The sequence below is a fragment of the Dendrobates tinctorius genome, unplaced genomic scaffold (genome assembly GCF_039654945.1).
Source record: "Dendrobates tinctorius isolate UK_male_01 unplaced genomic scaffold, ASM3965494v1 ptg000003l, whole genome shotgun sequence".
NCBI classification, from domain to species: domain Eukaryota; kingdom Metazoa; phylum Chordata; class Amphibia; order Anura; family Dendrobatidae; genus Dendrobates; species Dendrobates tinctorius.
Window position 1 is genome coordinate 48,604,667 of NW_027361671.1, and position 72,089 is coordinate 48,676,755.

At 45.7% G+C, this 72,089-nt stretch overlaps 1 protein-coding gene across 2 annotated transcripts; it reads right to left on the minus strand.

Moving 5' to 3' along the window:
* Positions 1-820: 820 nt before the first annotated feature.
* On the minus strand, positions 821-42,166 carry NREP (neuronal regeneration related protein). Of its 2 annotated transcripts, none has more exons than XR_012220945.1 (4): positions 41,501-41,866; positions 37,864-37,926; positions 12,713-12,790; positions 821-3,123 (listed from the first exon to the last, which is right to left on the minus strand). XR_012220945.1 is itself a non-coding variant. In XM_073550299.1 (4 exons), the coding sequence occupies exons 1-4, from the start codon at positions 42,149-42,151 to the stop codon at positions 3,001-3,003; spliced, it is 465 nt and encodes a 154-aa protein (XP_073406400.1). In that variant the 5' UTR covers positions 42,152-42,166; the 3' UTR covers positions 821-3,000. The 2 variants fall into 2 exon arrangements, 1 of the variants encoding a protein (XP_073406400.1); XM_073550299.1 differs by lacking the exon at positions 41,501-41,866 and adding an exon at positions 41,951-42,166.
* Between the last annotated feature and the right edge of the window lie 29,923 nt (positions 42,167-72,089).

Sequence of the window (72,089 nt, forward strand, 5' to 3'; positions counted from 1 at the left end):
CCATAAACTCATGGTAGCAAAAAGGAGTAAAAAACTGTATTTCTGATTATGGCATATACAAACTGAAGCATGCAAAGAAAAGCAATCTTAGAAAACATTTCTAAACCTTAATATCAAAAGCTGCAATATATCTATTCTATCACTGCAAGAATGAAAATGCTGCAAAACTGGTGACATTCTCTGTTACCGACTGCGCAAACTTTGAATGGAATGCGCCCTACAATCTCAGTTATTTAGGGTTCTTTTGGCCAAGCCCCCACCCATCATAAAGTGATGGTATTTCGCCATCACACTGTGGGAACTGTAAAACCCTTTAATGCAAAGGACAATAAGAACAATAGAGCAGAGTAGAGAAAAAATATGTAGTCTTGAATCACCACTCCAGTGTTTTTTGGGATTTTACCGCTGGAGTGGTTCTTTGGATCGAAGGCCCCTCATACTTATCTGCCATTGTCTTCCCCTTCTATCGCAGCTGCCCCATTGGTATTTGGCAGTTTGTGACCTGACAGATTGCTCTAGTGGTTCATGGAGTGAGCTGGAAAATTGCCTCTCTCCTCCCGCACTTCCTCCGAAGCTCCAAACATTGCAATGGACTTCCGGAATAAGTCTGCTTTTGGCGTTTAGCCCCAGACTCTTACTGTCCGCTACGAAAACTGAACTTTTAAGTTCGGGTTTGCTCATCTCTACTTATTGCTGATTGAAAAGAGAATAGTGAAGACAGTGCTTATCTTCAGAAGACAAATCCTTTAATGTTTTACATCTTCACTTGTACCCAAGTCTATTCTAGGACCATTCCAGGACAAATGAGAAGACATCTTGAAACTGTTAGAGCTAGCATGTTTATTGAACAAATTCTACTAAAATAGTTAAAATACACTGGGTACTTGAAGTGCATTATTAGAGATCACATTATTACAAAAGCTTGCCTTTTATCAATACACAACTGCAACCATACATATATGCCACAACTGCTTAATATCGATTAAATTGCTCTATTATATACAGCATAGCTGATATCTTCTACTCGTACAATAGTATACCCAAAACAGAGGCGAAAAAAAAATTACAAGAATATAAAAATCATAGACTAAGCATGCATTATCTAGTAACAGTCAAAAGCTAAAACAGTTCAGAGCGTAGTCTGTACTGCGGAGGAAGCGCTAAAGACTGTGTTATACCTAAGAAACAAAAAAAACTAACACAAATGTTAAGGTGGGCTTCCAGATTGTGTCTAACACAACAGCATTTCAAGAGTAGGTTACTTTATTTGTCATTGAGAGCAAGAACAAAAGTGTAAAATAAAAAAAAATAAAAATCAGTAATTTTTTTTCAATTTTGCAACATTAAAAGGAAAAGTATGCAAAATCATTAGCTGCCACTTTCCTAAAATTAATACCTGCCACAGACCCCTAGGACATTTCCAAAAACATGCCCTTTTCTCATACATACTCCTTCTTAAACAGAAAAAAAGAATATATTTCTACAACGTTAGTGAATTATTATTGCTGTATTTTTCAAATGTAGGGTCAGGGGGGCTGGGAATCTCAAGATTAGATAAATTACAGTTTTGTGATTGCTCCCACTAGATCAGCTGTATGTTGGTGCATCTACCCTGAATTGTAAAGAAGAAAAAAAATAGTGAACAAAAATAAACTTGTCTGACTTGCCCTGTTAGCAATTATTTGCCCTAGAAAAAGCCACACTGGAGACAAGAAAGAGCCAGTCCTGCCTATAGAACAACAATCAGGAAAAAATACCAACACCTTCTTAGAACAAGAAAGAAAAAAACTCCCATCAGTGTTACCTTGCCAAGGAGCATGTTTAAAAGTCCAAAATAGCACCATTCATCAGTGTCTTATGTCCTGTGGCAGCTTCTCTGTCACTTACCACAAGGAAACAATGTGTTTCAAACAACTATTTCTATACATTAAAAAGTGTACATGGATAAAATATAGAGATATACAGACAATGGACGAAAAGAAAGGAAGCGAGTATGCTACATCTAGGTGAACGTAATAAATGATATAAGGGGGACTCTCAGCCTCAGAGAGGGTAGTTAAGTGGCAATCTGCATCCTTCATTTACGCACAGAGGAGCGGGACATTAACCTACATTTCATGAAAATATGGCCCATCAATTCACTAGGGACTAACATCATCTAAGTACTTGACAACATGTGCATGACATTAAAGGGGTACTCCCATCTCCGAGATCAGATCCCAATACGTAGTAGGTGTAATAATAATAATATTAGCAAATACCTTCAATTAGAAATGTAGTATAGTTCTTCTGATAACCTGTCACTTACCTCGTGTAGGGTGCTGCAGTAGCTTAGGTATCTATGGTTACATCCACTAAGAGCTGTCTAACCGTCACTATATGAGTGGTCGTAACCATGGATATCTAAGCTACTGCAATGCCTGCACATGGGGTAAGCAGCATAGTGAATCTGAAGAACTATACTGTACTACATTTCTAACTGGAGGTATTTGCTAATATTATTACACTTACTACATATTGGGATAGGATCTTGGAGATGGGAATAGCCTTTTAAGTCTTGTCATAAGTTCTTAGGAAATTCATAGTTTACTTTCCCATCAATGTTATCTTGGCTCACAAAATGGTCGCCTCCATTGTGTGTAAATAACAGGTACAAAACTGTGACAAACCGGTACTGAAGGTATTGAAGGCTTTTAGTTACTGGCTTATTGTGAACGGAGGTTCTTGAGAAGAGGAAGACGTTGTTGTGGTAGAAACAGGCCGCAAGGCCCACCTGTACTGTGTGTAAACATGGATTCACAGTGTGAAGGGATTCACCTGATCAAGACCGTAAAAAACGAGTTATGGTACAACTCTATCTGTGGTAATTCTCGAAAGCAAGGCTCAGAGTCCCATATATTCTTACACTTGATGATATACACAGGAACAATTCCCAATATATGACATCATGAGTGTGTCGACAACCATAAACCAAATGCACTACACATGGAAGAGATACAGTTAAAAAAGGAAGAGGTAATTAATTTCAGTGAAATGATGTCCGCAACCATTTTCTGGAGTCAGGAGACTGTCTGCCCCATTGTTCTCTTTGCGGTCGACCCCTTTGGATAGATGGAGAGTCTCCTGATAATGAGAAAAAAAGAACCATTATTACTTTTACGCTCATTGTAACAGAAAATAAAATCTATTGGTGACATAGGAAGGAAGATGTCTTATAAGGATTCATGAATGATATATTAGAACATGACACAGATGACAAAGATAATTCAACATTTGGAAAGAAAGGCATGGAGGCTTCCCAGTGTATGACATATGACACTCACTACTGTCTCCTAGTCTATTTCCAGACATACAGAATAGAAAACTAATTTCTTAACCAAATAATGTGCACCATATTTTTACATTATTCAACTTTGCCTGAAAGGGATTCCTTAACCTGACTCATGATATCCGAAACACGGCGACATGAATCAGAGACTAACTCCTATTCTAACTACATCTTACTCTGAAAGGCTGCGCCATTTCTGAGAACAACACAGTTGGAAGCGCCATTGGAGACAAGATTACTAATCCAAGAGTCAGGTCCCGGCCCGCTTCTCCTCGCCGCTCAGTTAGACTGACAGGTCTCAGCATATGTATGTGTAATGTGTATAGAGAGACAGACCGGTCAGTCTAGCTGAGCGGCGGGGAGAAGTCAGCGGGAACCTGGCTATTGGATTAGTCATCTCATCCCCTGCCACACTGACAAGTCTCAGCATATGTATGTGTAAAAGAGAGACTGGTCAGTCTAGCTGAGCGGCGGGGAGAAGTCAACGGGGACCTGGCTATTGGATTAGTCATCTCATCCCCTGCCACACTGACAAGTCTCAGCATATGTATGTGTAAAAGAGAGACTGGTCAGTCTAGCTGAGCGGCGGGGAGAAGTCAACGGGGACCTGGCTATTGGATTAGTCATCTCATCCCCTGCCACACTGACAAGTCTCAGCATATGTATGTGTATAGGGAGAGACCGGTCAGTCTAGCTGAGCAGCGGGGAGAAGTCAGCGGGGCCGTGGCTCTTGGACTAGCCATCTCATCCCCTGCCGCACTGACAAATGTCAGCATATGTACCGTATGTGTAAAACAGAGACCGGTCAGTCTAGCTGAGCGGCGGGGAGAAGTCAGCGGGGACCTGGCTATTGGATTAGTCATCTCATCCCCTGCCACACTGACAAGTCTCAGCATATGTATGTGTATAGGGAGAGACCGGTCAGTCTAGCTGAGCAGCGGGGAGAAGTCAGCGGGGCCGTGGCTCTTGGACTAGTCATCTCATCCCCTGCCGCACTGACAGATGTCAGCATATGTATGTGTAAAAGAGAGACTGGTCAGTCTAGCTGAGCGGCGGGGAGAAGTCAACGGGGACCTAGCTATTGGATTAGTCATCTCATCCCCTGCCACACTGACAAGTCTCAGCATATGTATGTGTATAGGGAGAGACCGGTCAGTCTAGCTGAGCAGCGGGGAGAAGTCAGCGGGGCCATGGCTCTTGGACTGGTCATCTCATCCCCTGCCGCACTGACAGATGTCAGCATATGTACCGTAAGTGTAAAACCGAGACCGGTCAGTCTAGCTGAGTGGTGGGGAGAAGTCAACGGGGACCTGGCTATTGGATTAGTCATCTCATCCCCTGCCACACTGACAAGTCTCAGCATATGTATGTGTATAGGGAGAGACGGGTCAGTGTAGCTGAGCAGCGGGGAGAAGTCAACGAGGCCTTGGCTCTTGGACTAGTCATCTCATCCCCTGCCGCACTGACAGATGTCAGCATTTGTATGTGTATAAGAGAGACCGGTCAGTCTAGTTGAGTGGCGGGGAGAAGCCGGCAGGGACCTGGCTCCTTGACTAGGTAGAGACCTGTCAGTCTAGATGAGTGGGTGGAGAGAAGTCAGTGGGGACCTGGTTCTTGGACTAGTCATCTCATCCCCGGCCGCACTTCCAACCATGAGTAAGGACAGTCCTATGTCCAAAACCGGTCGGTTTTTGCCCTGATGTAATATTTTTGATGTGTTTGGAACCTTTCAAGCTGTACTAATAAATTGGTGACGTTAGATATCCAAATGGCTGGATACCTTCGTTTCATCACAAGCTTTTTACTTTCCATGTCGAGTATCTTCACGGCCAATCTATGGAAGCAGTGAACTTCCAGCCATGTTTTTGTCTGAAACATTGCGGCGCTGTGCAGTGAATCATAAGCGTTTAGTATACAGGAGCCAGTCTCTGATTAATGCTGGCCGTGGTTCGGGCAGAATGATAAGCTGATAAATTCCCTTTAAAAACTTGATTTCCTGATTGATTGATTTCATGTTTTAAGAATCCATGAAAATATAGTTCTAACCTTCTAGCACTCAAACCATTTGTCATTCACCACCTATCATAAATAAAAGAATTTTTAGCCATATCACACTTTGTTTCTTTGTCATTTCTTCTAGTATACATCACAATTTTTTATTTTATTAATACTTGTTTTTGGACCTCACTGATAACTTCCATAGACTTTATTAAATACTTTTCATTAAATTCTCCATAGAAGTGAGTAGTGTCTGAGCACCACTGTTCCATTCACAGAAAGGACTTTGGGACCAAAGGGGGTTCCAAACGTCAGCAATCCTACAATGATCACCTATCCTGTGGATACATGACAAATGTATTTGGTGGCAAAAGCCTCGTTACGAAAACCAATGTGTCAAATATTGTGTTGTGCAGGCCATCAGAAGGAATTGCCCAGTTCTGACAATTATCAGCCTTCAATTAGCTCCTAACGACCAGTGCTAATGGTATAAGGGCTGTCGGAGCTAACAATTGGATAGCACACTGACCGGTGGAATTGAACAGATATAAAAAATGGTACAAGGATAACAAAGCGATAGCACGTGGATGGAATACAGATGGAGAGTGTTCGTCTGTTCTGGATGAATTTCCAAACGCTCATCTGAACCCTGCCTAAATTACAGGAATAGGACGGTATCAGAGAACTAGGGATGGAGCATGCTGAAACTCAATATGACCAATCATATCGGTTTTCAATCACAGTAGATTGTGAGCCAATTCTAATCTATAAAACAGGACTAGATCAACTCCAAAAACAGCATCCAGAGCCCAGATCCATGTGGTGGCAAGTAAATAATCTTTTAACAGTTCATGTTTATAGTGATTAGAATTTGTCATCCAAATTAGACATAAGGAGTACATTAATATGTATTTCTCATTAAAAAATGATTAAATCAACAGAGCTGTCTTTCTTGTCAAAAAATAGACTTTTAGAGCACAGGGTGTTTGTCATCCAGCTCGGTTGTGCTGTAGGATGTGGGTGGCAGCAACAAAACCTCAACTGCATACAGACTGCAGTCTGGGAAAAGTTCCCAAACTATTGTGCGGGGCAGTTCCTCTCAGCTGTAAAAATATTTAGGGAGATGAAAGGTAATCGTTTTCTCAAATGTGATGGGCCATTTCCAAACTGACAGTTGTAATGTTTTCCCTATAATAAAGTAATATGCTCCTAAACACTAGAACAATAAAAATCAATTACTAATCGACATGACAATAATACAAATGTGTCCCCTTCTGATTAACGATGAGACAACTCATGTTTACACATGAAACTTTTTCCTCTTTTGAAACTCAAGAGGAAACGTGATGTTTCAGCGATTTCCACCAGCTCACTTAAAAACAGGATGTAAACACTAAGTACAAGAACACTGTCCAGCTATTAAGATGGTCAGCCTATTAAGGAAGCTGCCCACACACAGACTGATTCTTAGGCTCAGCGTAGTATAGTTCTTCTGATTCGCTGTGTCTCTTACCCCATGTGCAGGGCATTGCAGCAGCTTAGGCATCCATGGTTACAACCACCACCAGTTAACTTACTGTCACTATTCGAGTGGTCGTAACCATGGATACCGAAGCTATTACAATGCCCTGCACATGTGGTAGGTGACAAAGCGAATGTGTAAGTGGTCCTATACTGAAAAGAACATTTCAATTTATCTTCTACAGTCTTTGGGAAATTACTGAACTCATTTCAATGATGCCTTAAATATGAAAAATCCATTAGTGCACAGTTTTCAAGGACCATTGAAGTAACTGTACTTACGAGAAGAACAAAGGTAATGCTTTACTTAAAAGAGAGAAACTGCAAAATGTATGTCATCTAGAAAACATTTAGTGGATTTATATCCGTCTGACATGATGGAAAATCAAGTACCAGAATTTTTAGGCTAAGTGCACACGTACCGGAACTCTCGCGGAAATTACCGCGAGAATTCCGGAATTCCAGTCCGCGGGAAAATCGCATTTTAAATTCCCGCGATTTTCCCGCGGAAAAACTAGCATTTTGCAAGCGTATTTAGCTTGCAGAATGCTAGCGTTTTCCAAGCGATCTGTAGCATCGCTTGGAGAACTGATTGACAGGTTGGTCACACTCGTCAAACATAGTGTTTGACGAGTGTGACCAACTTTTTACTACTGAGGCCGCCTATGCGGCATCAGTAGTAAAAGATAGAATGTAAAAAAAAACAACAAAAAATAACCGGTGTTATTCTCACCCTCCGACGTCCCGCGCATCCGTTCCCAGTAATCCTTTGCGAAAATGCCCGCGATGACGTCAGTTCTCGCGGGATCGCGACGTCTCGCGGTAATTCGCGATGACGTCGCGCGAATGACCGCGAGACTTCGCGATCCCGCGAGAAGGGACGCCATCGCGAGCATTTTCGCAAAGGACTACTGGGAACGAGAGCGTGGAGAGAAGCGGGAAGGCTGCGCGGGACGTCGGAGGGTGAGAATAACAATATTTTTTATTTTAAATTCTATTTTTTACAGGGATATGGTACCCAAAGCCCGGAGGACAGTCTTCTCTCCTCCGGACCATGGGTACCATCCGCAATTGTTCTGCTTACTTTTCGAAGGGTGGGCACAGCCACATGCGGGAAGTAAGCGGAACAATGCATTCCTATGGGTGCGGGATCGCCGCGATTCCGCAAATTAATGAGCATGCTGCGGTTTTTACCGCGAAGCGATTCCGCTGCGGTAAAAACCGCAGCATTAGCACAGCATTGCGGAATCCCATAGGAATGCATGGGATGCTTATTTTTCGCGTTTTCGCGGCAAAATCGCGCGGTTAAAACCGCCGCGGAAACGCGAAAAAAACGCCACGTGTGAACGCTGCCTTACAAATCTATGGGCCAAGAAAATAATGAAGATCTAGGAGAAAATTTCCAAAGTAGTTCCTATGTGATTCAGTCAATTTCTAGCAGCCTCTTGATCCAATCCTCTGACTTTTATCATTTAGGACTATATTTTCAAGATTTGTCAAATATTAGCACAATTAAATTGTACTTTTGTGTGCTTTCACAAATTTTACATTTAAAATAAAACATTTTTTATTGATTATAATAATCTTTATTTTTTTCTTTTATATATAGCGCTAACATATTCCGCAGCGCTTTACAATTTGCACACATTATCAGCACTGTCCCCAATGGGGCTCAAAATCTAGATTCCCTATCAGTATGTTTTTGGAGTGTGGGAGGAAACCGGAGTGCCCGGAGGAAACCCACGCAAACACGGGGAGAACATTCAAACTCTCCTTGCAGATGTTGTCCTTGGTGGGATTTGAACCCAGGACTCCAGTGCTGCAGTGCTAACCACTGAGCCACCGTTATTAATATTATATAGTAGCAAACCATTCAATTTCTCTTATAAAGACTGAGTATAAAAACATACTGCATATAGTGTCTTATCTAAAGTGATGGTGGCCTCAAGTTATGACGGTATAGTTGGCACCTAAACTAACCTTGACTAGCTGCAGTTTTCAGATGAAAAGTGAGGAAGAAGATATTTTTGCAAACATTTTTGTAAAAATATAAATTTGTTCTAAAGAAAAATTATTTCAGATTAACTTCTGTTTAGTTATGTGGGTAAGCTTATATTAAGCAATCTCCTGTTAAAAGGGCTATTGGCCCAGGTTCTCCGTGTCAGCTCAGGGTCCCACCACCATATATCTGAACTTTATGGTATATCCTAGCAATATGCCAGAACACAGAATTGGAAAATCACTTAAGGACTAATAAAAAAAAAAAAGTTGACATGCAACTGTTTGGATCTTTTTTTTCCTGACACATGTCTCTGACCATCTAAATATTTAAGGGGAGACAGATAAAAGAGTGGCAGATTGTTGACAGTTAGAACATATCTATTGAAAGCAAAGATGGCGATAATCCGCTTGGTTTTCATGTTCAGGCTTTTTTTAGGACGTTTTTGAAGACCAACCAAAAGAGGACTGAAAAAAAAAAAAGAGAATTCTTAGTCTTCTCTTTACAGGTGTCTTCCGCTCATGATCCATTCCTGACTTTGCCTTCAAAACTGTATAAAACAAACCTGGATCTGAACATCCAGCCTTAATAGGAAGACATCAAGTCCAGATTAATTCAATTTACAAACAGTCTTAAGTGAGTAGAAAACAGGGCTTTACATTTAGTAATTTGCTTTCAATATCATAAACTGACAGCCTGGTTAGTAATTCGCCCAGACCACTAAATGGAAAGAAAAAAAAAGAAAAACATTCTATTTGGTTTAGTCACATTTTGAAATATCTGCCAGATAATCTTCCAGAATAACTGAGAGCCAAGATGAGTCATCCCACAACCAGACTCTTGAGAACAAAAGTTACTCAGATCTGTCACTAAAACCCTCAACAAATTCCTTTACTTCTAATCCACTATATGTATTGCTGTTCTTGTTGGGAAAACTTCTACTTCTAATGTTGCTTCAGTTATTCTAGATTCTATTCACACCTTTGCCTCCCATGATAACCCATTGTAATGAAAAGAATTTGATCCCTCCGTACTATCACCTCCCACAAAATACAAAAGACTAAGTACATCATTGCATTTATGAAGCAGGACACCAAATTTAAAAATATTTGGAATACATTTTTGAAATATAAAAATTATGTTTGAAAAAGTATGTACAGTACAGACCAAAAGTTTGGACACACCTCATTCAAAGAGTTTTCTTTATTTTCATGACTATGAAAATTGTAGATTCACTCTGAATTAACACATGTGGAAATATATAATTAACAAAAAAGTGTGAAACAACTGAAAATATGTCTTATATTCTAGGTTCTTCAAAGTAGCCACCTTTTGCTTTGATTATTGCTTTGCACACTCTTGGCATTCTCTTGATGAGCTTCAAGAGGTAGTCACCGGAAATGGTTTTCCAACAGTCTTGAAGGAGTTCCCAGAGATGCTTAGCACTTGTTGGCCGCTTTGCCTTCACTCTGCGGTCCAGCTCACCCCAAACCATCTCAATTGGGTTCAGGCCTGGTGACTGTGGAGGCCAGGTCATCTGGCGTAGCACCCCATCACTCTCCTTCTTGGTCAAATAGCCCTTACACAGCCTGGAGGTGTGTTTGGGGTCATTGTCCTGTTGAAAAATAAATGATGGTCCAACTAAACGCAAACCGGATGGAATAGCATGCCACTGCAAGAGTCCATCCGTTCACCTTTTCTGCGTCGCACAAAGACACGGTGGTTGGAACCAAAGATCTCAAATTTGGACTAATCAGACCAAAGCACAGATTTCCACTGGTCTAATGTCCATTCCTTGTGTTCTTTAGCCCAAACAAGTCTCTTCTGCTTGTTGCCTGTCCTTAGCAGTGGTTTCCTAGCAGCTATTTTACCATGAAAGCCTGCTGCACAAAGTCTCCTCTTAACAGTTGTTGTAGAGATGTGTCTGCTGCTAGAACTCTGTGTGGCATTGACCTGGTCTCTAATCTGAGCTGCTGTTAACCTGCGATTTCTGAGGCTGGTGACTCGGATGAACTTATCCTCCGCAACAGAGGTGACTCTTGGTCTTCCTTTCCTGGGGCGGTCCTCATGTGAGACAGTTTCTTTGTAGCGCTTGATGGTTTTTGCCACTGTACTTGGGGACACTTTCAAAGTTTTCCCAATTTTTCGGACTGACTAACCTTCATTTCTTAAAGTAATGATGGCCACTCGTTTTTATTTACTTAGCTGCTTTTTTCTTGCCATAATACAAATTCTAACAGTCTATTCAGTAGGACTATCAGCTGTGTATCCACCTGACTTCTGCACAACACAACTGATGATCCCAACTCCATTTATAAGGCAAGAAATCCCACTTATTAAACCTGACAGGGCACACCTGTGAAGTGAAAACCATTTCCGATGACTACCTCTTGAAGGTCATCAAGAGAATGCCAAGAGTGTGCAAAGCAGTAATCAAAGCAAAAGGTGGCTACTTTGAAGAACCTAGAATATAAGACATATTTTCAGTTGTTTCACACTTTTCACATGTTAATTCATAGTTCTGATGCCTTCAGAGTGAATCTACAATTTTCATAGTCATGAAAATAAAGAAAACTCTTTGAATGAGGTGTGTCCAAACTTTTGGTCTGTACTGTATATGTCTATGTACTGCTCATGTTCTATTCAGAAGGTGTGATCTTTTTTTTTTCCATACCGCAGCATATTCATGCAGAACCATCGGTGATGAAGAAAAAGCTAGAACCCGGCACCGGAACCGAGATGCCAGTCTCAATATACCTTGCTTAACAGCTCCTCAGGAGTCCGGTGTAACGAAGGTAATCTGGGTACATGCCTGCTATAAAGTGCAACATGAATGTCCAATGTAAAAGGAAAGACAGCACTCACCGTACCAATCGTGATTCTTTACTCAAAGTGAATTAAAACATAGAGGAGGGGAGAAGAGGTGGAGAAACTACGGCCGTTTTGCGCTGCTTGGACCCATGGAAGCTTTTGCAGTGCGAAACAACCATAGTCCTGTCATCGAATCCAACTCTTCTCCCCACCACTATGTTTTAATCCGCTTTGAATAAAGAATAACGATTGGTACGGTGAGTTCGGCCTTTCCTTTTACATTGCATATTCATGCACAGGTACAGCTAATGTATCTTCCACATTACAGTGGGTGAAATAAGTATTGAACATGTCTCCAACAGAAAATTCAATAGAAAATTTACGGAAGGAACTAGAGCCTACAGAATCTTTAGGATTTGAAGGGTGTTTGTGTGGAAGAATGGGTCAAAATCACACCTGAGCAATGCATGTGACTAGTTTCACCATACAGGAGGCGTTTTTAAGCTGTCATCATCAATAAAGTACAAAGTATTAAATAAATTTCAGTAAGCGTGTGCAATACTTTTTCCCTGTGTCATTTCTCATTATTACACATAACTAAATTAATGGACAAGAAACGGGACTCAGGTATTCTAAGGGTACGTTCCCACAGTCAGTAATCTGCAGCACTTTGGACGCAGCACATGTCCGCTCCATCCAAAGTGCTTCCGACTTTTGAACGCAGGTGATTCCGCATGTGTTCACTGAATCATGCGGAATCACTGCATCCAATACATTGTACAGGTGATATTTATCTTGCGAAGACTCGCGTCTCCTCAAGATAAATTGACATGCTGCGGATTGGAAAGAAGTGCCGCATGTCCATCTCTGCGACTGTTTCTGGATGCATAGAGGATATGGGATTTCTTGAGATCCCATCCACTATGCTGTAACATCTGAAAGCTGCAGGTTGGATGCTACGTATGTACATAGCGTCCTATCCGCAGCGTTTATTGACCGTGGAAACGCACCCTAACTCTCCGCTGCAATAAACTGCAGATATACAATCAAGCTACCTCGAGAAATCTTCCATCCATCAGTTTGGTTTCACTTGGGTCTTCGGTGCCAAAGATTGCTATATGTGGATGGTACACCTGCAATGACAATTACCTTACATAAGTACCAGTGTCAATTGATGGAATGACAAAACATTTCTACTGAAGGAATTGGTGACCACACATATGTACATTAAAATATAAATAATGTAAAAATGAAAAGAGGACCTGTTACACCAGGTTAAAAGTTTCTGTTTTTCTCTAATTTTGTTTCTAATCCTCCCCTGATTATACATTTTCTGGTTTTGTTTTTTTTTCAATGGACCACATAGTTCTTGATATGCGAGTCCTTTTCTTTAGTGCACTAATCTGCATAATTACCCTGTGAGTGAAAATTAGCATACCAGGCTAAAACCGCCCCATCCCACCCTAGACAATCCTGTGAGCACTGCCTCGTTGATAAAGAAACAGCAAAAGAGCAAAAAGGTTAACCCGTCCAGGCCTCCAGACAAATGCAGTGGACCCATATAATTAAGATGGCAACACAGGTGCAAGAATACAGATAAAACAACCGCTCACAGCCTACCAATACATGGAGGGGGCGGTTGCCTGGTATGTTAATGCACAATAAAAAACTTGCATGCGGCGCTGTTCATACTATGGCCATGCACAGCATCCAGGCCAGCCTAGTAGTGGCACCCTTCTATTAGCTCAGGCGGACTGGCCCAGCGCTATCAAAATGCATGCCATGTGAACAGACACCACAGTTTACAAGACCAAATGGGCCCAACTGCACCATGAATAAAAAGTGCAAAAAACACATTAAAAAATGTGGAGTATTAGCTGATATTTTGGCCAAAATACGTGAGCCCGTAACCTGCACCAAAGGTCTCCACGTTTACGGGTACCTAACACTAAAGCCTAACACTGAAACAGCACAGAAAGAGGACTTAAAAATCCTCCAATAACAGAAACAGCAAAAGAGCAAAAAGTTTTACCCGTCCAGGCCTCCAGACAAATGCACTTTGTCTGGAGGCCTGGACGGGTTAACCATTTTGCTCTTTTGCTGTTTCTATTATTGGAGGATTTTTAAGTCCTCTTTCTGTGCTGTTTCAGCACTCATTGATAAAGACCAAAAATTCCCACAATTAACTTAAAGGGAATCTCTAAACAGGTTTTTGCTACCTCATCTGATAGCAGCATAATGTAGGAAACGAGACCCCGAGTCCAACGATGTATCACTTAGTATACTGGGTGCAGCCGTTCTGACACAATCAGAGCTTTTAGGCTCAGTATGTACAATGTCTATAGATCGTGAGCTGCGTATCACAGAAGGCAAGTCAGATGAGCAGGCTCACACTTCCGTGTCTGAGCAATGATAAGCTACTGGTGCTATAACAATCACTGCAAGTAAACAAATCCATGGAGCTTGATAAGAGAGGCACCGCTGAAATCTGTGTTTTAACCAGGGCTGAGGAGTCAGTAAGCCAAACCTCCAACTCTCACTCCTCAATTTCCCTTACTCCACAACACCGACTCCACAGCCTTGCCTCACTACTGAGCCTGTACAGTCATGGCCAAAAGTTTTGAGAATGACACAAATATTATATTTTCACATGATCTGCTGCCCTCTGGTTTTTATGTGTGTTTGTCAGATGTTTTTATCACATACAGAAATATAATTGCAATCATATTATGAGTAGCAAAAGGTTATATTGACAGTTAGAATGAGTTAATGCAGCAAGTCAATATTTGCAATGTTGACCCTTCTTCTTCAGGACCTCAGCAGTTCTCCCTTATTTTGTCTGAATTTGAAGGTTTTTGTTTGTCCACCCGTCTCTTGATGATTGACCACAAGTTCTCAATGGGATTAAGATCTGGGGAGTTTCCAGGCCATGGTCCCAAAATCTCTATGTTTTGTTCCCTGAGCCATTTAATTATCACCTTTGCTTTATGGCAAGGTGCTCCATCATGTTGAAAAAGGCATTGTTGATCGCCAAACTGCTCTTGGACGGTTGGGAGAAGTTGCTCTTGGAGGACATTCTGGTACCATTCTTTATTCATGGCTTTGTTTTTAGGCAAGACTGAGAGAGAGCCCATTCCCTTGGCTGAGAAGCAACCCCACACATGAATGGTTTCAGGATGCTTGACAGTTGGCATGAAACACGACTGGTGGTAGCGCTCACCTGGTCTTCTCCGAATAAGCCGTTTTCCAGATGTCCCAAACAATCGAAAAGGGGATTCATCAGAGAAAATGACTTTACCCCAGTCCTCAGCAGTCCACTCCCTGTACCTCTTGCAGAATATCAGTCTGTCCATGATGTTTTTCCTGGAGAGAAGTGGCTTCTTTGCTGCCCTCCTTGAGACCAGGCCTTGCTCCAAGAGTCTCCGCCTCACAGCGCGTGCAGATGCACTCACACCTGCCTGCTGCCATTCCTGAGCAAGCTCTGTACTGCTGGTAGCCCGATCCCGCAGCTGAAAAACTTTTAAGAGACGGTCCTGGCGCTTGCTGGTCTTTCTTGGGCGCCCTGGAGCCTTTTTGGCAACAAGGGAACCTCTCTCCTTGAAGTTCTTGATGATGCGATAGATTGTTGACTGAGGTGCAATCTTTCTAGCTGCGATACTCTTCCCTGTTAGGCCATTTTTGTGCAGTGCAATGATGACTGCACGTGTTTCTTTAGAGATAACCATGGTTAACAATAGAGAAACAATGATGAGTGGTGTCATTCTTACTTAATCATGACAGATTGATCTCCAGCCCTGTCCTCATCAACACTCACACCTGTGTTAATGGAGCAATCACTGAAACGATGTTAGCTGGTCCTTTTAAGGCAGGGGTGCAATGATGTTGAAATGTGTTTTGGGGGATAAAGTTCATTTTCTAGGCAAATATTGACTTTGCAAGTAATTGCTGTTAAGCTGATCACTCTTTATAACATTCAGGAGTATATGCAAATTGCCATTAGAAAAAATGAAGCAGTAGACTTTGTAAAAATTAATATTTGTGTCATTCTCAAAACTTTTGGCCATGACTGTACATAAAGTGCAGCACAGATTCATCTCATCTGCTAGTCCACAGCACTGCTCACTACTGAGCCTGTACATAAAGTGCAGCACAGATTCATCTCATCTACTACTCCACAGTACTGCTCACTACTGAGCCTATAAAGTGCAGTGCTTCTGACACAATCAGAATGTCATCCGCTCAATGCCGACTTTTATATCCCATTGACTTGCAAACTCCGACTTTTTTTGCCCTAGTCGGACCAGTTTCATCTGAAACAAATTTTGTTTCATGAAGCCCGATCCGACCAAAGTCGCTTAACTCTAGTCACAAGTTCTCTTTCCGGGCTCCCTCTGGTGGTTACAGGAGGTAATGGAGCTGATCTAATTAACAGAGGCATGCCACCTGATAATGAGGAGGACGATTGGACATCTGGAGTTTTTGACTGGATTTAAGACAGCCGACTACCTCTATCCCTGCTGGTGATTTTTTCCTGCCTCCTGAGGTCTTAGCTTACAGTTGAGTCCCTGCATGCTCAAGCTAAGTGTTCTTTTGCAATTGTTCACATTTGATTTTGTCTATTCAGTTTTGTGTGGTCAGCCAGCCCCGGCTGGGGCTATGCCGAATTTCCATCCTTATGTTACTGCTTGTGCCAGTTTGTTTTTGTCCCTTATTAGATTGGCCTCTTTTTGCTCTGCTTTCAGAATATGCCAGAGTGCTGATATAGTGGCGAGTGACTTCAGTGTTTTTCTATCAGACGTGTTGGACATTTTTTGCAGGGTTTTTTGCGTGCTTGCAGACAGTGTCTTTCCTTTCCTGTCTAGTTAGTGTGGGCCCCATCGTTTGCTCAGCCTATTTTCCTACCTGCGTTTGTGTTTTCATCTTGTCTCACCGACAATATATGTTTGGGGGCTATCTATTCCTTTGGGGTCTGCTCTGGGGCAGTTTAGATTTCCCCTTTCTTGCTTTAGGCTTGTTTAGTTCTCCGGCTGTGTCAAGGCATCTAGAATCATCGTAGATACGCTGCACGGCTACTGCTAGTTGTGTGGATAGGATCAGGGGTCTGCAATCCGCTTAGTTACCAACCTCTCTGGTTTTCTGTGGCTTAGCTTGGTCTTGCTTTCCTCCTCGGTGACCCAATCATAACAGAATCACCAGCCTAAACCGCAGATTCTAGGGTACTCAAAAGCAGGAGAGAATTGTAAAAAAAAAAAAAAAAAAGGAAAAGTGTCAGAATTTTTTTTTATATATATTTTTTCCTCTTTTTCTCTGGGGCCGTAGGAGGATTTTTTTTCTTTAATGGAGATTAAGCAATTGTCTGATCGTGTTGAGCAGCTTGCTGCTGAAGTGCGGGGAGCTGATGTGGTGAATTGGTCTCCAGAGGCAGTCTCGGCATTTCAAGAGCTTAAGCGGAGATTCACTTCTGCTCCGGTTCTACGGCAACCTGATGTCTCACTTCCATTTCAGGTGGAGGTAGATGCTTCTGAGATTGGTGCAGGAGCTGTTTTGTCCCCAAAAGATACGGTGACTTCTAAAATGAATCCCTGTGCCTTCTTTTCTCGAAAATTCTCCCCATCTGAACGTAACTATGATGTGGGGAATCGGGAATTGTTGGCCATGAAATGGGCATTTACTTGAAGAGTGGAGACATTGGTTGGAGGGAGCTAGACATCAAGTTGTGGTCCTCACCAACCATAAGAATTTATCTTGAATCAGCCAAATGCTTGAATCCTAGACAGGCTAGGTGGGCCTTGTTTTTCACGCGTTTTAATTTTGTGGTCTCTTTTCTTCCGGGCACTAAGAATGTTAAGGCGGACGCCCTTTCTAGGAGTTTCTTTGCGGATTCTCTTAATGTGACCAAGCCTACTGCCATTCTAGGTGAGGGGGTAGTTCTTTCCGCCATCTCGCCAGATTTGAGATGTGCCCTGGAGGAATTTCAGGAAGACAAACCTGAGCCTTGCCCTATGGGAAAATTGTATGTTCCTGACCAGTGGAGGAAGAGAGTGATGTCTAAAATTCATTGCTCCGCGTTGGCTGGTCATCCAGGTATTTTTGGTACCAGAGATTTGGTGAGTCTGTCTTTTTGGTGGCCTGCCTTATCTCGTGATGTCAGGAATTTTGTGCAGTCCTGTGGGACTTGTTCTCGGTCTAAACCCTGTTCTCGTTCTAGTGGGTTGTTGATGCCCCTGCCGGTGCCCAAGAGGCCACGGACCCATATCTCAATGGATTTTATTTCTGATCTTCCTGTCTCTCAGAGAATGACTGTTATCTGGGTGATTTGTGATAGGTTTTCTAAGATGATCCATCTTGTACCACTCCCAAAGTTGCCATCTTCTTCAGAGTTGGCGCCCTTGTTTTTACAACAGGTGGATCGGTTGCATGGGATTCCTGAGAACATTGTGTCAGACAGAGGAGTCCAGTTTGTTTCCAGATTTTGGAGAACTTTTTGTTCCAATCTGAGAATTCAGTTATCTTTCTCCTCTGCGTTTCAACCTCAGACCAATGGGGAGACTGAGAGAACAAACCAGAGTTTAGAGTCCTATTTGAGATGTTTTATATCTGCTGATCAGGATGACTGGGTCTCCTTTTTGCCCTTGGCCGAATTTGCGCTAAACAATAGAGCTAGTTCTGCCACTTTGATGTCGCCCTTTTTCTGTAACTTTGGGTTTCATCCTCGATTTTCTTCAGGGCAAGTGGAACCTTCGACCTGCCCAAGTGTGGACACTGTGGTAGAGAGAATGCAGCAGATTTTGGACCAAGTGGTGGATAAGTTGTCCCTCTCTCAGGAAAAAGCCCAACGGTTTTCCAACCGGCATAGGACCATTGGTCCCCGGTTTAAAGTGGGTGATATGGTTTGGTTGTCGTCAAAGAATATTCCTATGAAGGTTGTGTCTCCAAAGTTCAAGCCAAGATTCATTGGACCTTATAAGATTTTGGAGATTCTTAATCCTGTTTCTTTTCGATTGGCTCTTCCAGTTACGTTTAAGATCCATAACGTGTTTCATAAATCTCTGTTGAAGAGGTTTGTGGAGCCAGTAGTTCTTATGGTGGCACCTCCGGACCCTGTATTGGTTAAAGACAATGTGGAATATGAGGTAGAGAAAATATTGGATTCTCGTTTGGCTAGACGGAGACTCCAGTACTTGGTCAAATGGAAGGGTTATGGCCAGGAGGATAATTCTTGGGTCTCTGCTTCTGATGTTCATGCCGATAGATTGGTTCGCGCTTTTCACCGGGCCCATCCTGATCGGCCTGGTGGCGTGGATGAGGGTTCAGTGACCCCTCCTCAAGGGGGGGTACTGTTGTGAATTCACTTTCTGGCCTACCTCTGGTTACTAGTGGAGGTAGTGGAGCTGGTCATATTGACAGACGGGTCGCGAGTTCTCTTTCCGAGCTCCCTCTGGTGGTTACAGGAGGTAATGGAGCTGATCTAATTAACAGAGGCCTGCAACCTGATAATGACGAGGATGATTGGACATCTAGAGTTTCTGACTGGATTTAAGACAGCCGACTCCCTCTATCCCTGCTGGTGATTTTTTCCTGCCTCCTGAGGTCTTAGTTTCCAGTTCAGTCCCTGCATGCTCAAGCTAAGTGTTCTTTTGCTATTGTTCACATTTGATTTGGTTTTGTCTATTCAGCTTTGTGTGGTCAGCCAGCCCCGGCTGGGGCTGTGCTGAATTTCCATCCTTATGTTACTGCTTGTGCCAGTTTGTCTTTGTCCCTTATTAGATTGGCCTCTTTTTGCTCTGCTTTCAGAATATGCCAGAGTGCCGATATAGTGGGCGAAGTCGAGTGACTTCAGTATTTTTTATCAGACGTGCTGGACATTTTTTGCAGGGGTTTTTGCGTGATTGCAGACAGTGTCTTTCCTTTCCTGTCCTGTCTAGTTAGTGTGGGCCCCATCGTTTGCTCAGCCTATTTTCCTACCTGCGTTTGTGTTTTCATCTTGTCTCACCGACAATATATGTTTGGGGGCTATCTATTCCTTTGGGGTCTGCTCTGGGGCAGTTTAGATTTCCCCTTTCTTGCTTTAGGCTTATTTAGTTCTTCCGGCTGTGTCGAGACGTCTAGAATCATCGTAGGTACGCTCCACGGCTACTGCTAGTTGTGTGGATAGGATCGGGGTCTGCAATCCGCTTAGTTACCAACCCCTCTGGTTTTCTGTGGCTTAGCTTGGTCTTGATTTCCTACTCGGCGACCCAATCATTACAGTGCAGCACAGATTCATCTCATCTACTACTCCACAGCACTGCTCACTACGGTGCATGTACATAAAGTGCAGCACAGATTTATCGCATGTACTACTCCACAGCACTGCTCACTACTGTTCATGTACATAAAGTGCAGCACAGATTCATCTCATCTACTACTCCATAGCCCTGCTCACTACTGAGCTTGCACATAAAGTGCGGCACAGATTCATCTCATCTACTACTCCACAGTACTGCCTCACTACTGAGCATGTACATAAAGGGCAACACAGATTCATCTCATCTACTACTCTACAGCACTGCTCACCACTGAGCATGTACATAAAGTGCAGCACAGATTCATCTCATCTACTACTCCACAGCACTGCTCACTACTGAGCATGTACATAAAGTGCAGCACAGATTCATCTCATCTACTAGTCCACAGCACTGATCACTACTGAGCATGTACATAAAGTGCAGCACAGATTTATCTCATATACTACTCCACAGCACTGCTCACTACTGAGCATGTACATAAAGTGCAGCACAGATTCATCTCATCTACTACTCCACAGCACTACATCACTACTGAGCATGTACATAAAGTGCAGCACAGATTCATCTCATCTACTACTCCACACCACTGCTCACTACTGAGCATGTACATAAAGTGCAGCAAAGATTCATCTCATCTACTACTCCACAGCCCTCTTCACTACTGAGCATGTACATAAAGTGCAGCACAGATTCATCTCATCTACTACTCCACAGCACTGATCACTACTGAGCATGTACATAAAGTGCAACACAGATTCATCTCAAATAAAAGCCGAGATCCTTAGATCAGGAACAGAAAAAACATTTATAGGACATTTCATAACGTTCTCAAATTATTATGAAAACATTTACAGCACATCCTGTACTGAGCTGCTGTACCCAATGTATTATATATTTTAGTAGTCGGAGTTGGTCCATTTTATATCGACTTCGACTCCACAGCCCTGGTTTTAACCCCGACCTCCTGCTGTCTTCAGATTACAAAGCAACAACATGCTGACAGATTGCCATTAAAACACAGCTTCTTACAGTTTAAGCAAAGTGGGTGGTATTTATAAAAAAAACTCATGCCCCCTGTGCTTTTTTATGCTGCGGGAACTAACCAGGAGTGCGAGTTTCAAATCCACAACGTCCATTTCTGCTGTTAGTAGTAGGCTAAGTTTAATGTGCGGATTTTCCCCAAAGTGCATTAGAAGCAGAAAATGATGTGTTTTTAATGCGATTCTGCATCAGAAACACACTAAAAATGAATTAGATCCACACATGACTGAGTCAATAAAGTACCAGAAAGTATAAAAAATAAAGCAGTTTATTTATAACATGATATTCAAAAAGAGACAAACAATGCAGGGTCAAAGACGATAAAAAAGCATGCAAAAAAAAAAAAATGCACTCAAAATTGCAAGTAACATAAAGGGTGCAGAAATGGAAAACCTGCAACATCTAAAAACTCATTGTGGGAACGCAGAGGGATATTAATTGCCGGGGTTGTTCCACTTAATTAAAAGATTTTGATCTGGATCAATGAAAGAATTCAGTAAGAAAGCATAACACATCCACAGTTTATAAGTACTACAGATGGTTGAACAAAAAAGTAAGCAACTGATAAAAATGATGAGACAATGCTTCATCCCTAGACCCCGCTCTTTTCTCATACACTGTGGTAAGACTGTATCGTAGCCCTAAAAATTCAATATTAATATTTCATTGTGTGGATTGTGATGCGTATTTATTTAGTACATTAATTCTGTTGTGTAAATGACTTGTGAAACATATGGCATGCTGATGAGAAAGACAGTATTTGTTACAAAGTGAACCATAATGATGATGAAACAAGGTTGAAAGGGAAACATGTAACCTATATCAACATTTTTATTAACTAAACAGGAAACATTCATCAAATAACATAAATCTTACATTTCCCTAGTAGCAAAAATAAATAAGAACTCAGCACAACCCCTGTCTCACATACAAAGAATGCCCCATTACTACTAATTATAATTGCCCAACGGAGGCTGGACAGACATCTGTCTGGGATGATTTATCGAATCCTGCTTTGAGCAGGGGGTTGGACAAGATGGCCCAGGAGGTCCCTTCCAACTCTACGATTCTATGATTCTATGACCTCATTACCGTCTCACAGTTCAGTGGAGTTGCTATGTCTGGTCCCCACATCTTCCTAGAATACTAAAAAGACACAACAAAGCTGCTAGCTGCATTGGAGAGTGCACATTGTAGACAAGTTATGTGGTTATGCTACTGATCTGAACTTTCAATTTTCAGGAGTCCCCCACCCCCCGGGCAAGCAGGAAGCTGGGAGATACAGAAGAAACCCTATTACGACAACCCTATTAACTATAAATATATACATTGGCATGTAAAAGTTTGGGCACCCCTAGTCAAAATCACAGTTATTGTGAACAGTTACGAATTTTTTTCATTTTAAAAATTACAAAAAGGAAAATGGTCAGATGAAAAAAATTGGGCACCCTTGGAGATTTGTGTGCTTAGATGACTGACCAAGATTACATACCTTATTTAGCCTATTAGGGTTATGGCAAGTCCAGGTGATGCAAATTTCCCAGCTTTATAAAAACCCAGTCTCCTCTATCCTTGTGCCGTAAAACAGCAGCAATGGATTCTTTTACAGCTGCTTAGCACTCTGAAAATGAAAATGGTGGAGGCAAACAAAGCAGGAGAAGGCTACATATAGCAGAGTGTTTTCAAGTTGCCCTTTCCTCAGTTCGAAATTAAGAAATGGCAGTTATCAGTGGAGGTTAAGATAAGGAAGACCAAGTTAAGCCCCCGTTACACACTGCGATATCGCTAGCAATATCGCTGTAAAGTCACCGATTTTGTGACGTTGCAGCAATATTGCTAGCGATATCGCTGCATGTGATACTTACCTCCGACCGGCTCCCTCGCTGGTTATCGCTGATCGCGCGAGAAGCTCCTGGATCATTCCTCGTCGGCCACTTCCTGCGGCGCTTCCTGCTGTGATGACGAGCGACGCGTAGAGCCGGGCGGGAAGACGCAGGATCGCCTAGTGTGACAGGCAAGCAGCGACCCCCGTCCCCAGCGATGTCGCTGGTGAGATCTGCCTGTGTGGCAGCTCACTAGCGACCACCTAGCGATGCACCAGCGTCCTGACCGCGTCATATCGCTGGTCGGGATCGCTGGTGAGTCGCTAGGTGTAACGGTACCCTAAAGTTTCAGTGAGAGCTGCTCGTAGGATTGCTATAGATATTAATCAGATTCCCTGTTGATTGCAAAAGACCTTCAGGAAGATTTAGCAGACTCTGGAGTTGTGGTAGATTTTACTACTGTTCAAAGACTCCTGTACAAATATGACTTTCATGGAAGAGTCATCAGAAGAAAACCTCTCCTGCGTCCCCACCATAAAATTCAGCATCAGAAGTATGCAACATCTATAACATCTATACAAACCTGATGCATTTTGGAAATAAGTCCTGTTGACCAATGAGGTTAAAATAGAACTCTTTGGTCACAATGATTAAGATTATGCATGGAGAAAAAGGGTACCCAAACCGAACTTTGGACTAAAGTTTGGACGAACCCGAACATCTAAGGGTTCGCTTATCCCTAGATATAACACCACAGAAGGGAAACTATTCCATGTATGGGTACATGGCACTGGCTGGGGGGTGGGCATGTACATGCTCAGTGCCAATATAATATCTGTGGAAGCAGTCAGGAGGGCAAAGATAGGATTTGTTTGTTTTTACTATACAGTATGTAATTCAGAATGATAGCAAATGAAATATCGACTATATAAAATAATACAAAATATATTATCGTGGACGTCATTTTTTACACAGTAGTCTAAAGTATAAAAATCCAGGTTTGACTAAATTGAACCACATTCCCATCAAAGCTCCAAATCACAATCAAGTTTCTTTGGAGCCTCACACTAGAGGGCTACAATTACTGCATCTTGTGACAAAAGTATAAAATAAATGTATGTGTGAATTCTTGTCTATGGTGAGAATCCTGACCTATCAATGTAGCTGGCCATACATAAGATACCTGCTGGCCGGATGTTTATCCTGCAGAAAGCTCCTAACTCCTCCATACACATGAACGCCGAGGGGAGAAAGCTGAGGTCAGAAAGATGTGAAAACAAAAGGTATTTAAAGTTCAAAGTGACTTCATCTGTTAGGGGAGAGTGGGAAGCCTACCATACACATCTGATATCTATATGGGTGTTCTGCCTCCAACATCTGATTTATAATCCTTGATTATCTGCTTGTTAATGTTTTCAGTGTTTCTAGCTTCCTCTTGTGACTAGAGTCATAACCACAGTGTGATTGTGTAGTTTTACTTTCACTTTGCTTGTATTTCCCTCTGTTGCAGTGCATTCTGGTAAGTCTTGCAGCGCATGCTGGTAGTCTTTTGCAAAGGATTATGGTACTTTCCCTCCAGTTCTCCATTTTCTTTCAGCCTGCATTTCTCTTCTCCCCTTGTGATAGCATTGCTGGTATGTATTTATGCTTCCTGTATCTAATTCCTGTCTCATATTAGCCTGGTTAATTAGTCCTTCCCCTGGTTAGCTATTAGTGCAGATGTTGATTTATAATGTATTATGTATATATGAATTCCTGATGTACCCTGTATTGACTCAGTGTATATAGAATCATTGAATCATAGCATTGGAAGGGACCTCCTGGGCCATCTGGTCCAACCCCCTGCTCAAAGCAGGATTCGCTAAATCATCCCAGACAGATGTCTGTCCAGCCTGTTTGAAGACTTCCATTGAAGTAGAACTCACCACTTCTCGTGGCAGCCTGTTCCACTCATTGATCACTAACTGTCAAAAAGTTTTTTCTAATATCTAATCTGTGTCTCCTCCCATTCAGTTTCATCCAATTGCTTCTAGTCTTTCCTTGTGCAAATGAGAATAAAGATGATCCTTCTACAATGTGACAGCCATTGACATATTTGTAGACAGCTATTAAGTCTCCTCTCAGTCTTCTCTTTTGCAAGCTAAACATTCCCAAATCATGCAACCTTTCCTCATAAGACAGGGTTTGCAGACCGGTCACCATTCTGGTCGCTCTTTTCTGAACTTGCTCCAGTTTGTTGATGTCTTTTTTAAAATGTGGCGCCCAAAACTGGACACAGTATTGCAGATGAGGTCTGACCAAAGAGGAGTAGAGGGCAATAATGACTTCACGTGATCTAGACTGTATGCTTCTGTTAATACATCCCAGAATTGCATTTGTCTTTTTTGCTGCTGCATCACACTGTTGACTCATACTATAAAGTTAATGGAATAAGGATAGTATAATAACCTCTAAAGATACATAATTAATAATCAGTCTAGACATATGTTTAAATAATAACCCAAACAGAGTCCATAAACATCCCTTCGAATAAAGGGGGAAAATTATACCTGAAGTCATGGTGCCAACAGCAATAGGTAGGTGCCCCTGTAGGAGTCCCACTCAGCAGCCTCAACGCGCATTTCGCCCTAAGCAGCTTCCTTAACTTTATATGGACTAGATATATGTACATTTACCTGTGATCAACACTGGTGTCTGAGGTTCTTATTTACATCAAATAATGTTGGTTCATATTGTGTGTGAACTGCTTTAACACCTGCTATTATATATAGCCAGCTTGACTTTTCGAACCTCCAGCCATTTTGGGTGTTCTATGTTAGTGAGTCCCAATGTTATTGTGACGATGTTTCATTCTGTGTATCAAATTCTCATATAAATTATTGTTATGACCTATTATCATGGATAATAGGTCTTCTTTTCAGCTGCAACGGCCAAAATCCAGTGATCGTTGAGCTCGCGGAGACTCTTCACTTATCCCAGAAGGCACTGTGAAAATGCAAATGATCTCCTCAGGACTCTTCCCCTGTTGGACGAAGGTCTGCCTGAACCCAAATGCAATCATAAAGGGCCCTTAAGATTGTAGTACGCATTTAACTGCATAAGATTATCATAGTGTGAAAAAGAAACGGTTGAATAAGAAATTCAGCTCTGCTACTGTCTCTGAATTAATCAAGCTTTAGCCACGTTTTGAACTTTGTAAAGGGATTTTTCAGTCTTGGAAAAGAATAACTTTTAATCCTCTTGTTTTAATCTTGAAAACATAAAATCCCTTGAGTTTTTTTTATCAAAGTATTTACATGTATATAATGTAGTTCTTGTTCTAGTGACTGTTCTAAACACCAGTTCAGATAAATCCGCAACGTTCATCCATATATTCTAGAACGCACTGTAATCATTCTCTTTATCTCAGCTTCCATTCAAAATATCTACAGTGGCATGTAAAAGTTTGGGCACCCTGGTTAAAACTACTGTGTGTCTGTCAGCGTAGTGTCCAGAGGATGGAGGCGCTACCAAGAGACAGGCCAGTACACCAGGAGACGTGGAGGGGGCAGTAGGAGGATAACAACCCAGCAGCAGGACCGCTACCTCAGCCTTTGTGCAAGGAGGAACAGGAGGAGCACTGCCAGAGTCATGCAAAATGACCTCCAGCAGGCTACAAATGTGCATGTTTCTGCACAAATGGTTAGAAACCGACTCCATGAGGATGGTCTGAGTGTCCGACGTCCAAAGATGGGGGTTGTGCTCACAGCCCAACACCGTTCAGGATGCTTCGCATGTGCCACAGAACACCAGGATTGGCAAATTCACCACTGGTGCCCTGAGCTCTTCACAGATGAAAGCAGGTTCACACTGAGCACATGTGACAGACGTGACAGAGTTTGGAGAGCCCGTGGAGAGCGATCTGCTGCCTGCAACATCCTTCAGCATGACCGGTTTGGCAGTGGGTCAGTAATGGTGTGGGATGGCATTTCTTTGGAGGGCCGCACAGCCCTCCATGTGCTCGCCAGAGGTAGCCTGACTGCCAGTAGGTACCGATATGAGATCCTCAGACCCCTTGTTAGACCATATGCTGGTGCGGTTGGCCCTGGATTCCTCCTAATGCAGGACAATGCCAGACCTTATGTGGCTGGAGTGTGTCAGCAGTTCCTGCAAGGTGAAGGCATTGAAGCTATGGAATGACCCGCCCGTTCCCCAGTCCTAAATCCGATTGAGCACATCTGGGACATCATGTCTCGCACCATACACCAATGTCACGTTGCACCACAGACTGTCCAGAAGTTGGCAGATGCTTTAGTCCAGGTCTGGGAGATCCCTCAGGAGACCATCTGCCGCCTCATCAGGAGCATGTCCAGGCATTGTAGGGAGGTCATACAGGCACGTGGAGGCCACACACAATACTGAGCATCATTTTGACTTGTTTTAAGGATATTACATTCCACTTTCCACATTACATTCCACTTTAATTTTGTGTGTGACTCCAAATCCAGGCCTCCAGTGGTTAATAAATTTGATTTCCATTGATGATTTTCATGTGATTTTGTTGTCAGCACATTCAACTTTGTACATAACAAAGTATTCAATGAGAATATTTCATTCATTCAGATCTAGGATGTGTTATTTGATTCGAGCAGTGTATGTATATTTATATACATATTTATATAAATATTTTTTTTTCTCTCTTACATTTTATAAATTACAGAAAAAAGGCTAATGTAAAAGTTGCATGGTTAATACCTAGTTGCATTCCCTTTTGAAAATATCACAGCTTGTAAACGCTTTTTGTAGCCAGCCATGAGTCTTCCAGTCCTTGTTTAAGGGATTTTCATCTATTCTTCCATGGAAATTTCTTCAAGTTCTGTGAGATTCCTGGACTGTCTTGCATGCACTGCTATTTTGAGGTCTAGTACCCACATTGAATCTAATCCCTACAGAAGTTAATGGGGAGCCACACTTTAGATCTCTCTTTCGCCTCCGAACTCTAACTTCCAGAAGTCCATGCTTCAAATTCAGCACCAGACACTAGGTATCATACTACGTACGAACCCCAAACTTTACAGTTCTGATTTGCTCATCTATATCTATGTTATAAACTGACTAACAGAGAAACCTTTCAAGTGCTGTGTATAAGTGGAGCGTAAAAGGACCCAACATTGTGGTAATCCCACAATTTTACTGCATGTCACATACAACCAAATATTGCCGTGTAGCCTAACCCGAAATACGAGTCAGCCATTGATCATTACCAGCCTGTAGCTTCTTCATTTACAAGCATAGGACTGACTGGCTACAGTACTTGTCTCAGGCCATGCGATTTGAAAAAAACTTGATGTAGTTAAAAATGAATACACTTTCTTATGCCTAGTGCAGGAACTGAGGGATTCAAAGGGCACTAAGGATAACACAACTCCCTGTGCCCTCCAGTAGACAGATCTCATTTCAGGATCAGTTTTGCCTTGAGTATTTTACCTCAAGGCTGTGCAAGGAACTGTAAGGCTATGTTCACACGTGGCGGTTTTAACCGCGCAATTTTGCCGCGAAAACGCAAAAAATAAGCATCCCATGCATTCCTATGGGATTCCGCAATGCTGTGCTAATGCTGCGGTTTTTACTGCGGCGGAATCGCTTCGCAGCAAAAAACGCAGCATGCTCATTAATTTAGCGGAATCGCGGCAATCCCGCACCCATAGGAATGCATTGTTCTGCTTACTTTCCGCATGTGGCTGTGCACACCATGCGAAAGGTAAGCAGAACATTTGCGGATGGTACCCACAGTCCGGAGGAGAGGAGACTTTCCTCCGGGCTTTGGGTACCATATCCTTGTAAAAGATAGAATTTAAAATAAAAAATATTGTTATTCTCACCTTCCGGCGTCCCGCGCAGTCTTCCCGCCTCTCTCCACGCTCCCGGTCCCAGTAATCCTTTGCGAGCGATGACGTCCGTTCTCGCGGGATCGCGAAGTCTCGCGGTCATTCGCGCGACATCATCGCGAATGACCGCGAGACGTCGCAATCCCGTGAGAACGGACATCATCGCGGTAATTCTCGCGCAGGATTACTGGGACCAGGAGCGTGAAGAGAGGCGGGAAGGCTGCGCGGGACGCCGGAAGGTAAGAATAACATATTTTTTTTAAAATTATTTTTTACATCCTATCTTTTACTATTGATGCCGCATAGGCAGCCTCAATAGTAAAAAGTTGGTCACACTCGTCAAACACTATGCTTGGAAAACACTAGCAATTCTGCAAACTAATTACGCTTGCAAAATGCTAGTTTTTCCGCGGGAAAATCGCGGGAATTTAAAATGTGATTTTCCCGCGGAATGGAATTCTGAATTCTCGCGGTAATTTCCGTGAGAGTTCAGCTACGTGTGAACGTAGCCTAAATCGAAGCAAGTACGAAGATACATGAGAAGTAGCTTTAACATGGCATTGGAGCACTATTAAGTATTGCAGACTGCAAATAAATAAAATACCATACACTGGGGTTTATACATAAAATTCCATTATGTATGTAGTTATGGTTTTGGTTTATGCATGCAAAAGTCAACATTTTTTTTACTGAACACACAGGTGTACTTTAAAGCGCACTTACCAGCTACTGTCTTCTGTTCTTGCTGCCATCCGGTCCCATTTCGCCATCTTGTGACCCCCAAATCTCAAATGACCTGATGTCAGAGGTAAGGATCACAAGATCTCAATGTAAGTCTATGACAGTCTTGTTCAGGTTCTCATAGACTTACTCTGAGACGTGACTTTTGGTACGCTCAGCAAACACTGGAGCGATCCAGCAGGTCACAACTATCAGAAAGGGACCTGAGCAGCACCAAGAGCAGAAGATAGAGACCGGTATGTGTTTTAGTACAGGCAGGAAACACGATGCCACTCTGAGGATGAAATAAAAAGAAAAACATCATAGTGGTGGTTTAAAGACCTTTCACCAAATTTTTCTTGTTGAACTGAACTCATGATGGAACAGTGGCTACAGATAAAAAAAACAAAACTTTTTTTTTTTTAAATATCACATTTCCATTGTGGAGATAGAAGTAATCCAAATATTTGGTACCTAATTGCTGTTATCAGATAGTTTTGACTGGGGGCGAGTACTTCTTCTCCCTGTAATGCAAACCAATCAAAAGCAGGCAGCAACAACCAAAGTAAAGCTATGAGCAGGTTTCTCAGGTGTGTGAGCTGTAATGATACAGCTTTGATCTCCTGGTCTAACTTCCTATATGAGTCAGTGTGAGATGAGGACCAGTGCAGCAGAGTTTAGCTGTGTCACATTACAAAGTCTATCAGCTCTCCTGATTATTGAATGTATTAGTAATCACACTTATTTCTGCTGTGCTCAAGCAACTTGAAATTCTGTGCAGAGAGACCAGGGATGCCATTGCATCTTTCACAGGAATAATCTGCTTATTCTGAACTACTCCTGAGTAGGGTATAATGCCACCCCGCTCTGATCTCGCTGCAGAGTGATTACAAGTTGAGCACAACAGCCAAAAGTGTGATACTGACACTCTGAGTTCTGATCAGGACAGGCAATGTGGGAGAAGGGGCAGTACAGCAGAGCTGACAGTGCTAGGAGAGAGGGAGAGCTGACAAAAGGGTTTGTAATGTGAAATTCCTAAATTAAGCTGTGCTATCCCCCATAATAAACTTATCTGAAAGGTGTTAGTTATCTATGCTTTCTAATCATGCAGGAGGTTAAACCAGGAGATCAGGACTGTATCATTACATCTCACACACTGACAAATTTGCTCTAATTTATGAGGGGCTCATGCTCTTCTTTCAAGTGTGGCTGCCTGCTTATGACTGGTCAGCATCTTACAGGTGGAAAAAGTACTCACCCCCACTGAAAGGTCTGATAATATCCGCTTGGACTTAAAAAGGTTAACTCATTAGGTGCCAAATACTTTGATTTCTTACATCTTTGCAAAGAAGTAAAAAAAAAATAATAATAATTTTATTGTGTTCTGCAGCCACTATTACATCGTGTGTCTCGTTCAACATGAAAAACATGGTGAAAAGTCCTCTTTATATAACAACAATATCGACAGTTAAACTAGCGGGCATCAAAAAAGGGCCCAATGTATAATTGAAATGTGAAAGCCTTGAGGGTGGGTATGCCTAAATGCCATCCATCTGCCTTATTTCCAATTTTGCTGACAATTCCTGTGGGCTCTTGGCGCTCCTTCTACTTTGCATACCCTGATAACCAAATGACAGTACATTTATTTTCTTAGGGCACCTAAAATTACAAAACAAGTAACTACTTGGTCTTGCTTACCGCACATTTTTTTCTCAATATTTAGTTTTTACAGCTCCTTTGCAGACCTTGATGCATACAAACAACCCGTGTATATTCTGATCCTGCAGTCAAGCTTTCTCCTGTATAAGGCTAGTTTTGCGCCAGCAAAATCAGACCAGCGCACGGTCAGCGTATCCAACGCCAAATATAGGATACGCTGATCGCATGCAGCCTCATGCGATCAGAGGAGGAACTGACCGGAGTGGTGTGGCCGGGGGCGGGGCTTAGCGGCGGCCCTGCGCTACGCCCAAGAACGCTAGTGTGAAACTAGCCTAACCCAAACTTTTTGCTAACATATATTTGGTAGATCAGTATGATGAACGGGACAAACACTATGGAGACTCGGATATACTGTATCTAGGGGTTGTAAACACATATTGATAATCATTTTTGATTTAGGATGAACCTTGATAAGATAATTAACAAAATGTAAAATGGACAAGTCACACAGAGACATTAAAATATATCAGATTCTATCAGTGTAAGACAGTTGGCTTGGTTTTATAATGTATAGCCAGTTATACTGTAAATTGGCCAACTTCCAAGTTCAGTACACAGGATGCCATAAAAAGCAGATGAACTCCAGGTGGCAAATGAAATATTATGTTCTGGAATTCTGTTATCAGAAGTAACCTTATATTATGTTTAAGCTGAAGGAATCCAATAATAACCCTGAGATGTTTCAGGGAATTTCATTTTTTCTACCTCTGCCCTGCTGATACTTGCAGCAGTATAAAGGTAACATTTATTATTATTATGCATTTATATAGCGCCATTTATTCCATGGCGCTTTACATGTGAAAAGGGGAAATATTTACAGTAATGTCTGGTCTACCAGTGAATTGCTCAGATCGGGGGTGCACCTTGAGTTCACCGTCATGACAGCCCTTTAGACTATAGTTCAAAGACGATAGTTCCAAATCTGTAATGTTTAACTTTTCACACATTTGCATCCCCCCACTCTACATTAGCAAGGAGATACTTTAGCTGCATGCAGACAAATGAACTCTAGGAGTCCGCTCCATCATATGCTCCCACTTAGGAGTCCTCGCTCTGATTCAGCATGCAGCACATGGCCCACTTACAGGCACAGAGGGGAATGCAGGTGAGTAAGATGATCAAAATGACAGATTCAGAATATTTTAAGCTATTTACTCATTACTGTAGCATAGGTGGGTTTTCTTAAAGGTTTATTCTCATAGTTGCATTTATTTTCACAAAGCATAGTAAATCCATGCTTAGTGTTAATATGCAGACTAAACCCAACATAACTTTAATTTCTTGTACTTTTTTGTATTTTTTCATCTCTGTCTGCCCCTTTGTGCATCCAGCTTCACATAGCTGACTGGTTAGTGATTCTTACACTGCTCAAACTACATTTCTCAGCAGAAATTGCTTCTCCTCAATGCTGCAGATCACTCCCTCCCAATCCTATGTGTGCTCCTGACAATCACATATCATACAGCTAGACTAAGTGTAGAATTCACCTTATGCTTCTGTGTACTAACTGCTCGGGTGCAGTACCCTATCTAGCCAATTCTATCCCATGTCATTTACAACAGCATAGCTGTCTATGTGTTTTACATCATTGCTAGCTCAGTTCTCTGAAAGCTCAACTCTTCTGCACTGTTCCACAATGAAACTTGTAATAATTTGGCTGAGCTGTGTTTGCTGGCTGCTGCTAAGAGATTAGTGATCTGAAACTGCAAATGATTCTCTGTTGATGCATATGACAAAGGATTATCTTCTGTCATATGCATCAACAAAGCAGCATTTGGTGTTTCACGTCACAAATTTCTCATTTCCAGACAGATCCCAGAGCAGAGCCATGCTTTGGGACCTGTCTGAGACTGCACTGTGCATGATCAACCAGGAACACTGGAACTACTATAGGACGGTTCCAGTGTCAACTAAAAGGTACATAGAGCCTGAGCAGCATCCTTTGGGATGCAGAGTTAAAACTGAGCTATATTGGCACAAATTAATAAATATATGGTATGTATACATTATGACCATATTGTGTTTCTGGAAGGAACCCTTTAACTCGCAGTGTCTTTCAATTGAATGTCCTACCTTTTCTACTATTTAAAAAAGTACTTCAATGAAAATTTCTATTGCTAAACCTGTGTAAATGTATATGTAATTTAGCGTAGGTGCATTAATGTACTCATTGATCATAATCTTCCCTGGTTTCCAGTGCTACTACCGTCATCTTCTGGGTCACACTAATTTGACATGTCACACTGTGTGCTGGAACTCGCTCTTACAATGTAAGCCTTTGTAGTCTGGTTCTGCTACTCGTTAAGACTTTAAAGAAATCTGTCACCAGGTTTATACTGTATTAAGTAAGGCCAGTACCTTTAAGCTCTCATATATAACATTCTAACATGCTGTATCTATGCCCCCAGTCCAGCCCGCAAGACAAGAAAAAGACCTTATATTAAACTCACCTACAAGGCAGTCCGGTCCAATGGGCGTCGTCGGTCTTGATCCGGCGCCTCCTCTTTTCTCGTGATCGCCGTCATCCTCTCTTCTTGATTCGTGTGGATGACGCATCCTATGTCATCTACACAGTGTCTAGCATCACGTTCCTGTGCAGGCGTACTTCTTTCTGCCAGCAAAGTACTGCACTGTACATGAGGAAAAGGCAAACGAGCACCGGCGCATGCGCACTGCAGTACATTACTCTCTGCTCGATAGGGCAGAGAGAGGTACGCATACACAGGAGCGCAATGCTGGACACTGCGTGGTTGACATAGGACACGTCACTCACGCCAATCAAGGCAGGAGGAAGGAGATTGCAAGAAGAGAGGAGGTGTCGGATCAAGACCAGCACCTCCCACTGGACCGTCACGCCCCGAAGCCGAGTATAATAATAGGTCTTTTTCTTGTCTTGCAGGCCGGATTGGGGGCTTATATACAGCATATTAGAATGCTGTATATCAAGGAATACAGGTACTGGCCTTACCTTGCATGTGACAAACCTGGTGACAGGTTCCCTTTAAGGGTGTTCTGTGGTGAGTATATTAATGCACCTACATTATTTATACTGGTTTAGCCAATAAAAACTTTCATGGGAGGGCTTTTTTTTAAAAAACACATTGGTCCAATTTGTTTCTGTTATCTCACAGAGGAGAATGGTGCCATTTTTGCCTATACTTCTGCACTAACATTATTCAGATGTATGTCTTACAACAGCCATGCAGTTATGGAAACTGATGCCTTCAGCCGGCTCCTTGACTTCTATGGGAAAGTGTTGTGGGCATGCTCTATGCAGAGGTCGTTGTGCAAGTATTGTTGACAGTGATATGGTAATTAAGGAATCCTCTAATTAAAACTAAAAGAAAGCTATGTTTCAAATATAAACTAATTATTAATAAATTATTCTCTAAAAGGGGTATTCCGATACACACGACCATGAATGTCTGGTGGATGCAAATTCCCTGACCTCCATTCCGCATGTTGAGGCAGCAGTCGGCACATTTGTTTCCGTGGTTAATGTGCACTCAGGTTTATCTATTTCTCAGACAACCCCTTCTAAATCCCTATACCCCCCCCCCAGTAAAATAATAACACCTATACTCACCTCGGGTGCCGGAGCCATTGAAACGGTGTTGGCAGTGGCTCGTGTGATGTTGACTCTGCGGCTGCTCTCTCACTTCCTTCGGATGTCTGATTTGTCCAAAGTAGGGGAGGAGAGTGAAGGCAACGATGATTGGCCGCAGGCTTCACTCTCACACAAGCTGCGGGAGAGCCAGTGCTGAAACCGCTGGAATGGCGCCGAAACCAGAGGTGAGGATAGGTGTTCTTATTTTACTGGAAGGAAACATGGGGATTGAGAAGGGGTTTTCTGAGCTGTGGACAACCCCTTTAATGATTCACTTCATGAAACAGGTATCGGGACCACCATTCTTGACATCAATGTGAGTCTCAGATCTGTCAGACATGTAAATGTATCTCTTTATGAATGATGCTGTAATTTTCTTATCCTTAGGCTGCAATTACTCATCTGTGTGTCATGGACAGTGATGCACTGACGGGCCACAAGTCTACCATCCCGAACCCAACAGCCTCATGGGTTATATATGAGGCTGTCCAGTTGGGTCAGGAGACCAGTGCGTGGATGATGATCTTCACTCGGACAGCGACACATGGATGAGTGGATCCGTCCTTAGGAGGGGAACACATATAGCAGAAAAATCAGTGGTGAATTTCCATTGAAAGTGAAGAAACCTACATGAAAATCCACAACAGAACTAGACATGTTACGGATGAGATCTTATCTACATGGCAGCTACTGTAATCTGTCAAAGATTTTCACCCAGGATATCTGTAGCATTTCCATCCTAAATGTAGTGCTAATGATGTTCCAAATACATGACAGTCATTTTACTATACAAGTGCTTCTCGCAAAATGAGAAGATCATCAAAAAGTTAATTTATTTCAGTTCTTCAATACAAAAAGCGAAACGCATATATTATATAGAGTCATTACACACAGAGTGATCTATTTCAAGTGTTTATTTCTGTTAATGTTGATGATTATGGCTTACAGCAAATGAAAACCCAAAAGTCATTATCTCAGCAAATTAGAATACTTTATAACACCAGCCTGAAAAAATGATTTTAAAATCTGAAATGTTGGCATACTGAAATGTATGTTCAGTAAATGCACTAAGTACTTGGTCGCGGCTCCTTTGGCATCAATTACTGCATCAATGCGGCGCGACATGGAGGCGATCAGCCTGTGGCACTTCTGAGGTGTTATAGAAGCCCAGGTTGCTGGTGTCTCTCATCTTCCTCTTTACAATATCCCATAGATTCTCTATGAGGTTAAGGTCAGATGAGTTTTCTGGCCAATCAAGCACAGTGATACTGTTGTTTTCAAACCAGGTATTGGTACTTTTGGCAGTGTGGACAGGTGCCAAGTCCTGCTGGAGAATGACATTTCCATCTCCTAAAAGCTTGTCGGCAGAGGGAAGCATGAAGTGCTCTAAAATTTCCTGGTAGATGGCTGCCTTTGGTCTTGATAAAACACAGCAGATGACATGGCTCCCCAAACCATCACTGATTGTGGAAACTTCACACTAGACCTCAAGCAGCTTGGATTGTGGCTTCTCGACTTTTCCTTCAAATTCTGGGACCTTGATTTCCAAATGAAATGCTAAATTTACTTTCATCTGAAAACACCTTGGATCACTGAGCAACAGTCCAGTTCTTTTTCTCCTTGTTGCAGGTAAGACGCTTCTGGCGTTGTCTATTGGTCATGAGTGGCTTGACACAAGGAATGCGACACTTGTAGCCCATGTCCTGGATACGTCTTTTGTGCGGTGGCTCTTGAAGCAATGACTCCAGCAGCAGTCCACTCCTTGTGAATCTCCCTCAAATTTTTGATTGGCCTTCTTAACAATCCTTTCAAAGCTGCGGTTATCCCGGTTGCTTGTGCACCTTTTTCTACCACACTTTTTCCATCCACTCAACTTTCCATTAATATGCTTGGATACAGCACTCTATGAACAGCCAGCTTCTTTAGCAATGAGCTTTTGTGGCTTACCCTCCTTGTGGAGTGTGTCAGTGACTGCCTTCTGGACATCTGTCAAATCAGCAGTCTTCCCAATGATTGTGTGGCCTAATGAAACAGACTAAGGGACCTTTTTAAATGCTTAGGAAGCCTTTGCAGGTGATTTTTGTTCATTATTCTAATTTACTGAGATAATAACTTTTGGGTTTTCATTGGCTGTAAGCCATAATCATCAAAATTAACAGAAACAAACACTTGAAATGGCTCACTCTGTTTGTAATGACTCTATATAATATGTGAGTTTCACTTTTTGTATTGAAGAACTGAAATAAATTAACTTTTTGATCATATTCTAATTTGTTTGATGCAGCCAAGCCATTGTTCCTGTGCATGCATGTCTTACTGTATCGGTGCATTGCCAGCAGACTTAAGGCCCCGTCACACATAGCGATCTCGCTAGCGAGATCGCTGCTGAGTCACAATTTTTGTGACACAACAGCGATCTCACCAGAGAGATCGCTGTGTGTGACAGCGATCAGGGACCGGCCCCCCTGCCGGTATCGCTGATCGCTGCAGGAAAGGCCAGGACTTTTTTTTGGTCGCTGGTCTCCCGCTGGCCAGCACGCATTGCTGCGTGTGACAGGCGGGAGACCAGCGATCTTCTGGTAACTAATGTACACATCGGGTATCTAGGGACTGTGCTGATCGCTGGTGAAGCTGTCTGTTTGACAGCTCACCAGCGATCACATAGCGATTCACCAGCGATCCTGACACATTGACATCGTTGTCAGGATCGCTGGCGAGTCGCTATGTGTGACTCCAGCCTTAGGAGTCTAAGGTGAAATTACCTTGGGGATTCCAGTAAATGACTAGTGTGTGTAAACACCAGCGTAGTGCATCTAATGACACATACCTCTTTCATTCTGCACTGCTGACCTAATTCTGAAGAATGACAAGCTACGTTGTGACACTCTTCCCTATTCTTCTTTGTGCTCATAAAATAAACATTGCATTAATCTGGCTGAAGACTGCGAGCAGCGATTGTCCCTGAAGGAACCCCAGCACCTGACGCAGGCGGAGCTGGACCACATTCTGCACCAATGGGAAGTTAAATGGGAGATTTTACAATATCTAATAAAGTGTTAAACAGAAAGAAAATCCAATGTTTATTCATCTAAACACAATAATGTAAGTAATACAAATAGAGTTATGGCTCAGTCATCTTACCACGCTAACAACCTGGCAGCAGTGTGGAGGCTGCATTATGGCCATGACCACAAGTAGAACAATCTGCAGAAAGGAAAAGAACACGTGTAAATTGTGGGTATTATTCCATCATCCAACCTGCCAGGATAAATACATGGATCATTCAATGATCAGTCTGAGCGAAGAGCATGAATACAGAAGTACACTCACTGGCCACTTTATTAGGTACACCTGTCCAACTGTGTGTTAAGACTTAATTTCTAATCAGCCAATCACATGGCGGCAACTCAGTGCATTTAGGCATGTAGACATGGTCAAGACAATCTCCTGCAGTTCAAACCGAGCATCAGTATGGGGAAGAAAGGTGATTTGAGTGCCTTTGAACGTGGCATGATTGTTGGTGCCAGAAGGGCTGGTCTGAGTATTTCAGAAACTGCTGATCTACTGGGATTTTCACGCACAACCATCTCTAGGGTTTACAGAGAATGGTCCGAAAAAGAAAAAAAATCCAGTGAGCGGCAGTTCTGTGGCCGGAAATGCCTTGTTGATGCCAGAGGTCAGAGGAGAATGGGCATACTGGTTCGAGCTGATAGAAAGGCAACAGTGACTCAAATTGCCACCCGTTACAACCAAGGTAGGCAGAAGAGCATCTCTGAACGCACAGTGCGTCGAACTTTGAGGCAGATGGGCTACAGCAGCAGAAGACCACACTGGGTACCACTCCTCTCAGCTAAGAACAGGAAACTGAGGCTACAATTTGCACAAGCTCATCGAAATTGGACAGTAGAAGATTGGAAAAACGTTGCCTGGTCTGATGAGTCTCGATTTCTGCGGCGACATTCGGATGGTAGGGTCAGAATTTGGCGTAAACAACATGAAAGCATGGATCCATCCAGCCTTGTATCAACGGTTCAGGCTGGTGGTGGTGGTGTCATGGTGTGGGGAATTTTTTCTTGGCACTCTTTGGGCCCCTTGGTACCAATTGAGCATCGTTGCAACGCCACAGCCTACCTGAGTATTGTTGCTGACCATGTCCATCCCTTTATGACCACAATGTACCCAACATCTGATGGCTACTTTCAGCAGGATAATGCGCCATGTCATAAAGCTCGAATCATCTCAGATTGGTTTCTTGAACATGACAATGAGTTCACTGTACTCAAATGGCCTCCTCAGTCACCAGATCTCAATCCAATAGAGCATCTTTGGGATGTGGTGGAACGGGAGATTCGCATCAGGGATGTGCAGCCGACAAATCTGCGCCAACTGTGTGATGCCATCATGTCAATATGGTCCAAAATCTCTAAGGAATGCTTCCAGCACCTTGTTGAATCTCTGCCACGAAGAATTGAGGCAGTTCTGAAGGCAAAAGGGGGTCCAACCCGTTACTAGCATGGTGTACCTAATAAAGTGGCCAGTGAGTGTATATTTCTATGACTTGCATTCCTATAATCAGTGGGGGGAGATTATTCGGTTTCGTCTCTCGCCCCCTGCCACTGGCGGCATGTCCCTGCAGAGCCGCTCTATTAATAGCCGCGTTCACAACTTTGAAGTGAATCCAGTGATTCACAGGCTGAATCAGCCAAAAATCACTATTCAGTCCCCCACTATGCCCATCCTGCATCACCCCCAGACATTACCTATGTGCTGTCAAAGGCAGAATAAGAAGTCGGTCCTCCTTCAGGTTATTTTGGGAAATGTCAGGCTACATAACGTCTATGTGCCAATGATACGGATCTGAACCGTCAAGGAATATCACCAGCATTTAGCCGATCCTACCGGGCATTCTGACGGCAAACACCCATTGTGCACGGATAAGCCGTCACTTAGCAAACTTTCATTATACTGAATCCATGAAGCACTAGGAACAAAGCCGGCTTTATTGTCTGGAGCAAAAGTTGTGCTTCAATTATAACCCTGCGACATGTATGAATATAGTGCATGCATATTATATACTGTATATACTCAGCCCAATCATGATGAAAAGTAATATTAATATCTAATCCAGACTGATGCTGGCAGTCATTCTGATCCTATATAATGCAGGTATATGCCATGTATAGAAGTGTGCTCAGGATAGACATATGCTCTGTGTAGATGTATGTTCTGCATGGTTATATGTGCTGTATAGATGCATGCCATGTACAGATGTATGCTCTGTATAGATATATATGCTCTGTATGCATGAATGCTCTGTATAGGTATATGCTTTTACTGTACTGATATAAACTGTATAGATATATGCTCTGTCACTGTATAGTTATATGCTCTGTATATGCATATGCTGTTCCTACAAGCTATATGCACTGAATATAAATATATATATATATATATATATATATATATACACGGTGTACAGCTATATGTGCTACATATACTGTGTACAGCTACATGCTCTGTGCATACATATATGTGCTGTGTACAGCTATATGCACTATATACTGTGTACAGCTCCATGCTCTGTGTATGTATGTATATATATATATATATATATATATATATATACACACTGTGTACAGCTCCATGCTCTGTGTATATATATATATATATATATACTGTGTACAGCTCCATGCTCTGTGTATATATATATATATGCTGTGTACAGCTATATACTCTGTATATATATATATGCTGTGTACCGCTCCATGCTCTGTGTATATATATATATATATATATATATATATATATGCTGTGTACAGCTCCATGCTCTGTGTATATATATATATACTGTGTCCAGCTCCATGCTCTGTGTATATATATATGCTGTGTACAGCTATATACTCTCTCTCTCTCTATATATATATATATGCTGTGTCCAGCTCCATGCTCTGTGTATGTATATATATATATATATATATATATACTGTGTCCAGCTCCATGCTCTGTGTATGTATATATATGCTGTGTACAGCTATATACTCTCTCTCTCTCTCTATATATATATATATACTGTGTCCAGCTCCATGCTCTGTGTATGTATATATATATATATATATATATATACTGTGTCCAGCTCCATGCTCTGTGTATGTATATATATGCTGTGTACAGCTATATACTCTCTCTCTCTCTCTATATATATATATATACTGTGTCCAGCTCCATGCTCTGTGTGTATATATATATATATATATATGCTGTGTCCAGCTCCATGCTCTGTGTATATATATATATATATACTGTGTCCAGCTCCATGCTCTGTGTATATATATATATATATATATATATATGCTGTGTACAGCTATATACTCTCTCTCTCTATATATATATATATACTGTGTCCAGCTCCATGCTCTGTGTGTATATATATATATATGCTGTGTCCAGCTCCATGCTCTGTGTATATATATATATATATATGCTGTGTACAGCTATATACTCTGTGTATATATATATATATATATATGTATATATGCTGTATCCAGCTCCATGTTCTGCTCCTGTCACCTCCATGCAGGCACAGAGCAGCTTGTGGCCACAGGAGCTGCAGCAGGCTGGGGACAGCACAGAAAGTGCACTTCTCCATCTCACAGCCGGGTGACGTCATCCTGCTATTCTGTAACTAGTAGCAGCCGGTAAAGCCATTGTCCCCGCTGCTGCCGCCGGCACCGAGCTGCCATGTAGCGGCAGCACCGGCACGGGACAGCTGGATACTCACCGGCAGACGGCTCCGCTCAGCCCTCACTTGTCCATAGTTAGCAGAGAGGTGGCCGCTCCGGGGGCATACTGCTGCCGCTGTCCGGAGCAGTGCAGAGACTTCGAGGAAGAAGCACGGAGGAGAGGACCCGGAGGAGCCCTCCTCCCCTCAGTGCCGGCTGTGACTGTCCCTGGCCGGCTTCCCAGCGCCTCGGCTGCTGCTGCTGCAGAGCCAGACTGCTTAGTCTGCAATAATGTGCACCTCAGAGTCCCCCAGTGTCTGGCAGCCAATGGTGCTCAGTGGCGCCGCCTGCAGGCCGGCCTTTCCCGCGGCGCAGCCCCTCCTCCAGTGTGCAGCAGCCCCCCCCTCCTCCACTCTACGAGCTCAGTCCTCGCATGATCCCCATGCTGCAGACAGGGAGCGTCCTCCAGTCGGTGCATACAGTGATTGGCGCCGGGGAGCGTCACTAACCAGGACGGGAGGCTGCCGCACGCTCACAGAGAATGCATTGGTCAGGAGCCAGTCATGAACCCTCGCCAGGCCGCTGCACAGACGCGGCTGACTGCCAGGCGAGGGAGGGGGCATACTGTAATCAGAAACCTGCAGCAGCAGAGGTCGTGTGAGGCAACCAGGACGGGGACGGCCCAATGCCGCCTGCCCTTTTTTGTGCATGTCTGTAGTGAGGAGGACATGGTGCTGGAAGACAGCTGCTGTCAGCAGCAAAGCCCTGCCTCCTGCATACAGTATTGGAGTCATGGAGGACAGTGCAGTCAGTGCCCAGACCCCTGCCTCCTGTATACAGTATATAGTGATGGAGGATAGTGCAGTCAGTGACCAGACCCCTGCCTCCTGTATACAGTATATAGTGATGGAGGACAGTGCAGTCAGTGCCCAGACCACTGCCTCCTGTATACAGTATACAGTGATGGAGGACAGTGCAGTCAGTGCCCAGACCACTGCCTCCTGTATACAGTATATAGTGATGGAGGACAGTGCAGTCAGTGCCCAGACCCCTGCCTCCTGTATACAGTATATAGTGATGGAGGACAGTGCAGTCAGTGCCCAGACCCCTGCCTCCTGTATACAGTATGTAGTGATGGAGGACAGTGCAGTCAGTGCCCAGACCACTGCCTCCTGTATACAGTATATAGTTATGGAGGATAGTGCAGTCAGTGCCCAGACCCCTGCCTCCTGTATACAGTATATAGTGATGGAGGATAGTGCAGTCAGTGCCCAGACCCCTGCCTCCTGTATACAGTATATAGTGATGGAGGACAGTGCAGTCAGTGCCCAGATCCCTGTCTCCTGTATACAGTATATAGTGATAGAGGACAGTGCAGTCAGTGCCCAGACCCCTGCCTCCTGTATACAGTATATAGTGATGGAGGATAGTGCAGTCAGTGCCCAGACCCCTGTATACAGTATATAGTGATGGAGGACAGTGCAGTCAGTGCCCAGACCCCTGCCTCCTGTATACAGTATGTAGTGATGGAGGACAGTGCAGTCAGTGCCCAGATCCCTGTCTCCTGTATACAGTATATAGTGATAGAGGACAGTGCAGTCAGTGCCCAGACCCCTGCCTCCTGTATACAGTATATAGTGATGGAGGATAGTGCAGTCAGTGCCCAGACCCCTGCCTCCTGTATACAGTATATAGTGATGGAGGACAGTGCAGTCAGTGCCCAGATCCCTGTCTCCTGTATACAGTATATAGTGATAGAGGACAGTGCAGTCAGTGCCCAGACCCCTGCCTCCTGTATACAGTATATAGTGATGGAGGATAGTGCAGTCAGTGCCCAGACCCCTGCCTCCTGTATACAGTATATAGTGATGGAGGACAGTGCAGTCAGTGCCCAGACCCCTGCCTCCTGTATACAGTATATAGTGATGGAGGACAGTGCAGTCAGTGCCCAGATCCCTGTCTCCTGTATACAGTATATAGTGATGGAGGACAGTGCAGTCAGTGCCCAGACCCCTGCCTCCTGTATACAGTATATAGTGATGGAGGACAGTGCAGTCAGTGCCCAGACCCCTGCCTCCTGTATACAGTATATAGTGATGGAGGATAGTGCAGTCAGTGCCCAGACCCCTGTCTCCTGTATACAGTATTGGAGTCATGGAGGATAGTGCAGTCAGTGCCCAGACCCCTGCCTCCTGTATACAGTATATAGTGATGGAGGACAGTGCAGTCAGTGCCCAGATCCCTGTCTCCTGTATACAGTATATAGTGATAGAGGACAGTGCAGTCAGTGCCCAGACCCCTGCCTCCTGTATACAGTATATAGTTATGGAGGATAGTGCAGTCAGTGCCCAGACCCCTGCCTCCTGTATACAGTATATAGTGATGGAGGATAGTGCAGTCAGTGCCCAGACCCCTGCCTCCTGTATACAGTATATAGTGATGGAGGACAGTGCAGTCAGTGCCCAGATCCCTGTCTCCTGTATACAGTATATAGTGATAGAGGACAGTGCAGTCAGTGCCCAGACCCCTGCCTCCTGTATACAGTATATAGTGATGGAGGATAGTGCAGTCAGTGCCCAGACCCCTGTATACAGTATATAGTGATGGAGGACAGTGCAGTCAGTGCCCAGACCCCTGCCTCCTGTATACAGTATGTAGTGATGGAGGACAGTGCAGTCAGTGCCCAGATCCCTGTCTCCTGTATACAGTATATAGTGATAGAGGACAGTGCAGTCAGTGCCCAGACCCCTGCCTCCTGTATACAGTATATAGTGATGGAGGATAGTGCAGTCAGTGCCCAGACCCCTGCCTCCTGTATACAGTATATAGTGATGGAGGACAGTGCAGTCAGTGCCCAGATCCCTGTCTCCTGTATACAGTATATAGTGATAGAGGACAGTGCAGTCAGTGCCCAGACCCCTGCCTCCTGTATACAGTATATAGTGATGGAGGATAGTGCAGTCAGTGCCCAGACCCCTGCCTCCTGTATACAGTATATAGTGATGGAGGACAGTGCAGTCAGTGCCCAGACCCCTGCCTCCTGTATACAGTATATAGTGATGGAGGACAGTGCAGTCAGTGCCCAGATCCCTGTCTCCTGTATACAGTATATAGTGATGGAGGACAGTGCAGTCAGTGCCCAGACCCCTGCCTCCTGTATACAGTATATAGTGATGGAGGACAGTGCAGTCAGTGCCCAGACCCCTGCCTCCTGTATACAGTATATAGTGATGGAGGATAGTGCAGTCAGTGCCCAGACCCCTGTCTCCTGTATACAGTATTGGAGTCATGGAGGATAGTGCAGTCAGTGCCCAGACCCCTGCCTCCTGTATACAGTATATAGTGATGGAGGACAGTGCAGTCAGTGCCCAGACCCCTGCCTCCTGTATACAGTATATAGTGATGGAGGACAGTGCAGTCAGTGCCCAGACCACTGCCTCCTGTATACAGTATATAGTGATGGAGGACAGTGCAGTCAGTGCCCAGATCCCTGTCTCCTGTATACAGTATATAGTGATGGAGGACAGTGCAGTCAGTGCCCAGACCCCTGCCTCCTGTATACAGTATATAGTGATGGAGGACAGTGCAGTCAGTGCCCAGACCACTGCCTCCTGTATACAGTATATAGTGATGGAGGACAGTGCAGTCAGTGCCCAGATCCCTGTCTCCTGTATACAGTATATAGTGATGGAGGACAGTGCAGTCAGTGCCCAGATCCCTGTCTCCTGTATACAGTATATAGTGATGGAGGACAGTGCAGACAGTGCCCTGATCCCTGCCTCCTGTATACGGTATATGGTGATGGAGGATAGTGCAGTCAGTGCCCAGACCCCTGCCTCCTGTATACAGTATATAGTGATGGAGGACAGTGCAGTCAGTGCCCGGACCCCTGCCTCCTGTATACAGTATATAGTGATGGAGGACAGTGCAGTCAGTGCCCAGATCCCTGTCTCCTGTATACAGTATATAGTGATGGAGGACAGTGCAGTCAGTGCCCAGATCCCTGTCTCCTGTATACAGTATATAGTGATGGAGGACAGTGCAGTCAGTGACCAGATCCCTGTCTCCTACATACAGTATATAGTGATGGAGGACAGTGCAGTCAGTGCCCAGATCCCTGTCTCCTGTATACAGTATATAGTGATGGAGGACAGTGCAGTCAGTGACCAGATCCCTGTCTCCTGTATACAGTATATAGTGATGGAGGATAGTGCAGTCAGTGACCAGATCCCTGTCTCCTACATACAGTATATAGTGATGGAGGACAGTGCAGTCAGTGCCCAGATCCCTGTCTCCTGTATACAGTATGTAGTGATGGAGGATAGTGCAGTCAGTGACCAGATCCCTGTCTCCTACATACAGTATATAGTGATGGAGGACAGTGCAGTCAGTGACTAGATCCCTGTCTCCTGTATACAGTATATAGTGATGGCGGACAGTGCAGTCAGTGCCCAGACCCCTGCCTCCTGTATACAGTATATAGTGATGGAGGACAGTGCAGTCAGTGCCCAGACCCCTGCCTCCTGTATACAGTATATAGTGATGGAGGACAGTGCAGTCAGTGCCCAGATCCCTGTCTCCTGTATACAGTATATAGTGATGGAGGACAGTGCAGTCAGTGCCCAGATCCCTGTCTCCTGTATACAGTATATAGTGATGGAGGACAGTGCAGACAGTGCCCTGATCCCTGCCTCCTGTATACGGTATATGGTGATGGAGGATAGTGCAGTCAGTGCCCAGACCCCTGCCTCCTGTATACAGTATATAGTGATGGAGGACAGTGCAGTCAGTGCCCAGATCCCTGTCTCCTGTATACAGTATATAGTGATGGAGGACAGTGCAGTCAGTGCCCAGATCCCTGTCTCCTGTATACAGTATATAGTGATGGAGGACAGTGCAGTCAGTGACCAGATCCCTGTCTCCTACATACAGTATATAGTGATGGAGGACAGTGCAGTCAGTGCCCAGATCCCTGTCTCCTGTATACAGTATATAGTGATGGAGGACAGTGCAGTCAGTGACCAGATCCCTGTCTCCTGTATACAGTATATAGTGATGGAGGATAGTGCAGTCAGTGACCAGATCCCTGTCTCCTACATACAGTATATAGTGATGGAGGACAGTGCAGTCAGTGCCCAGATCCCTGTCTCCTGTATACAGTATATAGTGATGGAGGATAGTGCAGTCAGTGACCAGATCCCTGTCTCCTACATACAGTATATAGTGATGGAGGACAGTGCAGTCAGTGCCTAGATCCCTGTCTCCTGTATACAGTATATAGTGATGGAGGATAGTGCAGTCAGTGCCCAGACCCCTGCCTCCTGTATACAGTATATAGTGATGGAGGACAGTGCAGTCAGTGCCCAGACCCCTGCCTCCTGTATACAGTATATAGTGATGGAGGACAGTGCAGTCAGTGCCCAGACCCCTGCCTCCTGTATACAGTATATAGTGATGGAGGACAGTGCAGTCAGTGACCAGATACCTGCCTCCTGCATACAGTATTGGAGTCATGGAGGACAGTGCAGCCAGTGCCCAGATCCCTGCCTCCTGTATACAGTATATAGTGATGGAGGACAGTGCAGTCAGTGCCCAGATCCCTGCCTCCTGTATACAGTATATAGTGATGGAGGACAGTGCAGTCAGTGACCAGATCCCTGCCTCCTGTATACAGTATTGGAGTCATGGAGGATAGTGCAGTCAGTGCCCAGATCCCTGTCTCCTGTATACAGTATATAGTGATGGAGGACAGTGCAGTCAGTGCCCAGATCCCTGTCTCCTGTATACAGTATATAGTGATGGAGGACAGTGCAGTCAGTGCCCAGATCCCTGTCTCCTGTATACAGTATATAGTGATGGAGGACAGTGCAGACAGTGCCCTGATCCCTGCCTCCTGTATACGGTATATGGTGATGGAGGATAGTGCAGTCAGTGCCCAGACCCCTGCCTCCTGTATACAGTATATAGTGATGGAGGACAGTGCAGTCAGTGCCCAGATCCCTGTCTCCTGTATACAGTATATAGTGATGGAGGACAGTGCAGACAGTGCCCTGATCCCTGCCTCCTGTATACGGTATATGGTGATGGAGGATAGTGCAGTCAGTGCCCAGACCCCTGCCTCCTGTATACAGTATATAGTGATGGAGGACAGTGCAGTCAGTGCCCAGATCCCTGTCTCCTGTATACAGTATATAGTGATGGAGGACAGTGCAGTCAGTGCCCAGATCCCTGTCTCCTGTATACAGTATATAGTGATGGAGGACAGTGCAGTCAGTGACCAGATCCCTGTCTCCTACATACAGTATATAGTGATGGAGGACAGTGCAGTCAGTGCCCAGATCCCTGTCTCCTGTATACAGTATATAGTGATGGAGGACAGTGCAGTCAGTGACCAGATCCCTGTCTCCTGTATACAGTATATAGTGATGGAGGATAGTGCAGTCAGTGACCAGATCCCTGTCTCCTACATACAGTATATAGTGATGGAGGACAGTGCAGTCAGTGCCCAGATCCCTGTCTCCTGTATACAGTATATAGTGATGGAGGATAGTGCAGTCAGTGACCAGATCCCTGTCTCCTACATACAGTATATAGTGATGGAGGACAGTGCAGTCAGTGCCTAGATCCCTGTCTCCTGTATACAGTATATAGTGATGGAGGACAGTGCAGTCAGTGCCCAGACCCCTGCCTCCTGTATACAGTATATAGTGATGGAGGACAGTGCAGTCAGTGCCCAGACCCCTGCCTCCTGTATACAGTATATAGTGATGGAGGACAGTGCAGTCAGTGCCCAGACCCCTGCCTCCTGTATGCAGTATATAGTGATGGAGGACAGTGCAGTCAGTGACCAGATACCTGCCTCCTGCATACAGTATTGGAGTCATGGAGGACAGTGCAGCCAGTGCCCAGATCCCTGCCTCCTGTATACAGTATATAGTGATGGAGGACAGTGCAGTCAGTGCCCAGATCCCTGCCTCCTGTATACAGTATATAGTGATGGAGGACAGTGCAGTCAGTGCCCAGACCCCTGCCTCCTGTATACAGTATATAGTGATGGAGGACAGTGCAGTCAGTGCCCGGACCCCTGCCTCCTGTATACAGTATATAGTGATGGAGGACAGTGCAGTCAGTGCCCAGATCCCTGTCTCCTGTATACAGTATATAGTGATGGAGGATAGTGCAGTCAGTGACCAGATCCCTGTCTCCTACATACAGTATATAGTGATGGAGGACAGTGCAGTCAGTGCCTAGATCCCTGTCTCCTGTATACAGTATATAGTGATGGAGGACAGTGCAGTCAGTGCCCAGACCCCTGCCTCCTGTATACAGTATATAGTGATGGAGGATAGTGCAGTCAGTGCCCAGACCACTGCCTCCTGTATACAGTATATAGTGATGGAGGACAGTGCAGTCAGTGCCCAGACCCCTGCCTCCTGTATGCAGTATATAGTGATGGAGGACAGTGCAGTCAGTGACCAGATACCTGCCTCCTGCATACAGTATTGGGGTCATGGAGGACAGTGCAGTCAGTGCCCAGATCCCTGCCTCCTGTATACAGTATATAGTGATGGAGGACAGTGCAGTCAGTGCCCAGACCACTGCCTCCTGTATACAGTATATAGTGATGGAGGACAGTGCAGTCAGTGCCCAGACCCCTGCCTCCTGTATACAGTATATAGTGATGGAGGACTGTGCAGCCAGTGCCCAGACCCCTGCCTCCTGTATACAGTATATAGTGATGGAGGACAGTGCAGTCAGTGACCAGATCCCTGCCTCCTGTATACAGTATATAGTGATGGAGTACAGTGCAGTCAGTGACCAGATCCTTGTCTCCTGTATACAGTATTGGAGTCATGGAGGACAGTGCAGTCAGTGCCCAGACCGCTGCCTCCTGTATACAGTACATAGTGATGGAGGACAGTGCAGTCAGTGACCAGATCCCTGTCTCCTGTATACAGTATATAGTGATGGAGGACAGTGCAGTCAGTGCCCAGACCACTGCCTCCTGTATACAGTATATAGTGATGGAGGACAGTGCAGTCAGTGCCCAGACCCCTGCCTCCTGTATACAGTATATAGTGATGGAGGACTGTGCAGCCAGTGCCCAGACCCCTGCCTCCTGTATACAGTATATAGTGATGGAGGACAGTGCAGTCAGTGCCCAGACCCCTGCCTCCTGTATACAGTATATAGTGATGGAGGGCAGTGCAGTCAGTGCCCAGACCCCTGCCTCCTGTATGCAGTATATAGTGATGGAGGACAGTGCAGCCAGTGCCCAGACCCATGTCTCCTGTATACAGTATATAGTGATGGAGGACAGTGCAGTCAGTGCCCAGACCCCTGCCTCCTGTATACAGTATATAGTGATGGAGGACAGTGCAGTCAGTGACCAGATCCTTGTCTCCTGTATACAGTATATAGTGATGGAGGACAGTGCAGTCAGTGCCCAGACCCCTGCCTCCTGTATACAGTATATAGTGATGGAGGACTGTGCAGTCAGTGCCCAGACCGCTGCCTCCTGTATACAGTATATAGTGATGGAGGATAGTGCAGTCAGTGCCCAGACCACTGCCTCCTGTATACAGTATATAGTGATGGAGGACAGTGCAGTCAGTGCCCAGACCCCTGCCTCCTGTATGCAGTATATAGTGATGGAGGACAGTGCAGTCAGTGACCAGATCCCTGTCTCCTGTATACAGTATATAGTGATGGAGGACAGTGCAGTCAGTGCCCAGACCCCTGCCTCCTGTATAGAGTATATAGTGATGGAGGACAGTGCAGTCAGTGACCAGATCCTTGTCTCCTGTATACAGTATATAGTGATGGAGGACAGTGCAGTCAGTGACCAGATCCTTGTCTCCTGTATACAGTATATAGTGATGGAGGACAGTGCAGCCAGTGCCCAGACCGCTGCCTCCTGTATACAGTATATAGTGATGGAGGACAGTGCAGTCAGTGCCCAGATCCCTGTCTCCTGCATACAGTATATAGTGATGGAGGACAGTGCAGTCAGTGACCAGATCCCTGTCTCCTGCATACAGTATATAGTGATGGAGGACAGTGCAGTCAGTGCCCAGACCCCTGCCTCCTGTATACAGTATATAGTGATGGAGGACAGTGCAGTCAGTGCCCAGACCCCTGCCTCCTGTATGCAGTATATAGTGATGGAGGACAGTGCAGTCAGTGCCCAGACCCCTGCCTCCTGTATACAGTATATAGTGATGGAGGACAGTGCAGTCAGTGACCAGATCCTTGTCTCCTGTATACAGTATATAGTGATGGAGGACAGTGCAGTCAGTGCCCAGACCCCTGCCTCCTGTATACAGTATATAGTGATGGAGGACTGTGCAGTCAGTGCCCAGACCGCTGCCTCCTGTATACAGTATATAGTGATGGAGGATAGTGCAGTCAGTGCCCAGACCACTGCCTCCTGTATACAGTATATAGTGATGGAGGACAGTGCAGTCAGTGCCCAGACCCCTGCCTCCTGTATGCAGTATATAGTGATGGAGGACAGTGCAGTCAGTGACCAGATCCCTGTCTCCTGTATACAGTATATAGTGATGGAGGACAGTGCAGTCAGTGCCCAGACCCCTGCCTCCTGTATACAGTATATAGTGATGGAGGACAGTGCAGTCAGTGACCAGATCCTTGTCTCCTGTATACAGTATATAGTGATGGAGGACAGTGCAGTCAGTGCCCAGACCCCTGCCTCCTGTATACAGTATATAGTGATGGAGGATAGTGCAGTCAGTGCCCAGATAACTGTCTCCTGCATACAGTATATAGTGATGGAGGATAGTGCAGCCAGTGCCCAGATTCCTGTCTCCTGTATACAGTATATAGTGATGGAGGATAGTGCAGTCAGTGCCCAGATCCCTGTCTCCTGTATACAGTATATAGTGATGGAGGACAGTGCAGTCAGTGCCCAGATCCCTGTCTCCTGTATACAGTATATAGTGATGGAGGATAGTGCAGTCAGTGCCCAGACCCCTGCCTCCTGTATACAGTATATAGTGATGGAGGACAGTGCAGTCAGTGCCCAGATCCCTGTCTCCTGTATACAGTATATAGTGATGGAGGATAGTGCAGTCAGTTCCCAGATCCCTGTCTCCTGTATACAGTATATAGTGATGGAGGATAGTGCAGTCAGTGCCCAGACCCCTGCCTCCTGTATACAGTATATAGTGATGGAGGATAGTGCAGTCAGTGCCCAGATCCCTGTCTCCTGTATACAGTATATAGTGATGGAGGATAGTGCAGTCAGTTCCCAGATCCCTGTCTCCTGTATACAGTATATAGTGATGGAGGATAGTGCAGTCAGTGCCCTGATCCCTGTCTCCTGTATACAGTATATAGTCATGGATGACAGTGCAGTCAGTGCCCAGATCCCTGCCTCCTGTATACAGTATATAGTGATGGAGGACAGTGCAGTCAGTGCCCAGATCCCTGTCTCCTGTATACAGTATTGGAGTCATGGAGGACAGTGCAGTCAGTGCCCAGACCCCTGCCTCCTGTATACAGTATATAGTGATGGAGGACAGTGCAGTCAGTGCCCAGACCCCTGCCTCCTGTATACAGTATATAGTGATGGAGGATAGTGCAGTCAGTGCCCAGACCCCTGCCTCCTGTATACAGTATATAGTGATGGAGGACAGTGCAGTCAGTGCCCAGACCCCTGCCTCCTGTATACAGTATATAGTGATGGAGGATAGTGCAGTCAGTGCCCAGACCCCTGCCTCCTGTATACAGTATATAGTGATGGAGGACAGTACAGTCAGTGCCCAGTCCCCTGCCTCCTGTATACAGTATATAGTGATGGAGGATAGTGCAGTCAGTGCCCAGACCGCTGCCTCCTGTATACAGTATATAGTGATGGAGGACAGTGCAGTCAGTGACCAGATCCTTGTCTCCTGTATACAGTATATAGTGATGGAGGACAGTGCAGCCAGTGCCCAGACCGCTGCCTCCTGTATACAGTATATAGTGATGGAGGACAGTGCAGTCAGTGCCCAGATCCCTGTCTCCTGCATACAGTATATAGTGATGGAGGACAGTGCAGTCAGTGACCAGATCCTTGTCTCCTGTATACAGTATATAGTGATGGAGGACAGTGCAGTCAGTGCCCAGACCCCTGCCTCCTGTATACAGTATATAGTGATGGAGGACAGTGCAGTCAGTGACCAGATCGTTGTCTCCTGTATACAGTATATAGTGATGGAGGACAGTGCAGTCAGTGCCCAGACCCCTGCCTCCTGTATGCAGTATATAGTGATGGAGGACAGTGCAGTCAGTGCCCAGACCCCTGCCTCCTGTATGCAGTATATAGTGATGGAGGACAGTGCAGTCAGTGCCCAGACCCCTGCCTCCTGTATACAGTATATAGTGATGGAGGACAGTGCAGTCAGTGACCAGATCCTTGTCTCCTGTATACAGTATATAGTGATGGAGGACAGTGCAGTCAGTGCCCAGACCCCTGCCTCCTGTATACAGTATATAGTGATGGAGGACTGTGCAGTCAGTGCCCAGACCGCTGCCTCCTGTATACAGTATATAGTGATGGAGGATAGTGCAGTCAGTGCCCAGACCACTGCCTCCTGTATACAGTATATAGTGATGGAGGACAGTGCAGTCAGTGCCCAGACCCCTGCCTCCTGTATGCAGTATATAGTGATGGAGGACAGTGCAGTCAGTGACCAGATCCCTGTCTCCTGTATACAGTATATAGTGATGGAGGACAGTGCAGTCAGTGCCCAGACCCCTGCCTCCTGTATACAGTATATAGTGATGGAGGACAGTGCAGTCAGTGACCAGATCCTTGTCTCCTGTATACAGTATATAGTGATGGAGGATAGTGCAGTCAGTGCCCAGATCCCTGCCTCCTGTATACAGTATATAGTGATGGAGGACAGTGCAGCCAGTGCCCAGATCCCTGCCTCCTGTATACAGTATATAGTGATGGAGGACAGTGCAGTCAGTGCCCAGATAACTGTCTCCTGTATACAGTATATAGTGATGGAGGACAGTGCAGCCAGTGCCCAGATCCCTGTCTCCTGTATACAGTATATAGTGATGGAGGATAGTGCAGTCAGTGCCCAGATCCCTGTCTCCTGTATACAGTATATAGTGATAGAGGACAGTGCAGTCAGTGCCCAGATCCCTGTTTCCTGTATACAATATATAGTGATGGAGGATAATGCAGTCAGTGCCCAGATCCCTGTCTCCTGTATACAGTATATAGTGATAGAGGACAGTGCAGTCAGTGCCCAGATCCCTGTCTCCTGAATACAGTATATAGTGATGGAGGACAGTGCAGTCAGTGACCAGATCCCTGTCTCCTGTATACAGTATATAGTGATGGAGGACAGTGCAGCCAGTGACCAGATCCCTGTCTCCTGCATCCAGTGTATAGTGATGGAAGACAGTGCAGTCAGTGCCCAGATCCCTGTCTCATGTATACAGTATATAGTGATGGAGGACAGTGCAGTCAGTGCCCAGATCCCCTACTCCTGTATACAGTGTATAGTGATAGAGGACAGTGCAGTCAGTGCCCAGATCCCTGTCTCCTGTATACAGTGTATAGTGATAGAGGACAGTGCAGTCAGTGCCCAGATCCCTGTCTCCTGTATACAGTGTATAGTGATAGAGGACAGTGCAGCCAGGGACCAGATCCCTGTCTCCTGTATACAGTATATAGTGCTGGAGGATAGTGCAGCCAGTGACCAGACCCCTGCCTCCTGCCTCCTGTACTGTATATACTCATGGAGGACAGTGCAGCCAGTGCCCAGACCCCTGCCTCCTGCATACAGTATATTTTCATGGAGGACAGTGCAGTCAGTGACCAGATCCCTGTCTCCTGCATACAGTATATCCTCATGGAGTCATGGAGGACAGTGCAGCCAGTGACCAGACCCCTGCCTCCTGCATACAGTATATCCTCATGGAGTACAGTGCAGCCAGTGACCAGACCCCTGCCTCCTGCATACAGTATATCCTCATGGAGTACAGTGCAGCCAGTGACCAGACCCCTGCCTCCTGCTTACAGTATATACTCATGGAGGACAGTGCAGCCAGTGCCCAGATCCCTATCTCCTGTATACAGTATTTAGTGATGGAGGACAGTGCAGTCAGTGCCCAGATCCCTGTCTCCTATAAACAGTATATAGTGATGGAAGACAGTGCAGCCAGGGACAAGACCCCTGCCTCCTCCATACAGTATATAGTCATGGAGGACAGTGCAGCCAGTGCCCAGACCCCTGCCTCCTGAATACAGTATATTCTCATGGAGGACAGTGCAGCCAGTGCCCAGATCCCTGTCTCCTGTATACAGAATATAGTCATGGAAGATAGTGCAGTCAGTGCCCTGATCACTGTCTCCTGTATATAGTATATAGTGATGGAGGACAGTGCAGCCAGTGACCAGATCCCTGTCTCCTGCATCCAGTGTATAGTCATGGAGGACAGTGCAGCCAGTGACCAGATCCCTGTCTCATGTATACAGCATATAGTGATGGAGGATAGTGCAGTCAGTGCCCTGATCCCTGTCTCATGTATACAGTATATAGTGATGGAGGACAGTGCAGTCAGTGATCAGATCCCTGTCTCCTGTATACAGAATATAGTCATGGAGGATAGTGCAGTCAGTGCCCTGATCCCTGTCTCATGTATACAGTATATAGTGATGGAGGACAGTGCAGTCAGTGACCAGATCCCTGTCTCCTGTATACAGAATATAAAGATGGAGGATAGTGCAGTCAGTGCCCAGATCCCTGCCTCCTGTATACAGTATATTGTGATGGAGGACAGTGCAGTCAGTGACCAGATCCCTGTCTCCTGTGTGATGGAGGATAGTGCAGTCAGTGACCATATCCCTGTCTCCTGCATCCAGTATATAGTGATGGAGGACAGTGCAGCCATTGACCAGATCCCTGTCTCCTGTGTGATGGAGGATAGTGCAGTTAGTGACCAGATCCCTGTTTCCTGCATCCAGTATATAGTGATGGAGGACAGTGCAGCCAGTGACCAGATCCCTGTCTCCTGTATGCAGTATATAGTGATGGAGGACAGTGCAGTCAGTGACCAGATCCCTGTCTCCTGCATCCAGTGTATAGTGATGGAAGACAGTGCAGTCAGTGTCCAGATCCCTGCCTCCTGTATACAGTATATAGACATGGAGGACAGTGCAGTCAGTGCCCAGATCCCTGACTCTTGTATACAGTATATAGTGATGGAGGATAGTGCAGTCAGTGACCAGATCCCTGTCTCCTGTATACAGTATATAGTGATGGAGGACAGTGCAGCCAGTGCCCAGATCCCTGTCTCCTGTATACAGTATATAGTGATGGAGGACAGTGCAGCCAGTGACCAGATCCCTGTCTCCTGTATACAGTATATAGTGCTGGAGGATAGTGCAGCCAGTGACCAGATCCCTGTCTCCTGTATACAGTATATAGTGATGGAGGACAGTGCAGCCAGTGACCAGATCCCTGACTCTTGTATACAGTATATAGTGATGGAGGATAGTGCAGTCAGTGACCAGATCCCTGTCTCCTGTATACAGTATATAGTGATGGAGGACAGTGCAGCCAGTGCCCAGATCCCTGCCTCTTGCATACTGTATATACTCATGGAGAACAGTGCAGCCAGTGCCCAGACCCCTGCCTCCTGCATACTGTACTGTATATACTCATGGAGGACAGTGCAGCCAGTGCCCAGACCCCTGCCTCCTGCATACAGTATATTTTCATGGAGGACAGTGCAGTCAGTGACCAGATCCCTGTCTCCTTCATACAGTATATCCTCATGGAGTACAGTGCAGCCAGTGACCAGACCCCTGCCTCCTGCATACAGTATATCCTCTTGGAGTACAGTGCAGCCAGTGACCAGACCCCTGCCTCCTGCATATAGTATATACTCATGGAGGACAGTGCAGCCAGTGCCCAGATCCCTATCTCCTGTATACAGTATTTAGTGATGGAGAACAGTGCAGTCAGTGCCCAGATCCCTGTCTCCTGTAAACAGTATATAGTGATGGAGGACAGTGCAGCCAGTGACAAGACCCCTGCCTCCTGCATGCAGTATATAGTCATGGAGGACAGTGCAGCCAGTGCTCAGACCCCTGCCTCCTGCATACAGTATATACTCATGGAGGACAGTGCAGCCAGTGCCCAGATCCCTATCTCATGTATACAGTATATAGTGATGGAGGATAGTGCAGTCAGTGCCCAGATCCCTGTCTCCTGTATACAGTATATAGTGATAGAGGACAGTGCAGTCAAGTGCCCAGATCCCTGTCTCCTGTATACAATATATAGTGATGGAGGATAGTGCAGTCAGTGGCCAGATCCCTTTCTCCTGTATACAGTATATAGTGATAGAGGACAGTGCAGTCAGTGCCCAGATCCCTGTCTCCTGTATACAGTATATAGTGATGGAGGACAGTGCAGCCAGTGACCAGATCCCTGTCTCCTGCATCCAGTGTATAGTGATGGAGGACATTGCAGTCAGTGCCCATATCCCTGTCTCATGTATACAGTATATAGTGATGGAGGACAGTGCAGTCAGTGCCCAGATCCCTTACTCCTGTATACAGTGTATAGTGATAGAGGACAGTGCAGTCAGTGCCCAGATCCCTGTCTCCTGTATACAGTATATAGTGATAGAGGACAGTGCAGTCAGTGCCCAGATCCCTGTCTCCTTTATACAGTATATAGTGATGGAGGACAGTGCAGCCAGTGACCAGATCCCTGTCTCCTGTATACAGTATATAGTGCTGGAGGATAGTGCAGCCAGTGACCAGACCCCTGCCTCCTGCATACTGTACTGTATATACTCATGGAGGACAGTGCAGCCAGTGCCCAGACCCCTGCCTCCTGCCTCCTGTACTGTATATACTCATGGAGGACAGTGCAGCCAGTGCCCAGACCCCTGCCTCCTGCATACAGTATATTTTCATGGAGGACAGTGCAGTCAGTGACCAGATCCCTGTCTCCTGCATACAGTATATCCTCATGGAGTCATGGAGGACAGTGCAGCCAGTGACCAGACCCCTGCCTCCTGCATACAGTATATCCTCATGGAGTACAGTGCAGCCAGTGACCAGACCCCTGCCTCCTGCATACAGTATATCCTCATGGAGTACAGTGCAGCCAGTGACCAGACCCCTGCCTCTTGCTTACAGTATATACTCATGGAGGACAGTGCAGCCAGTGCCCAGATCCCTATCTCCTGTATACAGTATTTAGTGATGGAGGACAGTGCAGTCAGTGCCCAGATCCCTGTCTCCTATAAACAGTATATAGTGATGGAGGACAGTGCAGCCAGGGACAAGACCCCTGCCTCCTCCATACAGTATATAGTCATGGAGGACAGTGCAGCCAGTGCCCAGACCCCTGCCTCCTCCATACAGTATATTCTCATGGAGGACAGTGCAGCCAGTGCCCAGATCCCTGTCTCCTGTATACAGAATATAGTCATGGAAGATAGTGCAGTCAGTGCCCTGATCACTGTCTCCTGTATACAGTATATAGTGATGGAGGACAGTGCAGCCAGTGACCAGATCCCTGTCTCCTGCATCCAGTGTATAGTCATGGAGGACAGTGCAGCCAGTGACCAGATCCCTGTCTCATGTATACAGCATATAGTGATGGAGGATAGTGCAGTCAGTGCCCTGATCCCTGTCTCATGTATACAGTATATAGTGATGGAGGACAGTGCAGTCAGTGATCAGATCCCTGTCTCCTGTATACAGAATATAGTCATGGAGGATAGTGCAGTCAGTGCCCTGATCCCTGTCTCATGTATACAGTATATAGTGATGGAGGACAGTGCAGTCAGTGACCAGATCCCTGTCTCCTGTATACAGAATATAAAGATGGAGGATAGTGCAGTCAGTGCCCAGATCCCTGCCTCCTGTATACAGTATATTGTGATGGAGGACAGTGCAGTCAGTGACCAGATCCCTGTCTCCTGTGTGATGGAGGATAGTGCAGTCAGTGACCATATCCCTGTCTCCTGCATCCAGTATATAGTGATGGAGGACAGTGCAGCCATTGACCAGATCCCTGTCTCCTGTGTGATGGAGGATAGTGCAGTTAGTGACCAGATCCCTGTTTCCTGCATCCAGTATATAGTGATGGAGGACAGTGCAGCCAGTGACCAGATCCCTGTCTCCTGTATGCAGTATATAGTGATGGAGGACAGTGCAGTCAGTGACCAGATCCCTGTCTCCTGCATCCAGTGTATAGTGATGGAAGACAGTGCAGTCAGTGCCCAGATCCCTGCCTCCTGTATACAGTATATAGACATGGAGGACAGTGCAGTCAGTGCCCAGATCCCTGACTCTTGTATACAGTATATAGTGATGGAGGATAGTGCAGTCAGTGACCAGATCCCTGACTCCTGTATACAGTATATAGTGATGGAGGACAGTGCAGCCAGTGCCCAGATCCCTGTCTCCTGTATACAGTATATAGTGATGGAGGACAGTGCAGGAGTGACCAGATCCCTGTCTCCTGTATACAGTATATAGTGCTGGAGGATAGTGCAGCCAGTGACCAGATCCCTGTCTCCTGTATACAGTATATAGTGATGGAGGACAGTGCAGCCAGTGACCAGATCCCTGACTCTTGTATACAGTATATAGTGATGGAGGATAGTGCAGTCAGTGACCAGATCCCTGTCTCCTGTATACAGTATATAGTGATGGAGGACAGTGCGGCCAGTGCCCAGATCCCTGCCTCTTGCATACTGTATATACTCATGGAGAACAGTGCAGCCAGTGCCCAGACCCCTGACTCCTGCATACTGTACTGTATATACTCATGGAGGACAGTGCAGCCAGTGCCCAAACCCCTGCCTCCTGCATACAGTATATTTTCATGGAGGACAGTGCAGTCAGTGACCAGATCCCTGTCTCCTTCATACAGTATATCCTCATGGAGTCATGGAGTACAGTGCAGCCAGTGACCAGACCCCTGCCTCCTGCATACAGTATATCCTCTTGGAGTACAGTGCAGCCAGTGACCAGACCCCTGCCTCCTGCATATAGTATATACTCATGGAGGACAGTGCAGCCAGTGCCCAGATCCCTATCTCCTGTATACAGTATTTAGTGATGGAGAACAGTGCAGTCAGTGCCCAGATCCCTGTCTCCTTTAAACAGTATATAGTGATGGAGGACAGTGCAGCCAGTGACAAGACACCTGCCTCCTGCATACAGTATATAGTCATGGAGGACAGTGCAGCCAGTGCTCAGACCCCTGCCTCCTGCATACAGTATATACTCATGGAGGACAGTGCAGCCAGTGCCCAGATCCCTATCTCATGTATACAGTATATAGTGATGGAGGATAGTGCAGTCAGTGCCCAGATCCCTGTCTCCTGTATACAGTATATAGTGATAGAGGACAGTGCAGTCAAGTGCCCAGATCCCTGTCTCCTGTATACAATATATAGTGATGGAGGATAGTGCAGTCAGTGCCCAGATCCCTTTCTCCTGTATACAGTATATAGTGATAGAGGACAGTGCAGTCAGTGCCCAGATCCCTGTCTCCTGTATACAGTATATAGTGATGGAGGACAGTGCAGCCAGTGACCAGATCCCTGTCTCCTGCATCCAGTGTATAGTGATGGAGGACATTGCAGTCAGTGCCCATATCCCTGTCTCATGTATGCAGTATATAGTGATGGAGGACAGTGCAGTCAGTGCCCAGATCCCTTACTCCTGTATACAGTGTATAGTGATAGAGGACAGTGCAGTCAGTGCCCAGATCCCTGTCTCCTGTATACAGTATATAGTGATAGAGGACAGTGCAGTCAGTGCCCAGATCCCTGTCTCCTTTATACAGTATATAGTGATGGAGGACAGTGCAGCCAGTGACCAGATCCCTGTCTCCTGTATATAGTATATAGTGCTGGAGGATAGTGCAGCCAGTGACCAGACCCCTGCCTCCTGCATACTGTACTGTATATACTCATGGAGGACAGTGCAGCCAGTGCCCAGACCCCTGCCTCCTGCATACTGTACTGTATATACTCATGGAGGACAGTGCAGCCAGTGCCCAGACCCCTGCCTCCTGCATACAGTATATTTTCATGGAGGACAGTGCAGTCAGTGACCAGATCCCTGTCTCCTGCATACAGTATATCCTCATGGAGTCATGGAGGACCGTGCAGCCAGTGACCAGACCCCTGCCTCCTGCATACAGTATATCCTCATGGAGTACAGTGCAGCCAGTGACCAGACCCCTGCCTCCTGCATACAGTATATCCTCATGGAGTACAGTGCAGCCAGTGACCAGACCCCTGCCTCCTGCATACAGTATATACTCATGGAGGACAGTGCAGCCAGTGCCCAGATCCCTATCTCCTGTATACAGTATTTAGTGATGGAGGACAGTGCAGTCAGTGCCCAGACCCCTGCCTCCTGTATACAGTATATAGTGATGGAGGATAGTGCAGTCAGTGCCCAGATCCCTGTCTCCTGTATACAGTATATAGTGATGGAGGATAGTGCAGTCAGTGCCCAGACCCCTGCCTCCTGTATACAGTATATAGTGATGGAGGATAGTGCAGTCAGTGCCCAGATCCCTGTCTCCTGTATACAGTATATAGTGATGGAGGATAGTGCAGTCAGTTCCCAGATCCCTGTCTCCTGTATACAGTATATAGTGATGGAGGATAGTGCAGTCAGTGCCCTGATCCCTGTCTCCTGTATACAGTATATAGTCATGGATGACAGTGCAGTCAGTGCCCAGATCCCTGCCTCCTGTATACAGTATATAGTGATGGAGGACAGTGCAGTCAGTGCCCAGATCCCTGTCTCCTGTATACAGTATTGGAGTCATGGAGGACAGTGCAGTCAGTGCCCAGACCCCTGCCTCCTGTATACAGTATATAGTGATGGAGGACAGTGCAGTCAGTGCCCAGATCCCTGTCTCCTGTATACAGTATATAGTGATGGAGGACAGTGCAGTCAGTGCCCAGACCCCTGCCTCCTGTATACAGTATATAGTGATGGAGGACAGTGCAGTCAGTGCCCAGACCCCTGCCTCCTGTATACAGTATATAGTGATGGAGGACAGTGCAGTCAGTGCCCAGACCCCTGCCTCCTGTATACAGTATATAGTGATGGAGGATAGTGCAGTCAGTGCCCAGACCCCTGCCTCCTGTATACAGTATATAGTGATGGAGGACAGTGCAGTCAGTGCCCAGACCCCTGCCTCCTGTATACAGTATATAGTGATGGAGGATAGTGCAGTCAGTGCCCAGACCGCTGCCTCCTGTATACAGTATATAGTGATGGAGGACAGTGCAGTCAGTGACCAGATCCTTGTCTCCTGTATATAGTATATAGTGATGGAGGACAGTGCAGCCAGTGCCCAGACCGCTGCCTCCTGTATACAGTATATAGTGATGGAGGACAGTGCAGTCAGTGCCCAGATCCCTGTCTCCTGCATACAGTATATAGTGATGGAGGACAGTGCAGTCAGTGACCAGATCCTTGTCTCCTGTATACAGTATATAGTGATGGAGGACAGTGCAGTCAGTGCCCAGACCCCTGCCTCCTGTATACAGTATATAGTGATGGAGGACAGTGCAGTCAGTGACCAGATCCTTGTCTCCTGTATACAGTATATAGTGATGGAGGACAGTGCAGTCAGTGCCCAGACCCCTGCCTCCTGTATGCAGTATATAGTGATGGAGGACAGTGCAGTCAGTGCCCAGACCCCTGCCTCCTGTATGCAGTATATAGTGATGGAGGACAGTGCAGTCAGTGCCCAGACCCCTGCCTCCTGTATACAGTATATAGTGATGGAGGACAGTGCAGTCAGTGAACAGATCCTTGTCTCCTGTATACAGTATATAGTGATGGAGGACAGTGCAGTCAGTGCCCAGACCCCTGCCTCCTGTATACAGTATATAGTGATGGAGGACTGTGCAGTCAGTGCCCAGACCGCTGCCTCCTGTATACAGTATATAGTGATGGAGGATAGTGCAGTCAGTGCCCAGACCACTGCCTCCTGTATACAGTAAATAGTGATGGAGGACAGTGCAGTCAGTGCCCAGACCCCTGCCTCCTGTATGCAGTATATAGTGATGGAGGACAGTGCAGTCAGTGACCAGATCCCTGTCTCCTGTATACAGTATATAGTGATGGAGGACAGTGCAGTCAGTGCCCAGACCCCTGCCTCCTGTATACAGTATATAGTGATGGAGGACAGTGCAGTCAGTGACCAGATCCTTGTCTCCTGTATACAGTATATAGTGATGGAGGATAGTGCAGTCAGTGCCCAGATCCCTGCCTCCTGTATACAGTATATAGTGATGGAGGACAGTGCAGCCAGTGCCCAGATCCCTGCCTCCTGTATACAGTATATAGTGATGGAGGACAGTGCAGTCAGTGCCCAGATAACTGTCTCCTGTATACAGTATATAGTGATGGAGGACAGTGCAGCCAGTGCCCAGATCCCTGTCTCCTGTATACAGTATATAGTGATGGAGGATAGTGCAGTCAGTGCCCAGATCCCTGTCTCCTGTATACAGTATATAGTGATAGAGGACAGTGCAGTCAGTGCCCAGATCCCTGTCTCCTGTATACAATATATAGTGATGGAGGATAATGCAGTCAGTGCCCAGATCCCTGTCTCCTGTATACAGTATATAGTGATAGAGGACAGTGCAGTCAGTGCCCAGATCCCTGTCTCCTGAATACAGTATATAGTGATGGAGGACAGTGCAGTCAGTGACCAGATCCCTGTCTCATGTATACAGTATATAGTGATGGAGGACAGTGCAGCCAGTGACCAGATCCCTGTCTCCTGCATCCAGTGTATAGTGATGGAAGACAGTGCAGTCAGTGCCCAGATCCCTGTCTCATGTATACAGTACACTCACTGGCCACTTTATTAGGTACACCATGCTAGTAAGGGGTTGGACCCCCTTTTGCCTTCAGAACTGCCTCAATTCTTCGTGGCAGAGATTCAACAAGGTGCTGGAAGCATTCCTCAGAGATTTTGGACCATATTGACATGATGGCATCACACAGTTGGCGCAGATTTGTCGGCTGCACATCCCTGATGCGAATCTCCCGTTCCACCACATCCCAAAGATGCTCTATTGGATTGAGATCTGGTGACTGAGGAGGCCATTTGAGTACAGTAAACTCATTGTCATGTTCAAGAAACCAATCTGAGATGATTCGAGCTTTATGACATGGCGCATTATCCTGCTGAAAGTAGCCATCAGATGTTGGGTACATTGTGGTCATAAAGGGATGGACATGGTCAGCAACAATACTCAGGTAGGCTGTGGCGTTGCAACGATGCTCAATTGGTACCAAGGGGCCCAAAGAGTGCCCAGAAAAAATTCCCCACACCATGACACCACCACCACCAGCCTGAACCGTTGATACAAGGCAGGATGGATCCATGCTTTCATGTTGTTTACGCCAAATTCTGACCCTACCATCCGAATGTCGCAGCAGAAATCAAGACTCATCAGACCAGGCAACGTTTTTCCAATCTTCTACTGTCCAATTTCGATGAGCTTGTGCAAATTGTAGCCTCAGTTTCCTGTTCTTAGCTGAGAGGAGTGGTACCCAGTGTGGTCTTCTGCTGCTGTAGCCCATCTGCCTCAAAGTTCGACGCACTGTGCGTTCAGAGATGCTCTTCTGCCTACCTTGGTTGTAACGGGTGGCAATTTGAGTCACTGTTGCCTTTCTATCAGCTCGAACCAGTCTGCCCATTCTCCTCTGACCTCTGGCATCAACATGGCATTTCCGGCCACAGAACTGCCGCTCACTGGATTTTTTTTCTTTTTCGGACCATTCTCTGTAAACCCTAGAGATGGTTGTGCGTGAAAATCCCAGTAGATCAGCAGTTTCTGAAATTCTCAGACCAGCCCTTCTGGCACCAACAATCATGCCACGTTCAAAGGCACTCAAATCACCTTTCTTCCCCATACTGATGCTCGGTTTGAACTGCAGGAGATTGTCTTGACCATGTCTACATGCCTAAATGCACTGAGTTGCCGCCATGTGATTGGCTGATTAGAAATTAAGTCTTAACACACAGTTGGACAGGTGTACCTAATAAAGTGGCCAGTGAGTGTATATAGTGATGGAGGACAGTGCAGTCAGTGCCCAGATCCCCTACTCCTGTATACAGTGTATAGTGATAGAGGACAGTGCAGTCAGTGCCAAGATCCCTGTCTCCTGTATACAGTGTATAGTGATAGAGGACAGTGCAGTCAGTGCCCAGATCCCTGTCTCCTGTATACAGTGTATAGTGATAGAGGACAGTGCAGCCAGTGACCAGATCCCTGTCTCCTGTATACAGTATATAGTGCTGGAGGATAGTGCAGCCAGTGACCAGACCCCTGCCTCCTGCATACTGTACTGTATATACTCATGGAGGACAGTGCAGCCAGTGCCCAGACCCCTGCCTCCTGCCTCCTGTACTGTATATACTCATGGAGGACAGTGCAGCCAGTGCCCAGACCCCTGCCTCCTGCATACAGTATATTTTCATGGAGGACAGTGCAGTCAGTGACCAGATCCCTGTCTCCTGCATACAGTATATCCTCATGGAGTCATGGAGGACAGTGCAGCCAGTGACCAGACCCCTGCCTCCTGCATACAGTATATCCTCATGGAGTACAGTGCAGCCAGTGACCAGACCCCTGCCTCCTGCATACAGTATATCCTCATGGAGGACTGTGCAGCCAGTGCCCAGATCCCTATCTCCTGTATACAGTATTTAGTGATGGAGGACAGTGCAGTCAGTGCCCAGATCCCTGTCTCCTATAAACACTATATAGTGATGGAGGACAGTGCAGCCAGGGACAAGACCCCTGCCTCCTCCATACAGTATATAGTCATGGAGGACAGTGCAGCCAGTGCCCAGACCCCTGCCTCCTGAATACAGTATATTCTCATGGAGGACAGTGCAGCCAGTGCCCAGATCCCTGTCTCCTGTATACAGAATATAGTCATGGAAGATAGTGCAGTCAGTGCCCTGATCACTGTCTCCTGTATACAGTATATAGTGATGGAGGACAGTGCAGCCAGTGACCAGATCCCTGTCTCCTGCATCCAGTGTATAGTCATGGAGGACAGTGCAGCCAGTGACCAGATCCCTGTCTCATGTATACAGCATATAGTGATGGAGGATAGTGCAGTCAGTGCCCTGATCCCTGTCTCATGTATACAGTATATAGTGATGGAGGACAGTGCAGTCAGTGATCAGATCCCTGTCTCCTGTATACAGAATATAGTCATGGAGGATAGTGCAGTCAGTGCCCTGATCCCTGTCTCATGTATACAGTATATAGTGATGGAGGACAGTGCAGTCAGTGACCAGATCCCTGTCTCCTGTATACAGAATATAAAGATGGAGGATAGTGCAGTCAGTGCCCAGATCCCTGCCTCCTGTATACAGTATATTGTGATGGAGGACAGTGCAGTCAGTGACCAGATCCCTGTCTCCTGTGTGATGGAGGATAGTGCAGTCAGTGACCATATCCCTGTCTCCTGCATCCAGTATATAGTGATGGAGGACAGTGCAGCCATTGACCAGATCCCTGTCTCCTGTGTGATGGAGGATAGTGCAGTTAGTGACCAGATCCCTGTTTCCTGCATCCAGTATATAGTGATGGAGGACAGTGCAGCCAGTGACCAGATCCCTGTCTCCTGTATGCAGTATATAGTGATGGAGGACAGTGCAGTCAGTGACCAGATCCCTGTCTCCTGCATCCAGTGTATAGTGATGGAAGACAGTGCAGTCAGTGCCCAGATCCCTGCCTCCTGTATACAGTATATAGACATGGAGGACAGTGCAGTCAGTGCCCAGATCCCTGACTCTTGTATACAGTATATAGTGATGGAGGATAGTGCAGTCAGTTACCAGATCCCTGTCTCCTGTATACAGTATATAGTGATGGAGGACAGTGCAGCCAGTGCCCAGATCCCTGTCTCCTGTATACAGTATATAGTGATGGAGGACAGTGCAGCCAGTGACCAGATCCCTGTCTCCTGTATACAGTATATAGTGCTGGAGGATAGTGCAGCCAGTGACCAGATCCCTGTCTCCTGTATACAGTATATAGTGATGGAGGACAGTGCAGCCAGTGACCAGATCCCTGACTCTTGTATACAGTATATAGTGATGGAGGATAGTGCAGTCAGTGACCAGATCCCTGTCTCCTGTATACAGTATATAGTGATGGAGGACAGTGCAGCCAGTGCCCAGATCCCTGCCTCTTGCATACTGTATATACTCATGGAGAACAGTGCAGCCAGTGCCCAGACCCCTGCCTCCTGCATACTGTACTGTATATACTCATGGAGGACAGTGCAGCCAGTGCCCAGACCCCTGCCTCCTGCATACAGTATATTTTCATGGAGGACAGTGCAGTCAGTGACCAGATCCCTGTCTCCTTCATACAGTATATCCTCATGGAGTCATGGAGTACAGTGCAGCCAGTGACCAGACCCCTGCCTCCTGCATACAGTATATCCTCTTGGAGTACAGTGCAGCCAGTGACCAGACCCCTGCCTCCTGCATATAGTATATACTCATGGAGGACAGTGCAGCCAGTGCCCAGATCCCTATCTCCTGTATACAGTATTTAGTGATGGAGAACAGTGCAGTCAGTGCCCAGATCCCTGTCTCCTGTAAACAGTATATAGTGATGGAGGACAGTGCAGCCAGTGACAAGACCCCTGCCTCCTGCATACAGTATATAGTCATGGAGGACAGTGCAGCCAGTGCTCAGACCCCTGCCTCCTGCATACAGTATATACTCATGGAGGACAGTGCAGCCAGTGCCCAGATCCCTATCTCATGTATACAGTATATAGTGATGGAGGATAGTGCAGTCAGTGCCCAGATCCCTGTCTCCTGTATACAGTATATAGTGATAGAGGACAGTGCAGTCAAGTGCCCAGATCCCTGTCTCCTGTATACAATATATAGTGATGGAGGATAGTGCAGTCAGTGCCCAGATCCCTTTCTCCTGTATACAGTATATAGTGATAGAGGACAGTGCAGTCAGTGCCCAGATCCCTGTCTCCTGTATACAGTATATAGTGATGGAGGACAGTGCAGCCAGTGACCAGATCCCTGTCTCCTGCATCCAGTGTATAGTGATGGAGGACATTGCAGTCAGTGCCCATATCCCTGTCTCATGTATACAGTATATAGTGATGGAGGACAGTGCAGTCAGTGCCCAGATCCCTTACTCCTGTATACAGTGTATAGTGATAGAGGACAGTGCAGTCAGTGCCCAGATCCCTGTCTCCTGTATACAGTATATAGTGATAGAGGACAGTGCAGTCAGTGCCCAGATCCCTGTCTCCTTTATACAGTATATAGTGATGGAGGACAGTGCAGCCAGTGACCAGATCCCTGTCTCCTGTATACAGTATATAGTGCTGGAGGATAGTGCAGCCAGTGACCAGACCCCTGCCTCCTGCATACTGTACTGTATATACTCATGGAGGACAGTGCAGCCAGTGCCCAGACCCCTGCCTCCTGCCTCCTGTACTGTATATACTCATGGAGGACAGTGCAGCCAGTGCCCAGACCCCTGCCTCCTGCATACAGTATATTTTCATGGAGGACAGTGCAGTCAGTGACCAGATCCCTGTCTCCTGCATACAGTATATCCTCATGGAGTCATGGAGGACAGTGCAGCCAGTGACCAGACCCCTGCCTCCTGCATACAGTATATCCTCATGAAGTACAGTGCAGCCAGTGACCAGACCCCTGCCTCCTGCATACAGTATATCCTCATGGAGTACAGTGCAGCCAGTGACCAGACCCCTGCCTCCTGCTTACAGTATATACTCATGGAGGACAGTGCAGCCAGTGCCCAGATCCCTATCTCCTGTATACAGTATTTAGTGATGGAGGACAGTGCAGTCAGTGCCCAGATCCCTGTCTCCTATAAACAGTATATAGTGATGGAGGACAGTGCAGCCAGGGACAAGACCCCTGCCTCCTCCATACAGTATATAGTCATGGATTACAGTGCAGCCAGTGCCCAGACCCCTGCCTCCTCCATACAGTATATTCTCTTGGAGGACAGTGCAGCCAGTGCCCAGATCCCTGTCTCCTGTATACAGAATATAGTCATGGAAGATAGTGCAGTCAGTGCCCTGATCACTGTCTCCTGTATACAGTATATAGTGATGGAGGACAGTGCAGCCAGTGACCAGATCCCTGTCTCCTGCATCCAGTGTATAGTCATGGAGGACAGTGCAGCCAGTGACCAGATCCCTGTCTCATGTATACAGCATATAGTGATGGAGGATAGTGCAGTCAGTGCCCTGATCCCTGTCTCATGTATACAGTATATAGTGATGGAGGACAGTGCAGTCAGTGATCAGATCCCTGTCTCCTGTATACAGAATATAGTCATGGAGGACAGTGCAGTCAGTGCCCTGATCCCTGTCTCATGTATACAGTATATAGTGATGGAGGACAGTTCAGTCAGTGCCCTGATCCCTGTCTCATGTATACAGTATATAGTGATGGAGGACAGTGCAGTCAGTGCCCTGATCCCTGTCTCATGTATACAGTATATAGTGATGGAGGACAGTGCAGTCAGTGACCAGATCCCTGTCTCCTGTATACAGAATATAAAGATGGAGGATAGTGCAGTCAGTGCCCAGATCCCTGCCTCCTGTATACAGTATATTGTGATGGAGGACAGTGCAGTCAGTGACCAGATCCCTGTCTCCTGTGTGATGGAGGATAGTGCAGTCAGTGACCATATCCCTGTCTCCTGCATCCAGTATATAGTGATGGAGGACAGTGCAGCCATTGACCAGATCCCTGTCTCCTGTGTGATGGAGGATAGTGCAGTTAGTGACCAGATCCCTGTTTCCTGCATCCACTATATAGTGATGGAGGACAGTGCAGCCAGTGACCAGATCCCTGTCTCCTGTATGCAGTATATAGTGATGGAGGACAGTGCAGTCAGTGACCAGATCCCTGTCTCCTGCATCCAGTGTATAGTGATGGAAGACAGTGCAGTCAGTGCCCAGATCCCTGCCTCCTGTATACAGTATATAGACATGGAGGACAGTGCAGTCAGTGCCCAGATCCCTGACTCTTGTATACAGTATATAGTGATGGAGGATAGTGCAGTCAGTGACCAGATCCCTGTCTCCTGTATACAGTATATAGTGATGGAGGACAGTGCAGCCAGTGCCCAGATCCCTGTCTCCTGTATACAGTATATAGTGATGGAGGATAGTGCAGCCAGTGACCAGATCCCTGTCTCCTGTATACAGTATATAGTGCTGGAGGATAGTGCAGCCAGTGACCAGATCCCTGTCTCCTGTATACAGTATATAGTGATGGAGGACAGTGCAGCCAGTGACCAGATCCCTGACTCTTGTATACAGTATATAGTGATGGAGGATAGTGCAGTCAGTGACCAGATCCCTGTCTCCTGTATACAGTATATAGTGATGGAGGACAGTGCAGCCAGTGCCCAGATCCCTGCCTCTTGCATACTGTATTTACTCATGGAGAACAGTGCAGCCAGTGCCCAGACCCCTGCCTCCTGCATACTGTACTGTATATACTCATGGAGGACAGTGCAGCCAGTGCCCAGACCCCTGCCTCCTGCATACAGTATATTTTCATGGAGGACAGTGCAGTCAGTGACCAGATCCATGTCTCCTTCATACAGTATATCCTCATGGAGTCATGGAGTACAGTGCAGCCAGTGACCAGACCCCTGCCTCCTGCATACAGTATATCCTCTTGGAGTACAGTGCAGCCAGTGACCAGACCCCTGCCTCCTGCATATAGTATATACTCATGGAGGACAGTGCAGCCAGTGCCCAGATCTCTATCTCCTGTATACAGTATTTAGTGATGGAGAACAGTGCAGTCAGTGCCCAGATCCCTGTCTCCTGTAAACAGTATATAGTGATGGAGGACAGTGCAGCCAGTGACAAGACACCTGCCTCCTGCATACAGTATATAGTCATGGAGGACAGTGCAGCCAGTGCTCAGACCCCTGCCTCCTGCATACAGTATATACTCATGGAGGACAGTGCAGCCAGTGCCCAGATCCCTATCTCATGTATACAGTATATAGTGATGGAGGATAGTGCAGTCAGTGCCCAGATCCCTGTCTCCTGTATACAGTATATAGTGATAGAGGACAGTGCAGTCAAGTGCCCAGATCCCTGTCTCCTGTATACAATATATAGTGATGGAGGATAGTGCAGTCAGTGCCCAGATCCCTGTCTCATGTATACAGTATATAGTGATGCAGGGTAGTGCAGTCAGTGCCCAGATCCCTGTCTCCTGTATACAGTATATAGTGATGGAGGATAGTGCAGTCAGTGCCCAGACCCCTGCCTCCTGCATACAGTATATAGTGATGGAGGACAGTGCAGTCAGTGACCAGATCCCTGTCTCCTGTATACAGTATATGGTGATGGAGGATAGTGCAGTCAGTGCCCAGATCCCTGTCTCCTGTATACAGTATATAGTGATGGAGGATAGTGCAGACAGTGCCCAGATCCCTTTCTCCTGTATACAGTATATAGTGATAGAGGACAGTGCAGTCAGTGCCCAGATCCCTGTCTCCTGTATACAGTATATAGTGATGGAGGACAGTGCAGCCAGTGACCAGATCCCTGTCTCCTGCATCCAGTGTATAGTGATGGAGGACATTGCAGTCAGTGCCCATATCCCTGTCTCATGTATACAGTATATAGTGATGGAGGACAGTGCAGTCAGTGCCCAGATCCCTTACTCCTGTATACAGTGTATAGTGATAGAGGACAGTGCAGTCAGTGCCCAGATCCCTGTCTCCTGTATACAGTATATAGTGATAGAGGACAGTGCAGTCAGTGCCCAGATCCCTGTCTCCTTTATACAGTATATAGTGATGGAGGACAGTGCAGCCAGTGACCAGATCCCTGTCTCCTGTATACAGTATATAGTGCTGGAGGATAGTGCAGCCAGTGACCAGACCCCTGCCTCCTGCATACTGTACTGTATATACTCATGGAGGACAGTGCAGCCAGTGCCCAGACCCCTGCCTCCTGCATACTGTACTGTATATACTCATGGAGGACAGTGCAGCCAGTGCCCAGACCCCTGCCTCCTGCATACAGTATATTTTCATGGAGGACAGTGCAGTCAGTGACCAGATCCCTGTCTCCTGCATACAGTATATCCTCATGGAGTCATGGAGGACCGTGCAGCCAGTGACCAGACCCCTGCCTCCTGCATACAGTATATCCTCATGGAGTACAGTGCAGCCAGTGACCAGACCCCTGCCTCCTGCATACAGTATATCCTCATGGAGTACAGTGCAGCCAGTGACCAGACCCCTGCCTCCTGCATACAGTATATACTCATGGAGGACAGTGCAGCCAGTGCCCAGATCCCTATCTCCTGTATACAGTATTTAGTGATGGAGGACAGTGCAGTCAGTGCCCAGATCCCTGTCTCCTATAAACAGTATATAGTGATGGAGGACAGTGCAGCCAGGGACAAGACCCCTGCCTCCTGCATACAGTATATAGTCATGGAGGACAGTGCAGCCAGTGCCCAGACCCCTGCCTCCTGAATACAGTGTATTCTCATGGAGGACAGTGCAGCCAGTGCCCAG

Bases quoted from the DNA above. Each gene is read 5' to 3' on its own strand.
- NREP (XM_073550299.1), bottom strand. From the start codon at position 42,151: ATGCACAAAAAAGGGCAGGCGGCATTGGGCCGTCCCCGTCCTGGTTGC. The intron at 12,791-37,863 runs GTAAGATGACTG...TTGTCATTGCAG, and splicing joins GCTGCCAGGTTGTTAGCGTG to GTGTACCATCCACATATAGC. The intron at 3,124-12,712 runs GTAGCTTGATTG...TCTCATTATCAG, and splicing joins TGGATGGAAGATTTCTCGAG to GAGACTCTCCATCTATCCAA.